Source organism: Ailuropoda melanoleuca, chromosome 3 (genome assembly GCF_002007445.2).
Source record: "Ailuropoda melanoleuca isolate Jingjing chromosome 3, ASM200744v2, whole genome shotgun sequence".
In the NCBI taxonomy this organism is placed as follows: Eukaryota; Metazoa; Chordata; class Mammalia; order Carnivora; family Ursidae; genus Ailuropoda; species Ailuropoda melanoleuca.
Window position 1 is genome coordinate 4,519,371 of NC_048220.1, and position 55,946 is coordinate 4,575,316.

The 55,946-nt window shown below is 41.9% G+C and overlaps 2 protein-coding genes and 2 pseudogenes across 4 annotated transcripts in view; 1 reads left to right on the top strand and 3 right to left on the bottom strand.

Moving 5' to 3' along the window:
* Positions 1-6,861, bottom strand: part of LOC100471275 (zinc finger protein 2 homolog) — a 22,266-nt gene extending 15,405 nt beyond the window's left edge. The window contains exons 1-2 of the mRNA XM_019801714.2: positions 6,782-6,861; positions 4,474-4,569 (exon numbers count right to left, since the gene is read on the bottom strand). The gene's annotated coding sequence lies outside the window, so the exon portion shown is untranslated. The remainder of the gene's footprint in view (positions 1-4,473; positions 4,570-6,781) is intronic.
* A 15,899-nt stretch (positions 6,862-22,760) lies between these two features.
* On the bottom strand, positions 22,761-42,530 carry ZNF354B (zinc finger protein 354B). Of its 3 annotated transcripts, none has more exons than XM_034655859.1 (5): positions 42,354-42,530; positions 41,192-41,277; positions 36,351-36,477; positions 35,496-35,591; positions 22,761-24,413 (listed from the first exon to the last, which is right to left on the bottom strand). In XM_034655859.1, exons 2-5 carry the CDS (start codon positions 41,222-41,224, stop codon positions 22,834-22,836), a joined length of 1,836 nt encoding a protein of 611 aa, XP_034511750.1. In that variant the 5' UTR covers positions 41,225-41,277; positions 42,354-42,530; the 3' UTR covers positions 22,761-22,833. The 3 variants fall into 3 exon arrangements, with proteins under 3 accessions (XP_034511750.1, XP_034511751.1, XP_034511752.1); XM_034655860.1 differs by lacking the exon at positions 42,354-42,530 and adding an exon at positions 41,948-42,082; XM_034655861.1 differs by lacking the exon at positions 41,192-41,277.
* Positions 37,206-37,947, top strand: LOC109489925 (annotated as a pseudogene).
* A 10,448-nt stretch (positions 42,531-52,978) lies between the features above and the next one.
* Positions 52,979-54,528, bottom strand: LOC117801437 (annotated as a pseudogene).
* Positions 54,529-55,946: the final 1,418 nt, after the last annotated feature.

Consider the following 55,946-nt stretch of genomic DNA (forward strand, 5'->3'; position numbering starts at 1 on the left):
AGGGCTACATTAAAAGCACAGGGTAACTCGTGGTGTTTGAAATAAGCAGCTTCATGGGTTTGTTTCTTCCATGCAAAAGTTTTCTTAAACCTAAAGACACAGGCTTTTTGATATTGTTATTCTTTGAAAAGGTTGAGGATCCAGTGGAATAAATGGGGATATTTTAAATGAGCGAAGTATAATTTATAAAGAAGGTATGACAGTTTGAGGCACCACAGCAGCACAATGTCTTCAGATATAATTCTTAGCTATCCATTATTTTATTTTTTTAAGATTTATTTACTTATTTAAGAGACAGTGCACGTGTGAGTTGGGGGTGGTGCAGAGGCAGAGGAAAAGAATCTCAAGCAGACTCCCTGCTGAGCACAGAGCCCGATGTGGGGCTCAATCCCACGACTCTGAGATCATGACTTCAGCTGAAACCAAGTGTTGGATGCTTAACTGACTGAGCCACGCAGGCGCCCCAGCAATCCAATTTTTTTAAAAAAAATCTCAATCAGGTTTAAATCACAATCACAACAAAAACGAAACACCTCAGAATACACTTAATAGGAATATGCAAGATTCTTTTTTTTTTTTTTAAGATTTTATTTATTTATTCAACAGGGATAGAGACAGCCAGCGAGAGAGGGAACACAAGCAGGGGGAGTGGGAGAGGAAGAAGCAGGCTCACAGCAGAGGAGCCTGATGTGGGGCTCGATCCCGGAACGCCGGGATCACGCCCTGAGCCAAAGGCAGACGCTTAACCGCTGTGCCACCCAGGCGCCCCGAGGAATATGCAAGATTCTTGTGATCAGACTTAACAAAAACCATTATGAAGGATCTGAATAAAATAAAGGGTAGTTTTTTTTTTTTTGGTTTGTTTTTTGTTTTTTTTAAAGATTTTATTTATTTGACAGAGAGAGAGACAGCCAGCAAGAGAGGGAACACAGCAGAGGAGTGGGAGAGGAAGAAGCAGGCTCCCAGCAGAGGAACCCGACGTGGGGCTCGATCCCAGAACGCCGGGATCACGCCCTGAGCCGAAGGCAGACGCTTAACCGCTGTGCCACCCAGGTGCCCCTGAGGGGTAGTTTTTTTTTATTCAATAGGAAGACTAAAGATTGTAAAAGATGATATGGATTTAATGGAATTCAAATCAGAACTGCATACTTTTTAACAGTTACTGTTGAAATTTGATAATAGTTAATAAAATTTGACCATAAGGGTAAATGTAAAAGAACAGTACAGTAATCCAAAATTTTGGAAAGAAAATCAAGGGGGGCTTTGCTTTATGAAATAACAAAATAAATTCTAAAACAACAAATAAAATAATGTGGCACTATAGCAGAGATAGAGTGATTGGACAGAATCCAGGAAAACTTATGAAACATATATAAATATAGTATACATTAAAGGTAGCATTTCCAGTCTATGGAGAAGCAGCAGATTATTCAGATTACATCAATTGGAACGCCATCTCCTCAGGAATGCCACTCCGGCTGTGCCCAGCTAAACCAGACGTCACCTCCACCAAGCTGCCCTGCTGTGGGGCCTTCACAGCACCTAACAATACCCTCAGTAACTGTTTCTTCTTCTCTGCTGCCTCCTCTCTCTACCTCTGTAAGCCTGTCTCACTCACTGCCATCTTCCTGGCGTCCAGAACACTGCCTAACACCGGTAGGCAGGTGCTCAGTCCCTGTTTAGTGAATGGATGGATGATGAAATGCCACACCACATTGTTAAACGAAGTTAGATTCTGACCTCACATTATATGCGATAAATTCCAGATAGCTCAAGGATGTTAATTTAAAATAATAAAACTAATAGAAAATGTACAAAAATATTTATATAATCTTAGGGTACAGAAAGCCTTTCATAGCATGATTCCAAAGCCAAACAAAGAAAGGGAAAGTTAACTGCATAAAACTTCAAAACTTATTTGTAGCAGACGATGTTATAAACATATTTAAGAAAACTGACAGGGAATAAATAATATGTCGATTTATGGCAAAGGATTAGTATCCACACTGCATAAAAGGCTTCTTTTATATACAAACCACCCAGTATAAAACTGGGCAAGGATGTAAACAGGTATTTAAAAGGCCAGAAGAATGTACGTCCATGCTTATTATTGAGAATTTGAGACCTGCAAATATATATTACAGTCTTAAAAAATTTTTTACAACTACATACCTAGTATGTATAGTTAGGAAAAGAAGACAGAATTTAAAGGCAAATACAAGTCCTACTTAGGCGATTCATAGTCCCATGACCAGCCTATAAAGGAAAGATGGAAAAAGGGGAACAGCTCCAATGCTTCACTGATACATCCCAGGTCCAAGTGTCAAGGTCATCCAAGACAAAGACTGAGGAGCTGTTCCAGGTTAAGGGAGGCTAAGGACATGTAACAGCTGAATGCTAGCTGTGATCTGGATTGGGTCCTGGACCAGATAAAAGATCCAATTTGTGGCAAAATATGTATAAAGTTTGTAGGTTAGCTAACAGTACTGTGTCCATGTAAGTGTCCTCATTTGGTAATTGTATTCTGGTGATGTAAAATGAGAGCTTGTTTTTAGGAAACACATACTGAAGTATTCAGAAATCAAACCCGTGATTGCCTGGGGCGGGGGATGTGGACTGGAAGGGGGTGACAACACTTTCTGTTCTGGGGTGAGGAAAATGTTCTATAGCTTCACTGGGGTAGTGAGTATGTTGGTGCATAAAGTCAAAACTCAATGAGTTATATGCTTAAAATGGGTTATCTTATGTAAAATTACACCTGGAAAAAAAGCTAATTTAAAAACTTAACACTATTTTAACTAAATAAAATAAAATCAAAGCCCTGACAGCCAAACCACAACCTTCATCAACCAAAATCTTCTGAATGCTCCCCCTTTAAACCTTCTTTTCTGGAAACTCCCTCTTTCTTCTATTTTTGTGGGTTCCGTTGCCTTTTATAACTGAGCTTGATAATACTAAGGAGAGAAAGTAGTACCAACAGAAATCCCAACTGTTAGTACTTGTCTTCAGAAGCCTTCTTTAAACTGGTTCTTTTTATAAATAAACAAGTGACATATCTGAGAGAACCGTAATACATGATCTTATGAATAGAGAAAATACCACGAGTCCTGCAGTGTTGCAGATAAAGTTAAGTAAGCCTAACCTGAAAAAACAAAGCAAAACAAAACTTAGGGTCTCTTGGGGCCAAGTCCCCTTGACATCTTCTTCTTTTTCCAAAGAAGCAACAACTCCAGGTTCTTGTAAAAACTAGCAGTTTCCATTTTCTTTTTTTTTTTTTTTTAAGATTTTATTTATGTATTTGAGAGAGAGAGTGAGTGAGCACCAGCAGAGGGAGAGGGAGGAGCAGGTTCCCCACTGAGCGGGGAGCCTGATGCGGGGCTCGATCCCACGACCCTGGGATTAGGACCTGAGCTGAAGGCAGACACTTAACCACCCAGGTGCCCCTAGCAGATTCCATTTTCAAGCCATCTCTCAGGACAAAAAAACCCCTGGGCTCCTCACTACTTTTTCACTGCATGATTTCCTTTAGCTGATGGACACTGCTTCTTCCTAGAAAAGTTGGGAACATGCCAACTCCCTTATCAAAATTCCTCCCCCTCCACCCCCGTGCCTACCACCCTACCAGATGCACAAACTCCTTCTTCCTGGCACTTGACCCCAAACTTTGCATCTGATTCCCTCTCATTACCAGTCTCTGCTACATTTGCTCCACCTCTAAAACTAAAATACCAAGCTAGAATAAAAATGCTAAGAACGCCTTACCGAGTACCTCTAACATTCTAGTAGCCATCCTGAGAACTTTTTACTTGCATTATTTCACTTGAACTTTCAACAAACCTATGAAGTATGTATTATTAAACGAAATTGGCCATGTGAAATGTCAAGTAGGTGGCAAACACTCAGTTAATGCTCTTATTTCTATCATCATCATGAGGAACTTCTGTAAAGGCAGGTTACTTACCCAAGACAGGGCAGCAATTAATAGTAGAGTCGGGATTTAAACTCCGGACACTTTTAACTTCATTATAGCAAATCTTCTCCAGTTATCCCTATCCAACCCTACTTCTGGTTGCCACAGGTCTTGGAACACTGACAATCTGCACACCTAGCCATACTTGTTCTTATTATCATCTTCACGTATAATTATCGTGACTGTATCTGGTAGAGATATGACCTCTCTTTTGGTCTGTGAGAGTCCGTAAACCCTATAAGCACTCAGACCATCTTTCATATGAGTTTTGTTCCTTTGATGATGCCTGTATGGCACCAAAAGCTCAGGAGGCCAGGGCTTCCAGCTGAATAAGGAAGTAGGCTGCTGAGGACATAGTTGAGGGACACTAAGGGGGGCTGGATGGGAAATAGCCAACATTCCGAGATCTCAGTAGCCCCATCCTCTGCAGCGAAGCCCACATACAGTACAGGAATAAGTGCTAAGGAGTAAGGGAGAGGGGTCAGAGAGAAGTATGAGCTCACCTGAGCTGTCAGTGGCAGAGGCCCAGTAGTCACTGCCTTTTCTTTCCTTCCTTCGTGGTCCTCCTAGGGGATGGGCAGGATGCCGAGGGGGCAGAGCTGAGGGACGGAAAAGAAGCCATGAGAACAGCAAATAAAATACCTACAGATCAACCAAATAAGAAGTGTATGGTACCTTCTTAAGGAAAACTGTATTTTTTATTCATGAGGTTTATTTTGCCAAGCTTATTTAGATATATAAAGGATGAACATATTCGTGGATAGGCTGTCACAATATCTAAGCTGTCACTTCTTGTAAATTAATTTATAAACTTAGCACATTCCTAACCAAGGTATACCTAAGTAATAGTATTTTAAAGATAATTATGGAAAAGATCTTTTTTTTTTAAGTTAATTGTGTCATTTAATGACAGCCTGGAAACATTTGAAAGGGAAGAGTGGTGAGAGAGAACCTGCCCACCAGATATCATAGAGCTACAATAATTAGAACACACTGCAATGGAACAGACTGAGTCATTCATGCACCAGATATAATGCTGACCACCTACTGTGTGCTAGGCACCATTCCTAGGGGAGAGGGTAGATACAGCTATAAACAAAACAGATAAACAATTTCTCCATGCCCTCATGGATTATAGTCTAGCAGAGAAAAGGATCAGCAGAACAAATTAAAATCCTACGAACACAAACAATTCAGAAAACATTTTATATGTCAGAATTCAGGATATGAAGAAGTGACATTTCACATCAGTGAAAAAAGAATGAATTAGTAACTTGGAACAAGGGCCAAGGGCTTACCATTTGGAAAAGAATAAAAATCTGCACATTAAATCATACTAAAGGACAAGAAGAAACGGCAGATGAACATTTTTGTGATAATGGGATAGAAGGCCCCCTAACAATGAGGTCAAAGACCCAAACATGAAGGGATGGTTTTCATGTCTAACCATGTGAAAACGTAACACTTCTCTCTAGTAAGAAAACACCGTGTATCAGATACAGAATTTAAAAACAAAACTCAAAATTGCATAAAAATATTCATTAGTGTTCAAACACACATTTAAACAATCCTATCGCTCGCTCGCACCTCTCAGAGAGTTGGAGAATAGGAACACCCAGACTTAGTGTGGATCGGTCAGGCACCCTTACAGTGCAAATGTTTATAAACTACTACTTTTTGGAGAGAGTAAAATGGGAAGGTATCGAAAGCCTTGCAGTATGACCCAGAAATTTCATCTGAAGAGATTTAAAGAATGAGACACGAATGCAAAGATGTGTGTAGCCAGATGGCCTATATGGTTTATAACAGGAAAAAAAAAAAAAAAAAAAAACCACCTGAGAAGGAATGTAAAGTCCTAAAGGGAGGATTGAATTTGGCACAGACCTACTTTTTCTCACGCTCTTTAAAATGAAAATCGGTATAAGTTTTCAAAATATTAACGTTTTTAAATAAGTTTATTCTCCACCTGGTTCGAGTGGTACTTACAACAGATAAAACACTTGTAAAAAATCATAGAGCTTAATATTTGTGCACTTTAAACCCTTTCCAAATGTATTTCAAACCTCAGTTTTAAAAGTAAATGGAGAAAGGGACACTAATGTCCACATCTTTGTGTAAAAACAAAGCCTTTCTATATTTATACGCCGACATGTAGATTTTGACAATTTTCAAATAATTTTTTTCTTAATGCTCCTTTGAATTTTCTGGTTTTCCTATAGTGAACTTATTCTTTTTGGGGGGCTGGGGGAGGCAGAGAAGAAAATGCTTTAAAAAAAAAATAAAGGAGTCCCTGAAATAGAAACCTGCATGGGGTCTGCCTCCCCATTCTTAGATGGGTCAAGAGGAGCCCACGCCAGGGCCGCTCGGAATCAGAGATCACAGAGGGCACGTCCGCGAGATAAGGCGGACACAAAGGGCAGGTGCTGGAGCCCCGAGATCGCGCACCAGGTGCAGCATCCCCCCAAGACTTCCGAAGCGGGGCCCGGGGAAAGCCCGCGGCGGGAAGGAACCCAGGATCTGAGCCCTCGGGCCCGGGGCCGCCGCACCACGTCCTCCGCCCTCGCCGCTCCCGACAGGTGGCGGCCCTCAACTCTCGGCGTTCCCACCCGGCCGGGCTCCCGAGGCGAGAGAGGGCGCACCTGGAGCGAGCGGCCCGGCATAGCGCTGGGACGGAGAGGACGCGGCCCCGGGCCCATCCACGGCCGACCCCGCCCCTCAGGGTCCTCGCGGGGCCATCCGGGCCTCCTCCTGCCTGGGACTCCGCCTGGTGCCAACCCAATCCAGTGCGTCTCACCGCGGCCCCGCACTCACCCTCTCCCAGCAGGAGCGGGAGCAACCGGTGCGGACGCAGCCCTACCCTGCTGTTCGCCCCGGGCGCAGGACTACATTTCCCACAAGGCTGCAGCGGCGCAGCGCGGCGCGGCAGTGAGAGTGCGCAGCCGCGAGTCCGCGGGAGGGCGGGGCGATTCCAACCAGAGGACCGGGGGTACTTCCAGCATGGCTGCCTAGGGTTCGCGGGGTTATATTTTGCGAAGCCGGGAGGGGAGCGTGACGACCTTACCCCGGCTACCCGAAAGAAGCCCTTCCCCGTTAGAGCCTGTCGGTGCTTAACCCATGCGGAGGGGAGAAGGGGCGGAGAGGCTTAACTAAGCCTCATTTTCCTCTTGTGAAATGACGCGACCCCTGCAAAGTTGTCAGAAGAAGGTATTAACGTACCGTGTACGTAGTGGGCCCTCCGTGAATAGTGATTACTGTACCCCGACCGCTAGCTCGGTGTTGGGTGCTACGGTAGGAGCTCAAGATATGCACAGTGTAGCATGCAGCGGAAATGTCTAATTAAACGTATGGCCAGAGTTGTTTCAGCTGGATCTGTCGCCGGCACTTGGAGAAATACATGATATTTGGGACATAACAATATGGTAGCATAGATTGTGATACTTGGTTTTATCAACATAAATGCTAATTTTCTCTTTTTTTTTTTTTTTAAAGATTTTATTAGAGATAGAGATAGCCAGCGAGAGAGGGAACACAAGCAGGGGGAGTGGGAGAGGAAGAAGCAGGCTCATCGTGGAGAATCCTGATGTGGGGCTCGATCCCCTAACGCCGGGATCACGCCCTGAGCCGAAGGCAGACGCTTAACCCCTGTGCCACCCAGGCGCCCCTCTCTGCCGCTTTCTACTGGTGTGACAGAGACTTGACCAAACTTCAGACAGTTCCCTCTGAATCCTTTTTCTACTAGGTCACATTGGGCCCAATCCTAGCCTGCGGAGCCCTAGTTTAAGCAAGAGTCCTGCTAAGTCAGTTTAGGTAGAAATCCCATTCTTGGTATGTGATCAGTTTCCTTATCCCCTACTCTTGATGTCTACGTCCTTGGCCTGCCTTTGGCAAGAATCCCCAACTTTGCTGTCTCCTTTTGCTAATTTTCCATCCCCTGATCCCCTTACTCTGTTGCTGTAAATCCCCAGCTGACTTTGCTGTATTGGGAGTTGAGTTCAATTTTACTGAAGCCTCTCTCCCCTATTGCAGTAGTACTAAATAAAATATTTTATTACTTTTAACTAGTGTCTTAATTTATTTAACTAACTTTATTTCTTGAGAACTGTGTGAGCTATTGCAATATATTGAAAAATATGAAAGTTTTCACAATTCATTTAATCAAGCTAAAGTAACCCAGATAGCACCAAACTAAGTAAAACATATGTCACTACAGTAAGACAAATACCTTGAACCACTTTCTCCACCACTACAGGTCATCTTACATTAGAAACTACGTGAACGTATTCATTGTGGTTGTTCTGATAGAGAAACAGTCTTTCATGAAACTCACAACATAGAGTGTGCAATTTCCAAACAAGTAAGCAGAGGGTATGGGATAGGGGAGGGGGAGGACAAAAAAATAAAGTAAAATAAAATAAAATAAACCACATATGCAAAAAAAAAAAAAACCAGAACCAAAAATTTTACAAATAACAGGTACATAAGGAGATGGTAGCAATAAATCCATGTCTAGCAGTAATCACTAGATATTCACATGAACTGAACTTTCCAATTTAAAGAAAAATATTGTAAGACTAGATTTCTAGAAACATAGCTATATGCTAAAACAAGGATACACACATCTTAAAAGTAGAATGTTGGAAAAAGATACACCTTGCAAATATTAACCAGGTGGCTACATTTAAGTAAAAAATAACATGTTAAGAAAAAATACCACTAGAAATAGGAAAGGTAATTACATAACTATAAAAAGTTAATTCACCAAGAAAAAGATTAATAAACATATATATTTAACAATGTAGCTTCAAAGTATATAAAGCAAAAATTGACAGGAGAATAGACAAATCCATTATAGAGGTATTTTTTTAAAAGATTTTATTTATTCAACAGAGATAGAGACAGCCAGCGAGAGAGGGAACACAAGCAGGGGGAATGGGAGAGGAAGAAGCAGGCTCATAGCAGAGGAGCCTGATGTGGGGCTCGATCCCACAACGCCGGGATCACGCCCTGAGCCGAAGGCAGACGCTTAACCGTTGTGCCACCCAGGCGCCCCTATAGAGGTATTTTAAACCCGTCTTTATCAGTAACTGGTAGAAAAGCTGACCCCTTCCCCCAAAATGTCACTAAAGATACGGAATTTTTTTTTTAAAGATTTTATTTATTTATTTATTTGACAGAGAGACAGCCAGCGAGAGAGGGAACACAATCAGGGGAGTGGGAGAGGAAAAAGCAGGCTCCCAGCAGAGGAGCCCGATGCAGGGCTCGATCCCAGAACGCTGGGATCACGCCCTGGGCCGAAAGCAGACGCTTAATGACTGCGTCACCCAGGCGCCCCAAAGATACGGAATTTCTGAAGAGCAAAATGAACAACTTTGATTTAATGAATAGACATATAGAATACTGCATTCAAAAATTAATGAAAACACGTTTTTATCACACATTTTTTTTAAGTGACCTCATGCTAGGCTATGAAGTACTTTCAAACATTTCAAAGAATTGGTATCAAAAAAGCCACATAATTTCACAACAATGCCAATTAGATTTTTTTAAAGATTTATTTATTTGAGAGAGCGCATACAAGCAGGGGAAGGGGCATAAGGAGAGGGAGAGAATCTCAAGCAGGCTCCAACTCCCCTTGAGCACGCAGAGCCTGATGGGAGGCTCAATCCCATGAGCCTGAGATCATGACCTGAGCAGCAATCAACAGTTGGCTTCTTAACTGACTGAGCCACCCAGGCGCACCCCATTCAGACATTTTTAAAAAGAATAGAAACTTCTTTAAAATTTTAGGTAAAGGGAATATTTAGAGATTGGGCCAGTCATGCTAACAGATTCTTTCTTCTACCAAACTCTCATCGGACTCCTGATTTTTTTCAACTGCCCCTCGTTGCAGCAAGTACCTCCTTGGTACTTGGACCCAAGGCTGCCTTTCCCTCCTCAAATTATCATCCCTGTTCCTTTAACTCACTCTGCCTGGATCCACTCCTCACTGCATCCTCGAAGCTCCAAAGGCTCTGAGCTGGGGCAGCCATGGGGCTCCTGTCACTTGGTTCCTGCCTCCAGACACTGTTCTGTGCTCCTGTTGTTAAGTTTCATGTCGTTCATCTGGCTTTTTACTCATTTGGTGCTGGAAGTCTGGATCTTGTGCTTTCATCACAGGCAGAAGGGGAAGCTTGGGATTCTTTATTACTTTAAAATGACATGATTCTAGCTTCTTAGAATGTTAGATTATTTTCAATACTGTGATTTCCCATATTTTAATAGATTCACAGGTAAGACATTAATAGATTGCCTCATGTTAAAATAGCTTTTATTTCTTTAATTAGGCGACTCCACTGAGATATTAAAAATCTTTTTTTTTTCAGCTTGAGTATAGCTGACACAATGTTACATTAGTCTCTGGTGTATAACACAGTGATTTGACAAGTTTTTACACTTGTTCACCACAACTGTTCACCACTAGTGTAGCTACCATCTGTCACCATTTAATGGTATTACCTATCCTTGAGTATATTCCTTATGCTGTGCCATTTATTTGTTCCTGTGACTTATTCATTCCATAACTGGAAGACAGTATCTTCCACTGCCCTTTACCTATTTTGCCCATCTCTCCACTCCCCTCCCCATCAGTTTGTTCTCTATATTTACATTTATAGGTCTGATTCTGCTTTTTGTTTGCTTATTCATGTGATTTTGGTTTTGCTTTTTTAGATTCCACATACAAGTGAAATCATATATTTGTCTTTCTTGATCTGACTTAAGAAACCTTTGTACACCATTGGTGGGAATGTAAATTGGTGCAGCCACTGTGGGAAACAGTATGGAGGTTCCTCAAAAATTAAAAATAGAAATACCGTATGATCCAATATTTCCACTACTGGGTATTTACCCAAAGAAAACAAAACCACTAAATTGAAAAGATATATGCACCCCTATGTTTATTGCAGCATTATTTACAAGAGCCAAGATATGGAAACATCCCAAGTGTCCATCATTGATAGATGAGTGGATAAGGAAGAGGTGATATATATTACAATGGATTATTACTCATCCATAAAGAAGGATGAGATCATGCCATTTGTGACAGCATGGATGGACCTAGAGCATTATGCTAACTGAAAAATTAAAAATCTTAAGGCAGCAAAGGAAGAAAAGGAAACTCTGGTACAAAAGCAGCCTTCTGGTCACAACAATCTAACAGCCACTTTTCTTTTCCTCTGTATTTCCCACCCAGCCTTAGGACCTTCACCAGCCCTTAGTTCCTGTCCTGGCCCACAGGGCAGCTCTGTGGATGACAGGCATGACTCTGGGTACTTAGAACCCTGTCATTACCCACAGAATCCTGCTGAGTGGAAGGTAAATGAGGCCCCTTACAAGGACAGATATCACATTCCCTAAAACAAAGGAAGAGCCCTTCCAGGCCGGGAAATCTTTTGTTAAAATCCCTTTGTTCAGTCAGTTTTCAGATTTTTTCATTCATGAACTTGAATAACATCCAGACACATCCAGACACATGAACTTGAATAACATCCAGACACATTCATTCATGAACCTGAATAACATCCAGACACATGCTTCCTGAGAGGTTTATGAGTATGGGGATTGGACATTACTTTGCCCAGTGATGCTGGTTCCTGACCTTCCCATTTAAGGATTTCTCATCTCCCACCAGCAGACATAAAGGCTTGTGTGGGCCTTATCAGCATAGAAGGAGAGTCTCTGAAAACCACTCACATATCAGGAGTGAGCCATGCCAGGGTTCATCAACATCTCTCTGTCCCTTCCAAACCAGGCCTTGGAGAGACCAGGGAATCCAGTTTCCTGCAGGAATGGGGAATCCTTGGAAATGAGTTTCATCTTGAGTCAAGGAGGAAGAATCACATTCTGACAAGGACAGTTGCTTTGTGCCCAAGCCCAGGGCCATAAAGAAGAGCTGGGAACAATGTCACTCGATGCTGATGAGTTTGCAGGACTGCCATTGGACTGACTATACATTTGGCCAACAAGTGAACCCTGGCCTGTCCTTATGGTGAAGCCCTGCAGCAGATTCTGGTCCAGAACTGGGAGGAACATATCTCCTCAGGTAGGTCTCTTCTGCATTTGACTTTATGACCCTTAAGTGACCAACATGGGCTGGCCCAGCCACCATACTGTGCCCTGAGCAGGGTGGAGAGTTACGAGACCAGCTTCTGCTCAGGGTCCCATCTGCATGAGACTGGAAAGGACTTAACACTTTGAGCTTGTCCCTGCCTCTCTTTCCTGGTTGCTCCTCAACAACTGGGGCCCAAGGCAATGGTGCCATGGGAGTCTGCTGCCAGCCTGTTCAGAGTGGCTGTGGCCCCTGTGGGAAGCAAGTCCTGAGGCAGTGATCCAGGGACAGAGGTCTGGGCCGCCTAACCCAGCCCTGAAAGTGTCTGTTCCATATAGCTCTTCCATGTGCACACACCCATGTCCCACTTCCCAGGACCAGCTCCACGATTGGCCCTCTTACATTCCTGAGGGTCAGTTTGGGGTCCCTCCCACAGTAAACTATATTGAGGACACCCAAGTACTGGGATGGATCTGGGAACCTTGGGTCCTGGCTGGTCACGTCTGTACCCATCTTCTGTACTTCTGCTTGGAGACCTCAGGCCCCAGCAACAGTGGTGGAGCCTGTCTGACTCTGAACTAGATCTAGGACTTAAAGATAGGACTTCAAGTCATTTAAACCTGGATCCCACTTCTGTTTGAAAGACGACGGTTACACCCATTGAACTGCAATATCAGAGGCTTAACATTGTGTTGGGTAGAGTTCACTAAAATAATCTAAACAGTTGTTAAAAAAAAAGAAACGAGCAAATAGAAATAAAGATCTTGTGGGGGTGGTAAGTACTCAGATTTTCCACAATATTATCTACAATATTGCCACATATTATATACAATGTCCTGTTTCCAACAAAAATTATGAGATACGCAAGGAAACAGGAAAGGATGAGCTGTATACTGGAAAATAAGCAGGCACCAGAAACTGCCTATTAATAGATGTTGGATTAAACATACAAAGACCCAAAAAGCTGGAAAGTACAATCGAAATGAAAAATTTACTAGAGGATCTTAACAGATTGAACTAGTAGAAGAAAGAATTAGCAAACTTGAAAATAGATTGATGGAGAGAAATTATATAATCTGAAAAAGAGAGAGAAGAAAGAATAAAGGAAAATGAAAGGAGACCCAGGGAAAATGTGGGGCACGATTAAGCACACTCACATATGTATAATGGCAGTACCAGGGGAGAGAAGGGAACAAAAAAATATTTTCAGGAAATAGTGACTGAAAATATCCAAATTTTATTGAAAAACAACAACCCACAGAGTCAGGAAGCTCAATAAACTCCAAGTAAAATAAACTCAAAGATATCCACAATTAGATACATCTTATTAAAAATACAAAGAGCCAAAACCAAAGAGAAATCTTGAATACAGCAGAAGAATAATCACTCATCACCTAGAAGGGAAACTTAGTAAGAATAACAGCTGTCTTCTTATCAGAAACAATGGAGCTACAAAGCAGTAGGCTAACATATCCAACGAGCTCAAAGGAAAAAATCTGTCAAACAAGAACCACATATTCAGCAAAGCTATCTTTAAAGAATGAAGACAAAATAAAGACAACCCCAGATAAACAAAAACCAAAATTTGTTGCTATCAAACCCATCTTGCAAAACATTACAGGAAGTTTTTCAGATGATAATTCAAATTGGCATGATAAAACAGAATGCTGGGAAAGGTAATTGTGTAATTATTAAAGATAGTACATATGCATATTTCTTATCCTTTTCTTAACTGATTTAAAAAGTTTATATAAAACAATATGACATAATGTATTGTCAGACCTAACATTTAGAAATATATGTTTGTTAGTAACCTCATCACAAAGAAGGTAGGTAGAAGGAAAGATTTGGGGGGCTAAGAAAATTACTCAATATAGTAACTGAAATCCACAGAAACAAATGAAGAAAACCAGAAATGGTAAATAATGAGGTTAATATAAAAACGATAAATATTTACTTGTTCTCCTTTCTTTTCTCAGCTTCTTCAAAAGTCATAACATCACATAATAACCATAACAATGTACTTGTTGGGTTTGTAACACTTATAGATGTAGTATGTATAACAATAATACCACAAAAAGGAAATAGTTATATAGCAGTAATGTTTCTATATCTCACTGGAATTAAGTTTCGGTAAATCTGAAGCTGATTTTAGTAAGTTAAGATGTAGAAGGTAAGCCTAGAGGAAACACTAAAGAAACAACACTAAAAATTATCATGAAAATAACATAGAAATTAAAATGTTATTTTGTAAAATTTCCACCTACTGTAAAAGAGAAATAGAGGAACAAAAAAATATATAAGACATATAGAAAACAAAAGCTAAAATGCAGTTGTAAATAAAATTATGTCAATAAAAGCCTTAAGTGTGAATGGATTACAACACATTCAAAAGGTGAGACTGGGTGCCTGGGTGGCTCAGTCAGTTAGACATCTGCCTTCAGCTTAGGTCAAGATCTCAGGGTCCTGGGATCAAATCCCGCATCAGGCTCCCTGCTCCATGGGGAGTCTGCTTTTCCTTTTACCTTTCCCCGTGATCTGTCTCTCAAACAAATAAATTTTTTTAAAAATCTAAAAAAAAAAAGGGTGGGGGGAGAGATTGTCAGTTTAGATTTTAAAAAAAAAAGATTGAACCATATGCTGTCTATAGAAGACACATTAGAGACACATTAGATACAAAGATACAAATAGATAGAAAATAAAAGGATGAATAAATATAGTTCATGCAAAGAGCAATTACAATATAGTTGGAGTAGCTATACTGATAAAAGACAAGATAGACTTAAAAACACAAAATGTTGGGGCACCTGAGTGGCTCAGTAAGTTAAGTCTTCACCTTTTGATTTCGGCTTAGGTCAGGATCTCAGGGTTGTGAGATGTGCCCCTCATTGGGCTCTGCACTGGGCGTGGATCCTGCTTAAGATTTTCTCTTTCCTTCTCCCTCTGCCGCTTCCCCTCCTCTCTCTCTCTCCCTCTCCCCGCCCCGAAAAAAATGTTACTAGAGATGAAGAAGGACATTTTATAATGATGAAAAAGCCACTCCATTAAGAATACATAATAATTCAAGGGGTGAACCATTCTGCATTCCTCTCAGTAAAGTGTGACTCTTCTAGTTGTACTGTATCCTTGTCTGCACTTGGCATTGTCAGTCTTCTAAATTTTAGGCATTCTGGGGTGTGTGTGTGTGTGTGTGTGTGTTGGTGTCTTATTGTGGTTATTTCATTTCCCCCATAATCAGTTTTGAATAGCTTTTTATGTGCTTAATTGACATTCGTGTATCTTCTTAAGTGAAGGGTCAGATCCTTTGGGGGGGGGCCTGTTTGTCTATGAATGTTCTTTATATATTCTGCATTAAAGCCCTTAATCAGAAAAGAAGGTATAATAATTAAAAGCATATATACACTTAATAACAGAGCACCAAAAACATTAAGCAAAAACTGACAGAAAAGGGGGCACCTGGGTGGCTTAGTCAGTTAAGCGTCCAACTCTTGATTTTGGCTCAGGTCATGATCTTGGGGTCATGGGATTGAGCCCTGCATTGGGCTTCACGCTCAGTGGGGAGTCTGCTTGAGATTCAAATAAATAAATAAATCTATAAATATGTACGGTTGCTTAGGATTGGGGGTTATAGAAGGGAATGGGACAGTGGTAGCCAGAGGTTTTGTTTTGTTGAGGTGATGAAAATGTTCTAAATTTGCTTGTGGTGATGGCTGCACATACCTATGAATATACTCACAACCAGTCCTTTGGGCAAGCCTCCAGAAAGCAAGACCACTGACCACACAGTTCTTTTTTCTCTTTCCCTCTGAGGGAGAAGCTGAGAGTTGGGAGTTTTCTCCTGAATGGGCTTTGCTGGGCCAGGCAAGGGGAGTGGCTGGGGTTGGTAAATGTCACCAGTTTCACCACCCACCCCAATGCATCTCTTATTGGCTTTGTACTCGCTGGGGGTACTGCAACGCCTTAACTGCTTTCTGGAGTTCTCAAAAGCAATTTGTTCCATAGCTTCTTGTTAGTCAAAGTCTCTGTGGGAGAATGAAGGCCTGGGCCTTTCCAGTCTGCTATTTTGCTGATGACATTCCTCTGCATTCCTGAATTCTATTATGTTGTACCTTTGAGGTTTCTGATAAGAAGTCTGTTTTCATTTGACTCTTTTCCCTCTATACCTAAGGTGTTATTTTTCTCTCTAACCTCTTTGAAGATTTTTTTTCTTTGACTTTTGTTTTCAGAAGTTTAACTATGATGTGTTTTGGTGTAGATTTCTTTGGTTTTATGCTTTTTTTGGGTCAACTCAGCTTCTTGACTCTGTAGGTTTATGTCTCATGATAAGCTTGGGAATTTTCAGCTAAAAATGCTTCAAAGACTTTGCAGGCCAATCCTCTTTCTCCCATCCTTTCTGAAATCCAATGATATGTTACATCTTTTGTTATAGTCCCACAGAACCTGAGGCTCTCTTCATACATTTTTTCAGTCTATCTTCTCTCCTTAAGATTGAGTAATTTATATTGTTTTATCTTCCAGTCCATAGATACCTGTTCTCTTCACCCACTTCTGCTCTTGAGCCCATACAGTAAGCTTTAGATTTTTCACTTACTATATGTGTTCAATTCTAAAATTTCCATTTGTTATTTCTTCTTTTCCTTTGCTGAGACTTTAAATTTCTTAGCTGAAACTCTGTTTTTTGTTTCCAACATTTGCATAATTGCTCACTACAGTATTTTTATGATGGCTGCTTTAAAATCTTTGTTAGATTATTGTAATATCTGTCACCAGCTTGTTAATGTCTATTAATTGTCTTTTTTTTTTAATCCAAGTGATCTTCCTTGTTCTTGGTTTGATAAAAGTCTTTTGTTGGGGGAAAAAAAAGGTCTTTTGTTGAATCCTGGACATTTTGAATATTGCTGTGAAACTCTGGATCTTATTTGAACCTTCTGTTTCACCTGGCTTGCTCCGATACTGCTCTAGCAAAGGAAGAGGAGGTCTTACTTCATGATGGCCATGGAGCGTAGAAGCCCAACTTCCTCATTTGCCCCCCACCCCTAATACCCAAGGAGGTAAGGGCCTCCTTTTTATTGCTTGGTGGGATTTCTAGTTCCTCACTAGGCCTTCACTGCTATTATTCTGGCTCAAAGGTTAGAGTGCCTTGTTACTACTCTTTTGGCCTCCAGTGACACCATGAGGGGGGATTGTGGCCTCATTACTGCTGGGCAGGAGCAAAAGTTCCAGCTCTGCACTAGGCCTCCTCTGACACCACTCCAGAAGGGAGGGAGAGGGGATGTTCTCTTACTACTGAATGGGAGTGGGGAATGTCCAGGTTCCCCACGTGGTCTCCACTATCATGCTGAGAAAGTGGGGTCTTTATTGCCAGCCAGCATAGATGCATTTCCTAGCTCTTGGCCTTTTCTGACACCACCCAGCAGGGTTTTATGACCCCTCTTTACAGCCTCACAAGGTGAGGGGAGGTCTGGCCTCCCCACTCAGCCTTTGCTGGTGTGGGTAGTAATAGGACCAGTGTTTTTCTGTGGTGTTTGGCTGGAGTAGAGTGGTTGATGTCTAAGAATTTTTTGTCTTGCTAGGGGTACCCCTTTCTTGGCCCTGTGGTTAAAGAAAGCAGGCTCTTGTTGGGGCTTTGCAATATTTTTTGTGTCTGTCTGGGTTCCTGCTTCTTCAGCTCCAAGTCGGGAGCATATGAGGTAAAAAACCCCACAATCACCATATCATTTCTCTTTTCCCGAGGTTCCTACCTGACCTATCTTCTTTCCACTTTTCAATCTTTTTATGAGTTTTTAGATATACTTAGTAGAAAAAATAGGGAAAATTATGTCTGTCTACTCCATCTTCCTACAACAATTCATTTTTAGGTTGAAATTTTTAGTTCATAATGTATAATTTAATTATTTTTATCCAACAATATGTGCCAATAGTATTACTAACAATTTGATTGATGAAAATAGGATTTATTTGTAGTTCTTTTTGTGCTCATCTCAACATTTCTACACAAAAATGCATAAGATGGAAATATAAAATTTTGAGTTGATCTACACCATTAGGAACCCTAATGCAGTAGATGAAACAACACAGTGGAATTGGTAGAGTTGAAAAGGCCGGAGACTATGTAACTTGAAGCAGAATGGGAGCAGACAAATATGCAGGTCTCTTGACTCTTTGTCCAGTGTTCCAATAGGAAGCTATCTCTCAAAATGAAAAACTTTTTCTTATGGCTCTTAGAAAATGTATTCCTGAAACACTTGATTTTACAACCTGGAACATACTGACCGACAATACTAACTGAATTGTATCTTCTGGTTTTGAAAGTATAATTGCACCTTGATTTTGAAAAATGTCACAAGGTCAGCTTTAAGAGTTTTATCATCTGTGGCATTTGGAAAAAGACCAGGGCAATTGTCAGATACCAAAAATGGAGCTACCTTCTGTTCTCTTTGTACTGCTCACTGAGAACATTTTTCACAGACCCTCCCAACGCCTACTCCCAAGAACCTGTCTTTCAGCCAATTTCACAAGCCAGAAATTACCAAATCATCCTTCAGTCTCATCAGACAACATAGTCTTCAAATTGACCATTTGCTTCTCAGACATAAACAATGATTTAATATCTAAAGGATCATATCCCAGCTATTAAAGTCTCAGACAGCACTCAAAATCCCTGGTAACCTAATTCTAGCTTTCATTTCCAATATTATTTTTTCTTTTATCCTTTCAGGAGCCCTCAATGCCAGCAAAGCTAGTTTCCCCACTGGTCCCTACAGATGCTGTATTCACTCCCCCTCTGAGCCTTTGGTTCCTATAGTACACTTGTACTTGCCTTTCCCTTCCTCTCCAGGTATTATGCTTCTACCCATTCTTCAGATTTGAATGATAAAAATTCTGCTCTGAATTCTTAGGATACAATCTTAGTCAATTCTTTCAGACTTCTATTTATTAAGAAAGAAACCTGATCTTATACACACATATGCATATATGATGATATATTATGACCAAATAGGATTTATTTCAGGAATATGTCATTGGTTAGCCTAAAAATTCAGTCAATGTACTTCTTTATTAAAGTATGAAGAGAAAATAATTTGGTCATTTTGATCCAATGCAGAAAATGAATATGACAAAATACTACCATTTGTGATAAAAACTCACAGCACACTAGGAATACAAGGGAATGTCCTTATTCTGATAACAGGTAACCACAAATTAAAGCTAACACATTAAATGGTAAAGTACTGAATGTTATTATTGTATTCAATATTGTACTGGCTTGTGCCATAGAGTACTATAATGTAAGAAAAGAATTTAAAAGGTATTATAAGTAGAAAGGAAAAAATAAGATGGCCATTATTTACAGATGATGATTGTTTATGCAGAAAATCCAAAGGAATATACAAATAAGCTATTGGAAAAAAGTGAACTTATCAAGGTTACTGGATATAAGGTCAATATAAAAAAAATCAGTTGTATTTCTATGTACTAGTAACAAATAATTGGAAAATGAAGTTTAAAAAATACTGTTTATAGTAGTAAAGTAAGCACATCGTGTCCTCTCATGATTCCTTGTCATTGCACAAACTTTTCCTCCGATGTGAGTGCCTTTCCATCTACCTCCACACACCTGTTGAACTCCTCCATTTCTTTCCAGTCTCTCTTCAGGCTTATCACCTTAAAACATTCTTTCTTCCCCTTCCTAGTTTTTGTTTGTTTGGTTGGTTTTTGGTTGTTGTTGTTAGGTTGTTGGGTTTTTTTTTTAGATTTTATTTATTGAGAGAGACAGAGATAGCACAAGCAGGGAGGAGAGGGAGAAGCAGAATTCCCACTGAGTAGGGAGCCCAACTCGGGGCTCTGTCCCAGGACCCTGGGATCATGACCTGAGCGCAAGGCAGACACTTAACTGACTGAGCCCCCCAGGTGCCCTGCCCTTCCTAAGTAGTTTTTAAACTATAATTCACGAGCAAATTTTTTCTTAAAAAAACAAAAAGTAACACAGGTGCCAAACATATAAAAGTGATAAAAGTGGAGCTTTTGACACAAGCATATAGAATGAACTCAGAGCCATGACTTTTTAAAAACATCTGCAAATCACAGATCAAAATCCATTAACATATTTTAGGCACCCAAAGACCCCAAAATTGCTACTATAACCAACATCTCTAAAAAATGACATCTTTCTCCTGCTTTACAAAAGATAAGATCAGCAGGAGGAAATTCCTTCTCCTCCAAATCAGACTTATCTGCACTCCCATGTTTCTGTAGGCTTTTCCCTCCAGCCTAAGGTATGGTTAATTTCTTCATCTGTGCTCTAACCCTAATTCCTTTAGAATATCACAGAAAATTTGTCCTATCTAAAGATCTCTTCTTTAATTCACCCTCCGTGTGTGTATGAGGTTGTGCCATTAACATAAATGCTCCCTAACTCATTTCTCCCCTCCCACTAGTTCTCACCTTCCTATTAATAATCCAACCTGGAATAATCTGGTTTCCCTTCACCATAAATCACTGAACTTGTCTCCAGTACTCTCCTGGTTACCAATTCCAGTTTACCCCCTTATTACTTGATTTGTGGCACCTAACACTACTGACCATCTGACATTCATTTCACCTTTGGGCTCAGTGACATCTCTCTTCTGGCTGTAGTGCCATTCCATTCCTTCTAGTTCAATTCCTCCTCTTTCACCAACTCCTTATATATTGATGTTTTCCTGGGTTTTATCTGTGACCCCTTTGTTTCTCATTCTAATCTGTACCCTGCTGACCAATTTCACATACCATGGTTTTGTCTACCAACTCTATTTTAATTACTCCTAATTCTAGTCTACTAGCTCATAATTCCCTTTTGGATTCATACGATCAACTTAACATGTGCAAAATCACACTTGTTCACTCCTGTATTGCCTGCTTGGTGAATGACACCATCATCCAGCCAGTTAACACGGAAGACGCCTGGGAATCAACCTACTTCCTTTCTTAACTCACCTCTCCCAATTATTTGATTGTAAAAGTCATGCCATATTTTACCACATTAATGTTTGTCACATATTCTTCACTTCCGCTGCCCCTGCTTGAGTTTAGAGCCTCATTTACTGATCATTCAAGTTACTACAAAGCCCATACTTCTGGGCTCCCGTCTGCTCAGTTGTCCTCAACCTCCTAAACTCATTCTCCATACATTATTGTCAGAGCAATTTCCCTTGCATATCATCTTTCATCAGTTCCATAATTTCAGAATCAAATTCAAGTTCCTTAGAATGTACGTTAAGACCTTTGGTTATCTGGTCTCTGCCTCCTTCTCAAGCTTCGACATCTGTCATTCTTATTACTTCATAGACATTCTACAAATGCGCCATGCGGTCACCCACCCGTACCTTTGCATATGTGGCTCCCTCTCTTTTAAGTACTTATCTCACTCTCTGGAGAATTCCTGTTCTTCCAAAACCGGGCTCAGGCATGCCTGTCTCTGGGACACTATATCTGGTCAAACTCCCTTGGTTAGGTTCCATTCCTTCTTTCTGAGTCCTGTGCAAATCTCTACAAGATGGTCTATAACACAGTATCATTGTAACGTCTATTTCTTCGTGAAAACAACTTCAACACATGATAATTTGCTTATTTACTCGCTGTTCCCTTCAGCCCCATCCTCTCAATTCCTGACTTCCTGAAGATAGGGCCTGTTTCTTTCTCCTGTACAATTTCCAGTGCCTGGGATAGTACCTGGCTCAAACCTGGGATTAAGCAAACATTTACTGAGTAAATCATTTCTTTCTTTCTTTCTTCTTTTTTTTTTTTGAGTAAATCATTTCTAAGGCTTAGAATTATTTCCTTTCTTTGCTTTTGCGGTCTGGTTTTTTTTTTTTTAATTTGAAAACCTCAGGTAGGGAAAACATGCTTTTATTTCATGAAATGGATTCCTTTTCAAGACTTTGCCACAGTGACATGTTCTTTAAATTAGTTCTTAGGATTTCTTTTGCAGCCAACTAGAAAAATATTAATAGCTTTAACCTTGAGGTGACTGCCAACAAACTGTATTTTTTCTACTTAAATTAACATGCTGTTCAGAACACAGCAAGTACAGTTCAATAATAAATGACTTCAAGGACAACAAAGAAAAGTAATTCTGGGAACAAAATTAGAAATTGTGTTAAAAAAAACTTTGGGAGACTGTTAGATGTAGTTTGTAAATAACTAAAAGGATAAAGGAGTAAGAGAACACACTTTTTTCTTTCTCTTTTGTAATGAAAACCATGAACAAAGTTTGACAACAATTTAAGAAAAGGCAAATTCCAGAGACTGAGGTAGTTTGCAGTTGCTTTTTTTTAATATCTATTATTTGGTCTATGTATGCATATATTTTAAGATCAATTCTGTTTGCTATTAAAATGTGAGTTCTAATAAATATGCTACTGGTTTATACAGTTGGTGTCTTTCTAATGAGAAATCCAGCACTCCTACACCAAGACTTTTCTCATGTTTATATATCACATATAGTGTATAATGCTGTATAAAGACATAGAAAAACCCCACCTTTTACCTTACAAATGGTCAAAATTGTGATTTTGCAATCAAATTACAATTGTGATTTCCTTGTCTAGGGATATTTCAAAAAGTGACTGACAGGTATGAAAGTTTTCCACATATTTATTACATAGTCAGAGCTTTTTATCCTTAAAATTTAATATCTGACAAGACAAAATTAAAATAGAAAAGTTTTCTCATGTTCATGACATTTATTAAATCAATCTCAAGTATGTATACTCTGCTGAGCTTTGGTTTAAGGCTTTCACACATGCAAATCTACTTTCAAGGAGTCCTCTTCGATGTGGATTTTGTAATGATTAGTAAGGGATGACCTCTGGCTGAATAGTTTCCCACATGCATTACATTCATATGGTTTCTCTCCGGTATGAATTCTTTGATGTGCAATGAGCGATGAGCTTTGTCTAAAAGTTTTCCCACATGTGTTACATTCAAAGGGTTTTTCTCCTGTATGAATCCTTTGATGTTGAATAAGAGCTGCACTTTGGCCAAAAGATATCCCACATTCCAGACATCGATATGGTTTCTCTCCTGTGTGAATTCTCTGATGATTACTAAGGGATGAGTTGCACCTGAATGTTTTCCCACACTCGTTGCATTTGTAGGGTCTTTCTCCGGTATGCATCCTCTGATGTTGAATGAGAGCTGAACTCTGTCGGAAGGCTTTCCCACACACTTTACACTTACACGGTTTCTCTCCAGTGTGAATTCTTTCATGAATGATAAGTGTTGAGTGGGAACTTAAAGCTTTACCACATTCATTACAATTATATAGTTTCTCACCAGTATGAATTATCCGGTGTCTGTTAAGTCGTGAAATAGAAGTAAAGCCTTTACCACATTCATTACATCGATAGGGCTTTTCTCCAGTGTGAATCCGTTCGTGCTGGATAAGAGACGCGCTCTGACTGAAGGCTCTCCCACATTCGCTGCACTTAAAAGGTTTCTCTCCTGTGTGAATCCTCTGATGATAACGAAGGGATGAGCTAGACTTAAAGGTATTGCCACATTCATTACATAAATAAGACTTCTTTCTGAGATGAATTCTCTGACATCCAGGAAGGGATGTGCTGGACGCTTTCCTGCCTGGATTATATCTATGGGGATTTTCTCGAGTGTGGATTTTTTGATGTATAAAAAGGCCAGACCTTTTGCTGAAGGATTTACCACATTCTTTACATCTATAGGATTTCTCCACAGTGTGGATTCTTAGGTGTTTACAAAGGGATGCACTGTGGCTGAAAGCTTTCCCACATTCTTTACAGATGTAGGGTTTCTCTCCAGTATGAGTTCTTTGATGCTGAATAAGAGCTGAACTTTGGCTGAAAGCTTTCAAACATTCTTTACATTTAAATAATTTCTCTCCAGTGTGGTTTTTCTGATGTTTACGAAGGGAAGAATTGTGAATGAAGGCTTTTTCACATATATTACATTTATACCGCTTCTCTGCTGTTTTGATTTTTGGTTGGTTAAGTAAGTTTGAATTCTGCTTGAAACTATTTCTTTGTATTTCATATTTTGAGGGTGTTTTTTCTCTAGCAACCCTCTGTTGCTTAACAAAGACTGATTTTAGGCTGAAATTCTGGCCAAAGTCGATATTTTTATGGCTTCTTTCTACAGTGAGGATTTTTGTATGGGTGATTGAAATTATTTGTAAACTTTCATTTTTGTCCTTTTGTCTCTTTAATCTGTCTTCATATATGCAGGGTTTTTCTGATATGAAATTCCAGGGTTCATCCCTTTTGAGTCTTTTCCTTCTTAGACCCTGAAATGATGAATCTTGGGTTTGAGTTGACTTTGTAGTTTTAGGAGTGCTCTTATATCCTGGAAAAAAAAATTGCTAATGATTCACATGATTGGCTGAGACTTAATGTGTAGAAAGAATAAATATTTATGATATTTATTTTTATTTTTTTAAAGATTTTATTTATTTAATAGAGAGAGATACAGTGAGAGAGGGAACACAAGCAGGGGGAGTTGGAGAGGGAGAAGCAGGCCTCCCCCCAAGCAGGGAGCCCAATGCAGGGCTCAATCCCAGGACCCTGGGATCATGACCAGAGGCGAAGGCGGACGCTTAACGAATGAGCCACCCAAGCGCCCCTATTAATGATATTTAAATAAGGGCTTGCTTTCTGGCTAAAAAATACTAGCAAGAGGAAAAATTAGGAAAGTAACACATATAAAACAATAATGGATGAGGGCAGAAGTACTAGGATGACTAAAAGAATAAAGGAAGCTCAGTTAAGGAAGGTGAAAGTGTATATGTAACCAGGAGAATGAATGGGGAGACAGGTTTAGAAGAGTATGAATTAAGTGCAGTCTGGTATCCAAAGCCTATGACAGACTTATACATTATTTATATGACATTGTTCTCATTTATGCAATTATTTCTAATGTTGAATGTCATTCCTTATTTTCCTACATGGCAGACTTCTCTGTAACCTTCAGACTCAGTTCCAGTGTTAATTGCTCTGTGTACACTTTCGTGAATCCATTTCCCTTATTATAACACTTACTGTGGTATATTATAATGTATGTACCTGAGAGGGAAAATTATGAGTGTATTTAGAGACAATGAGAAAGCCTTCAAAAAAATTCAGCACCATGGACAGTAAAAAATTTCAAGAAAATAGGAATTGAAGGATACTTACTTCTTTAACATGCTAAAATACATATATGTAGTCCTAAAACCAGTATCTTATTTAATGATAAACCACTAGAGGCACTTCCACTATGATCAAGAACAAGGGGTGCTTGACTGGCTCAGTTGGTAGAGCATGTGACTCTTGATCTTGGGGCTGTGAGTTTGAGCCCCATTTTGGGTATAGAGATTACTTAAAAATAAAATCTTAAAAAAAAAAAAGAACAAGACAAGGATATCCATTATTTTCACTTCTATTCTAGATGTCTCAATTCAGTTACATAAGAAAAACCAATTAGATGCACAAGGATGAGTAAAAAGGAAATGAGGAAATAAAACTACCTCTATTTGCTGGTGTTATAATACCCTAGCTACATAACTCCAGAAAATCAGTGATAAAACTTGATCAGTAGTGATGTAGCAGGATATAAAATTAACATGCTAAAGTCAATAACCGTCTAACAAAGAATTGGAGGACTGAATTTACAAAAAATATTTAAAAAAATGAGAAAAATTTTAAAACAGTCTTGAATGACATTAAAGTACACGTGAACAAATGGAACAACCTCTCCTATTCTTGGATAGAACAACTCAATGTTATAAAAATATAAAGAATATTTTAAAGAAAATATTTAAAGATACCTTAAATCCTATATAGAGATCAGGATTTTTCAACCTCAGCTTACATTTGAGGATGCGTAATTCTTTGTTGTGGGGCTGCCCTGTGTATTAGCACCTACCCTTTCCACCACTCCCACCCTTCCTCAAGCTGTGACAATCCAAATGTTTCACAACATTGACAAATGACAAAATCAGCCCCCATAGAGAACCACTGGTACAAATGAAATAAAAAGGATAGTAAGTTGTTAACTGTCAAAACTGGGTGGTGGATACACAGGAATTCATTACACTATTCTTTATATTTATATATATTTCTATTTTTATTTATATATGTTTATATATATTTTATATATTTATGTATTTTATATATGTTTAAACTTTTTATAACAAAACTAAAAATTAAATCTTTTTCTACTTTCTGTCATTCCATGCAATGAGTGAGTAGATTAATTTTTTCCTCTTAAAGATCATATCTAATAAGAGACTTGTAATTGTAAAAGGTTTTGCACATGAATTAAAAAATGTCAACATACACAGGAAAAGATCTTTAAAAAATACTTTCACTTAAAAAAACATACTTTCTAAGTAGAAAATTAGAATATTTACAGAATGATAAAACTTATGTTTAAATAGTAAATACCAAAGCCTCTGGGTAACTGAAGACAGTGGTAGGTGGATAGTAAGCAAACTATCAAAATTACTTCCCCAAATGATAAGAAATAACTTCATAACTGTGAGATTTCTTTTTTTGTTTGATTGTTTATTGAAATTTTTATTTAAATTCTAGTTAGTTAACATATAGTGTAATATTGGTTTCAGGAATAGAATTTAGTGATTCTTCACTTACATACAACACCCAGAGCTCATCATAACAAGTGCCTACCCATCCCCCACTTAGACCATTCCCCACCCAGCTAACTGTGAGACTTCTATCCAAATCCTCATCTTCAACATTACTTGAGAAAGAAGAAAGAAAATGCCAAAACTTGTGAAATAAGTGTGAGTTAAAAGAGGAAAAAGTGGACATCAAGGAAGATGGTAGAGTAGGAATCTCAAGGATTCTGTTTCCCCACCAAGACCACAATTGAACTGGCAGAATCTGGCTGCTCCAATGATTTTGAAACTGTAGAATCTAATTGAAGGCTGGCAGCTTCTAGCGGAAAGCCTGGTTGATAAATTGTAGGTAATTTCAGTCACTAGCAGCTACCCATGCCCCAGCCCCCAGCCCCATGGCAGGCAGCTGTACTGACATTCCCAAGGTGCCTTGCAGGAGCTAGGGTGACAAGAGCCTTGTTCTTCAATTATTATCGATCTGGGTTCTGACTAAGGATTATTGCTTGGGGTCATGGAGGTACAGATACAAAAGCAACCTGCCATTGTTGCCCCACTGGTTGAAGCAGCTGCCAGGGGATTTAAGGGACAGAGCCTGTCTTCACACTCACATTTTACCTTTTCCTTACATATTTAAGTATAAGGACATTCAAAAGTAACTGCATATGGGAAATTTAGAAAGCCACAATACATGCCAAGGGAAAGATAAAGGCTTGGAAAAGACATGAGAAAACCTTTAGTTTATATCTCAGGCTGGTTCATAGCACAAAGACACCTGACAACAATAAAAAATCAGTTATATAGAAAAATATATGTATTCATATATACAACTACCATTTTTCCTTGTTATAAAGTGATTTTACTGAATTGATTTGGACATACTGTAGGTCAAATAATAGTTTCCAAAGATACAAATTGTGGACTTTATTTTTTTTTAAAGATTTTATTTATTTATTTGACAGAGAGAGACAGACAGTGAGAGAGGGAACACAAACAGGGGGAGTGGGAGAGGAAGAAGCAGGCTCCTAGCAGAGAAGCCTGATGTGGGGCTCGATCCCAGAACGCTGGGATCATGCCCTGAGCCAAAGGCAGACGCTTAATGACTGCGCCACCCAGGCGCCCCCAATTGTGGACTTTAAAACTTGACATAACATTGGTAGCTTCAATAGTAATATTCCCCATCAACAATATGATAAAATAATTCAATTATGTAGAAATACAGAACTCTAGGACAAGCTGGAAACTTGGGAATCACTTAAGCATAATATTTTCATTTCATGAGAAACTAGACTCAGATTAAGTGATTTACCCAAACTCAAATACCTAATAGTAATAAAGCTGGAAATCAAACCAATTTTTCCTAAAACTAGAATCTGATCAATATTTCAACTGATTCTCTATTATCTAAAAATCCAGGCTGTTCTCTAATGCTCCATGCTACTGTGACATGAAAGTGTTCAGACACTACAATAAGTCATAGTCAGGAGATTCAAGCCTGGAAGATGCTTTATCAAATAGCTAAGCTAGCCCTCTCCTTGTGAAAAGGAGGAAATATATGAGAAGGAAATCATTCTGGGGAAGGGGGAGAATCTAATTCCCAGAGTTATGACATTATAAAATTCAAATGTCTAGTTTGCAACAAAAAAATTACAAGGCACTAAAAAAAAGAGAGAGAGAGAAAGAGAGATGACTCATTCAAAGCAACAAAATAAATAGACATAAAACATCTATGAGGAAGAGATGATTGTGGGCATACCACACAAAAACATTTAAACAACACTTTTCAAGATGCTCAGGAGAGCTAAAGAAAGATATGGGTAAAGGTCATGAAAATGATTTAAAAAAAGAAAATGTCAATAAAGAAAAAACCAAAATGAAATTTTGGAGTTGAGGGCACCTGGGTGGCTCAGTCAGTTAATCGGCTGCCTTCAGCCCAGGTCATGATCCCAGGGTCCTGGGATCGAGCCCTGAATCAGGCTCCTTGCTTAGCATGGAGCCTGCTTCTCCCTCTCCCTCTGCTTGCCATTCCCCCTCCTTGTTCTCTCTTTCTCTCCCTCTCTCTGTCAAATAAATAAATAAATAATCTTAAAAAAAAATTCTGGAGTTGAAAACTGCAATAACTGAAAATTTCACTAGAGAGATGATTAAAAAATCAGATTTCAGCAGGCAGAAGAATCAGTGAACTTGAAGATAGGCCATTAAAATTACTAAGTCTAAGGAAGAACAACAAGAAAAAATACTGAAGAAAGTAAACAGAGCCTAAGAGACCTGTGGGACACCATCAAGTGATCCAAAATATTATTGTGGAAATCCTGAAAGGGAAAAGGGAAAGGGACAGAGAGATCATTTGAAGACAGTGGCTGAAAACTTCCCAAATTTGATGTGAGATATGAATCTACAAATTCATGAAGCGTAATGAACTACAAAAAGGATAAAGTCAAAGACACCAACAGTGAGACACGTTATCACCAAACTTTCAAAACCCAAAGCCAAAAAGAGAATATTGAAAGCAGCAAGAGAGAAAGAAGACTTATAACATACAAGGGATCTTCAATAAGATTATCAGATTTCTCATCAGGAACTTTGGAGGCCAGAAAGTATTGAGTTGATATAGTCGAAGTGCTAAAAGGGGGGAAAAAAAAACCTCTAAAAAGAGAATTCTCTATCTGGTAAACCATCAGGTTGTATTTTAAGGCACACAATGTATAATGATGCAATTTGTGACAACAGTAACTGAAAGGCAGTGAGGATAGAGGTATACAGGAGAGATTTTGTACATTACTGTACTTAAGGTGATATAAATTCAAATCAGAGTGTTATAAGTTCAGGATGTTAAACATAATCCCAATGGTAACCAAAAAGAAAATACTTATACAACATATATATAAAAGAAAATGGGAGGGGAATTAAAATGTTTCACTCCAAAAAATCAACTAAACATAAAAGGAGACAGTAATGCAGGAAATCAGAGACAAAAAGATACAAGGCGTATAGAAAACAAATAGCAAAATGGCAGATTAAGTCCCTCATATCAGTAATTACCTCAAATATAAAAACATAAACTTAATTCTCTAGTCAAAATACAGATATTGGCAGAATGGAGAAAAACCCATAATCTAACTATATGCTACCTATATAAGACTCACGTCTTTTCTTTTTTCTTTTTACTGAAGTATAATTAACATTCAGTATATATTAGTTTCAGGTATACAATAAAAGAGTCAACAATTCTACACATTACTCAGTGCTCATAAAATAGGTAAATTCTTGATCTTCATTTCACTCCTCTCCTCACCCACCTCAACTACTAGTTTATTCTCTGTATTTCAGAGTCTGTTTTTTTGTTTGAATAAGAGATTCACTTTAGATCGAAAGACACAAATAGTTGAAAGTGAGAAGATGGAAAGATACTTCACGCAAATAGAAGTAGCAAAAGAGTTGGAGTGGCTGTACTAGTATCAGACAAAATAAACTTTAGAAAACAAGTTATAAGAGACAAAGGATGATGTATATTCATAAAAGGTTCAATTCAGCAAGAAGACATTACGTTATAAATATTTACATACCTAATAATACATCCTGAAAACACATGAAGCAAAAATTAACAAAACTGAAGGGAGAAGTAGTTCTACAATAATAGTTGGAGACTTCAATACCCTACGTTCAATAAGGGATAGAACAACCTGACGAAAAGAAGAAATACAGGACTTGAACAACGCAATAAACCAACTAAATCTAACGGATACATACAGAATGTGCTATCCATCAAAAACAGAGATAACCCCCAAAACAGACTTAACTATAGAGAACAAATTCATGGTTACTAGGTGGGAGATTGGGGGGGGAGGTCGGTGAAACAGCTGGTGGGAATTAAAGAGTATACTGACCACGATGAGAACTGAGTAATGCATAGAAGTGTTGAATCATATTGTACATCTGAAACTAATATAGCACTATGCAAACTATACTGGAATTTAAAAGAAAGGGAGAAAAAAAATAAATAAAAATGGGCAAAGGACTTGAATAGACATTTCCCTATAGGAGATATACCAGTGGCCAATAAGCATCTGAAAAGACAGTCAACATCACTAATCAGTAAGGAAATACAAATCAAAACCACCAGATACCACTTTAAATCCATTAGTATAGCTGTGGAAAAAACAAAAGAAACCAGAAAATAACCAATACTGGCAAGAATGTGGACACTGGAACCTTTATCCATTGCTGGTGAAAGTGTAAACCAATGTGGCCACAATAGAAAATAATATAGCAGCTCCTCAAAAAGTTAAGTAGAGAATTACCAAGTGCTTCAGCAATTCCACTCCAAAGTACCCAAAAGAACTGAAAGCAAGGACTCAAAGAGATATTTGTACACCCATTTTCAGAGTAGCATTATTCACAATAGCCAAAAGATGAAAATCATCCAAATTTCCAGTGGTGGAAGGATAAACAAAATGCAGTGCATACATATAATGGAATATTATTCAGCCTTAAGACAATGGGATTCTGACAGATCTACAACATGGATGAACCTTGAAGCTATTATGCGGAATGAAGTAAGCCAGACACAAAATGACAAGTGTTATAAGATACCAATTCTGTGAGGTTCCTGGAAGAGTCAAACGCATAGAGACAGAGAACAGAACAGTGATTACCAGCGGCCAGGGAGAGAGGTGGATAGGGAACTGGTGTTTAGTGGGGACAGAGTTTCAGGAAGGGATTTTGAAGAACTTCTGTACCCGGATGGTGGGGACGGTTGCACAGCACTGGGAATGAACTTAACGCCACCAAACTGTACACTTAAAAATGATTAACATGGTAAATTTTACATTATTTGTACTTTAGCATAATAAAAAATTATTAGGGGACAATACAAAGTTTTGTCAGCACTGTGGATAAACTGGAAACTCCATACAAACCTAGCTGGCGGGAAGGTAAAAGTACAGTTGCTCTGGAAAATAGTGCGGTGCTACCTCAAAAGGGAAAGAGGTCTCCATACCTTTTTATCAAAGCATTTCTTTGAGAAAATTTGTATTTCTAAATCCTTCCTCTGTGTTTTTGATATGAAATGTGTATAAACCTTGTAAAGCCTCTGTGAACATTATAAGCCAAGGATGTTTTTGTTTGTTAAGTAGGCTCCACCCAGCGTGGAGCCCAGTGTGGGGCTCGAACTCACAACTCTGAGGTCCAGAACTGGGCTGAGATCAAGAGTCAGATGCTTAACTGCTTAACCAACTAAGCCACCCGGCCCCCACCAATGAATTAAGATCCTGGGAACCATCTCTTTGAAATGTAAACGTCAAGAAGGAAGCCAGGAGAGGTTTTGTGAAGGGGAGTGAAATGACCTGATTTACCTTTTAATAGAGTATTCTGGCAGCTATGGGAACAGAGGCTGGTGGCAGGAGGGAGGCACAGGGCCAGCAGGAGTCTTCCTGGGGAGGGGGGTGGACAGGGGACAAGGACAAGACTGACCAGACATACTGGAGATGCCTACAGGGCACGTGGGCTCAGTTTTTGCCTCCTAAGAGAGTCACTCTTTAAATCCACCATCTGCTGGGTCCCTGGGCTGCTAAGGGCAGCACCTTTGTGCCGGTTAGAAAAAGACGCCCCTTGCTCTGTGCGGGGGGGCAGTGCCCAGGCGACCCCTCAGCTGACCACGCAGTGGCATGGCTTCAGTCCCCCCACCAGGCTTCTTACACTGAGATGACAAAGGAAGAGAAAATGACGGGGGGTGGGGGGGGACACATCTTCATTGGAAACTGTTTACCCAGATCATCCCTGCATTTTTAAATTTTCGATTTCAGGACTATTTCCACATTCCATGTAAAGCTAACTCATGCTGCACAGGCTGGTTTAATCACCTCATGACGGCTCTTCTGGAAAAGCCCCACCTCAGCTGTGCTCATTTCTTAAGCCAGAGACTCAGGGGAGACGCACACCCTTCCTGCCATCTCCTTCCATCTCTCAATTTAAACATACGCACCCGGGGGTGACCCTTTGTTTTTCTCTGCTTTGTTTTTCCTATTTGTGAATAGTTTTGAAATACAAATTAATTCTCTCTTAGAAAAGGACATGTGGAGGCCACTAGGGGTTGCAGGAGTCCTACCCTGGGAGCACGGGCTTCTCCGTCACTGGCTGTGCAGGGGCAGGTTTCGGTTCTGGTCTAGGGTTAACCGCCTGAGATCCTTCCAGAACCCGCGGTCCTGCACCCCTGCTCACAGGGAAGAGAGCTGCCCCTGGGGCGGAAGCTCTTCTGGGGCCACGTTGGTCCTGGCAGACGGAGACGCGCCAGGGCTGCGGGACAGACGACCACGCGCCAGCACTGCCGGCCCCGGTGACCCGCAGCTCTGAGGAAGGAGGGGAGGACGGTCCGTCCCGTCCGGAGACACGCGCGTACCGCTCAGCCGCGCTGTCGCCCTCAGGGACGTCTCCCGGAACCCGAGGAGGAGGCTGGCTGAGGACTCCAGCCCCGTCCCCCGGTGGCCCCGGCGCCTCTCTGCACAGCTCGGGACTCCAGCCACACATCCTACTCCCCGTAACCCCCAAATACTCGCTTCACTCAGAGTCACTCATGGATACGAGGCTCCCGAGGCGAGGGGAAAGGGAAAGATCCTTCTCTCCTTGGATCCTTCGTGCCAGGCTCGGCCCCCACCCTCTGGCGGGACAGAAGGCCCTGCGGACCCTTGGCAGGTGCAGGATGCCTGCCAGCTGCGTGCACTTGTGGGCGGCCTCTGCCAGCTTCCCAGCCTTCCTGTCTTTCTCCCAAACCAGAGTTACAAAGACAGACATCCAGACAAGGGTGGTTCCCGCAGCAGAAACCTCAGCGCACGGTGGGAAGAAAGCTCCCCGGGCCCGGGGGCTTGAGGAGGGGGACAGCCCGGCCGGCAGCTCCTCTGCGGCGCCCACAGCATGAGGGGCCCTCAGGGACATGTCTGGACCGACAACAGCCAGGACGAGCCCCCACTTCCACGCCAACAGGCCCCCCGTGGTCTGCAGGCTGCTGTCAGCAGAGTCCACACCGGGCCGTGGTCAGGCTACTTCCAGCCTCCCAGGCTCCCTCCCTTGCTCTCAGATGCTGACCAAATCCTGTGTCCGGCTCCTGGCTCAGTGGGATCAAGTCCCTGCTGCTGTCTCCTGGCTCCAGGCAGCACACGCTGGCTTCCTGTCTCTGGACTCACACAGCCCTTTCCTGTGGCTGGACTAGGGCTCCACATCCTCGGATCCCAGCTCCTCCCGGAAGCCTCTGCCTGCACCGCCCCTCCCGCTGCACGCTCTCACAGAACCCTGCATCTTTCCTGCGGCGTCATTCCACACCGTGTGCGCTCAGTGCACGATCACTTCTCTCCCCTCTTGACTGTGACCTCCAGCCGGCAGGACCTGCGTCTTTCTGCCCCATGTTGCATCGCCAGTGCCCAGCGCGGAGCTCACGCACCATTCATTACTGGACAAAAAAACAGTGGCTGGGGGTTTGAACCTGGTCCCTCCCCCATTCTTCAGCTCTCGACCCCAACTTCCCTGTTGGCCGACTCTCCGGTTCCTCTCCTCTGATGGCTTCTTCTCAGGCTCAGCCTGTCTTCTTGCCTAAGCCACCTCGTAAATGGCGAGGTTTCCTGGGATTCTGTCCTCTGCTCTGCGTCCTCACCTGGTCAGCTCAAGGCGTCACATGCCACCTCTGTACTGACTGCTACCTGACCTCCCTCCCTTCTGAGTTCCCACAGACCTCATAGGACTGTCCACCAGCATCTCTCCCTGAACATTCCACTCGCATCTCCAGGGAGACCCATCCCACAGTGAAGTCAGCCTACAGCCTTAACAATGGGGCCCCTCTTCTTTCCCCCTGGACCCCAGTGCCCGTGCCTTTGTCCAGACCCTAGAAACATTTCACCTACCTTATTGCAAGTGTCTCCGGGAAGGTTCCACGTCGGTTTTCCCCTCACTTTAAATCTATCCCCCACAATGCTCCAATGTGACCATGCTTATTAAACTCAAATTATACAAGGACTTCATGACTCTATTCTCTATGAAATGTTCAGATTACATATAACTGAAGCCCTTTCATCCCGCCCCTTCTCGGTCCCATTCCCAGTGGAGCTCCTGGCACAGCTCAGGTGTGTCCCCTCGCCTTTGTGTCTGCACTTCCACACACATTATACACACACAGCCATGTCATCTCCCTTCAGCATCAGCGGGGACACATCAGCACGGCGCTCCCCTGCCTGCCCCCAGCTCTGTCCACACCAGCTGCTCTTGTTTCTGACAGTGGCACTCAATGCCAGAGTGGGGACCCGCGCCAGCTTCTCCAGCCACATCCTTACCGGAGGACATTTATATTGTTTCAGATTTCAGGCAATTTTTCTAAAATACCAAGAACTTCAGTCTTCCACTTAAAATCCCTCATTTCCATGGGATGGTCTCATCTCCGAGTCTTGTCAAAGCCTGTTGTGACGCAGCCCTGCTAGCTTTCTGACACCCTTTCCTTCCTCGGCTCTTTCTCTCACAGACCCTGAGCCTCAGTCAGAATGATTCTCTGCCATTCCTTAAATACACTGTTTGCTGACTGAATACCTGATGTGCAGCCGTCCTCTGAGAACAGGAAGGAATAAGAAGAGATCCTGAGAGATTCACTTGGGAAGTGATTACCAGAGAATAAGAGGAAGCTCGTGTCTGGAGCCTGAGCGTCACCTCTCTGCCACCTCTCAAGGACAGAGGCCCAGGAGAAACTTTCCCGACCGACATCGCCAAGCTGCACCATCCACTTACCACCCAGACTGCTGCCCGTGCCCGGCCCCGGCCCCTCAGTCCCACCCACTCACCTAGAGAGGGGCCTCCAGGACTTTCTTTCTCTACCTTCCAGGGATCTTCTCCTTGCTGCAACAGGGAGATCACTTTTGGTTTGGAAAACAGGAGTCCTGTCGTAAACAAAAAAAAAAAAAAAAGAGAGAGAGAAAAGACTTGGTTTTGTTTTGACTCAAAGAGGCATCACGGATCTGAGTGGAAAACTCAGGGGATGGCACAAAGAGCTTCGGTGGGGTGCTCGAGCCGTGCCCCTGTGACCTGAGGGCATGTGTGGGGGGAAAGGCAAGGGATGTGTAGGGCGTGGCTACGTAGTAAGTAGTTGTAGGTTAGGAAATAGGGTACACGTGCCGCTTTGATGACTAGAGTATGGATGGCTTTCTACAGAAGAGGGAATACGTTAGATGTACAGACAAAATATTTGTAAACAGGTACCCACAGCAAGACACTGTGCACCAAGCGCCCTGTTTACAATGAGAACGCACTATCTGACTCCCTTTCAAAGAGGGATCGTATATCGATCGTCTGTCTGGAAGGGAGAATCGGGAAAGGCTGGAGACAGGTTAATGAAGACGGTTGAGGGATGCTCTCTGCTGTGAGCTGAGCAAACAAATCACAGAAAATCATAGCAGGAGAATGTTGCCTGAACTATGAGGGAATTTCTAACATGCAAGTATGTTAACCATCCCACGTGTGGGACAAATCCATGCCTATAAGGGGAAAGAAGTTTTAAATATTTATTTATTCACAATGTGTACAATCCTAAGGCAAAATTCAGCTAAAAGTTCCTGTTGACCCATGCCTTTTATGCAGGGAAGCAGCTGCTGACTTATGCTAATGTCTGACTTTCTCATCTACAGGGAAAATTCCCTTACCCAGTGAGACCAGGTTAGTGTAGTTCTCCAGCATCACTTCCTGGTACACATTTCTCTGAGAAGGACCCAGCTTCCTCCACTCATCCCGCGTAAAGAGCACAGCCACATCCTCGAAGGTCACCGACACCTTGTAATGACAAGCCATCCCAGCTCACCCAGGACCTCCCATCACACAGAGTGAAGAAGGCAGCAGTGCGGGGTAGATGGACTACCATGAAAGCCTTCTGATGTTATTCCGGTTTCTGAAGGCTTCAGGTCATTTCTTTAATGAACCGTCGGCCAGTGACACATAATGAGCAGCGTGAAGTATTAACCAGGCCTGTGTTAGCCACTATAAGGAGATGTGGGGAGGAATTAAGACCACTGGAGTGTGAATTAGAATAATCTCATTGATGGCGATTTGATAATACATATTAAAAGCTTTAAAATGTGTTTATTCTTTAACTCACCAATTATTGTATTTGTATTATAATGAACAGTACACAAAAATGCACACAGCGCATTGATCATGGTTTCAGTAATAGCAAAAAAGTAGAAGCCAGCTAAGTCATCACAGATGATGAAGGGTAGGGTCACTAACGGAAGGCACTGTCTGAGTGCTCACTGAAGCTGGAGGACGGAAATCACGGAAACTGAAATCTCTCTCTTCTCTTGAATGCTTTACACGGGCCAGATACAATCCTTAGAGCATTCTATTAATCTTTTTTTTTTAATTCAGTTAGCTATTAATCTTTAATATAAGCTTTATTTAAAAATCACAACAACCCTAAGAGAAGCTATTAACACTGTCCCCATTTACATGAGAGAAAACAGCCATGGAGAAGATAAATTTGCCTAAAGTCCCATAGGTAGTCAGTGGTAGAGCTGGACATGTTCCAGGCCTTGTGTAACCTCTACAGTGCCATCACCATTGCTCAGGCCATGATCTTCTGCCAGACCCACAAAACAGCTAGCTGGCTGGCAGCAGAGCTCTCGAAAGAAGGCCACCAGGTGGCCCTGCTGAGTGGAGAAATGATGGTGGAGCAGAGGGCTGTGGTCATCGAGCGCTTCCGAGAGGGCAAAGAGAAGGTGCTGGTGACCACCAAAGTGTGTGCCCGCGGTATTGATGTCGAACAGGTTTCTGTCGTCATCAACTTTGACCTTCCCGTGGACAAGGACGGGAACCCAGACAATGAGACCTACCTGCACCGGATCAGGCGCACGGGCCGCTTTGGCAAGAGGGGCCTGGCAGTGAACATGGTTGACAGCAAGCACAGCATGAACATCCTCAACAGAATCCAGGAGCATTTTAATAAGAAAATAGACTGGACACGGATGATTTGGACGAGACTGAGAAAATAGCCAACTGAGACACTCCACCAGTCACCAGTGCCCACCCCTGGCACTCCACCTGCACAGGAGACCAGTGCTTCCACAGCACAGGCCTTGACAGTCACCACAAAGACAAAGGCAGAGGAGAGAGAAACTACCTACCTCATTTTAAATTACGTTTGGACTAGACAAAAATTGTGCAAATGATGCGGGAAGGTAAAAAAAAATTGTTTACACAACTTCTGAAGATTAGGCGTGAATACACAGAAATTTACCTCTTGAAAAAAAAAAAAAAAAGGAAATGGGGGAGGGACCCGGTCCGGGTGAGCCAGTGCATGAACAAGGAATAAGCGTGTTGGAGGCAACACAGTTGGAGAGATGTCCAGGTACATGGCCAAGGTTCCATTCTTAACCGTTCTGCAAAAATGCCTCTCAGAACCTACCACAGAGGGCTATTAAATAAGTGAGATAATCCATACAATGTAATTAATACTGTATCTGGGTCATATCAAAGCTTTAGATATTAGCTATTATCACATCAATATAAAATACTATGCAACCAATATAACTGATTGTTAGGTCAATATTTGTTCAAAAGACATCCATGTTAATGTTAAATACAAAAAACAGGTTATATATCAGTGTGTACTTTGTAATGACTTCTAATAAAAAAATTATATATATATACACATATATACACACATGATGCTGAGAGATACACAACAAATGATTGACAGTGATTCTCTCCAGATGGTGGGGTTAAGGGTGATTCTACTTTTCTTTGAATATATGAAAAAAAATATACAGTTGACCCTTGCACAAGGAGGGGGTTAGAGGCACTGACCTCGCATGCAGTCAAAAATCCACATATAACTTTTGACTCCCCCAAAACATAACTACTAATAGCCTACTGTTGACTGGAAGCCTTCCCGATAACATAAACAGTTAACACATATTTTGCATGTTATATGTATTACATATGGTATTCTTATCCTAAAGTAAGCTAGAGAAAAGAAAATGTTATTAAGAAAATCATAAGGGGACGCCTCAGTGGTTCGGTTGGTTTAGCGTCCAACTCTTGATTTCCACTCAGGTCATGATCTCAGGGTTGTGGGATTGAGCCCTGCGTCATCCTCTGTGCTCAGCATGGAGTCTCCCTGAGATTTTCTTTCTCTCTCTCTCTCTCTCTCCCCTTGTCTACTTGTGCCCTCTCTCTCAAAAAATAAACCAAAAAATAATAATAATCATAAGAGAAATACATTTATAGTACTGTAGTAATTTCAAAAATCCACGTTTAAGTTGATCTGCCCAGTTCAAACCCATGTTGTTCAAGGGTCAACTCTACACACACACACACACACATATGTATGTGTGTGTGTGTGTGTGTGTGTGTGTGCATATTTTATTCTCTTAAAGTTTACCATGATGATACAATATTTTTATCGTAAGAAAAAGCATTAAATTATATATATATTGGGGAGGAATATAAGAAATAATTTTTGTTCTCAAAGAATTTACCATCCAACTGGACAAGATAAACACATGAAATAATCTGATCAATGAAAGAAAAATGTGTGGCTGGACAGGACCATACACCATCTCCCAGTTCAATCCTCATTTCAGTGATGGGGACCAGAAGGTCCCCAGGCAGTCAGGATCCTGGGCCACATACTTTATCAGTGGCAGAGGCAGGACAATAATTAAAGTTTTCAGTTAATCCACTCAGTATATTCTCTCTCTGGTCTTAAACTCCTGTCACGGAGTTTTACACACAAGCCCGTGCAGTATGGACATATGGGAGCAGGTGAGGTTAGGGAGAATGCCACATGCATTCACTCCCCTGCAGGGATGGAGAAGATTCTGGGCAAGAGAGCAACATGGCTCTGTGGGAACGGGAGAGGAAAGCTTTAGAAAAAAGCAGCCCAGATGTGCGCTGGCCAGCCCCAGCCTGAAGATCAACCACCACTGCGTTTCATGGGCCCAAATACAACAGGACAGCGGAGAAGAGCTCTGGGAACACGGGGGCTGGGTCCACCCCGGGTTCTGCAAGAGACACCAGGGGAATGGCTGCGCAGTGACGAACCTCGACCCAAAGGCCAGACACACTGGGGTGCGAATTCAGGTTATTGGACGTCTCTGAGCCTCAGTTTGCTCATGTGTAAAATGGGGATGATCACTGCTGCGCCGGTCTGAGAGTGAGAACAAAGGCAAAGCCCTCAGGCCGACCCCCAGCAACATTAACTGTTGCTGTTAGATGAAGACTAGCAATGAAAGGACAAGTCCTAGCGACACGGTACAGCAGTTCCCACCTGTCGGCATGAGCGGTATTATCACCACAGTAGCATCATCCGGCTCCCACGACCACCCCATGTTGGGCATCTGCTAGTGCCCAGCCCCGATCTAAACACTTTCCATGCACTAACCCGTGATCCGCCCACCTACCCCGTGAGGTCGGCCCCTGCTTGCTATTCCCGTTGTCCAGGTGAGGAAACGCATGGAGAGATGGAGCTATTTGTCCAAGGCCCACAAACAGCCAAGGAGATGGGTTCAAGCCCGGCAGTCTGGCTTCAAGCCCCGCTTCTTACCCACTGGAGACCCTGCTCTCCACTCCTGATATCCCACAAAACCCTCCCCTGGGGAGTCTTTTCTGCCCCTTGCAGTCCAGAGATCTCTCCAACCGTGTTGCCTCCAACACGCTTATTCCTTGTTCATGCACTGGCTCACCCGCACCGGGTCCCTCCCCCATTTCCAACAACAGAAAGATGAAAATGGCAGGTCTAGAACCGTTTTCAAGAGAGTGTAGAAGCAAGGCACCTGATCCACAAAGTAAAGAGGGAGAAAAAACTAACAATGGTGGGTTGGAGAAGCCTAGGGAAGGTATCCTAAAGAAAAGCCAAGGGTAGGGGCTCCTGGGTGGCTCAGTCGTTAAGCGTCTGCCTTCGGCTTAGGCATGATTCCAGGGTCCTGGGATCGAGCCCCACATCGGGCTCCCCGCTCAGCAGGAAGCCTGCTTCTCCCTCTCCCACTCCCCCTACTGGTGTTCCCTCTCTCGCGCTGTGTCTCTGTCCAATAAATACAAAAAGACAAAAAAGGAAAAGCCAAGGGTAGGGCAGGAGACCAGGGTGAGCCAAGGAAGCGGGGCCAGAAGGAACTGCCAGGTGTGTGTGTGTGTGTGTGTGTGTGTGTGTGTGTTTGTTCTGTCCCCACGGGGCATCTGACCTGTCAAGTTAGTAATCATACACTGAATTGAGATCAATGAATAAAAAGAAGTGTCCATTAGGAAAAGAAAAGAGAAGTACTAGACATGGATTGGCAGGGAGGAGGCAAAAATTCCCTACAGAATTCACCCTCCACCTGCGTGGATCAACTCCTCAAGGAGAAAAGGGCTTGGGCTCCAAATGCTGGAGGAAAGTTGTACTGAGTAGAGAACTTCAGTTCAACGGTGGGTAAGTGAGTAAGTAAATCTATCTATCTATCTATCTATCTATCTATCTATCTATCTATCAGACCTGAGATGGCAATGAACTCACTCGTGACCTTGCTTCCCTCGGTCCCATAGCCATATCTTCTTTCTGGGCTCCTCCCCGAGGATGGATGCAGTCTCCAGAAGGCAGATCTGAAAGACGGAAAAGGGAGCCAGGAGGGAGAAGCCCCTTCTGCTTTCCAGCCCTGAGAATCACCAGCTCTGAAATCCTTACACCACCTGAGAATGGTACCACGTGCCCTGGGAGAGGGAAGTCAGAAGGAGCTGGGGGTAGACAGCCCCAGAGACAAGGGCCAGCCCACAGGGGTCCGGGCCCCAACTCTTACCCGTGTGGCTCAGAGAAAAAGGCCCTAGGACTCCAGCTGCAGTAGCAGCAGCAATCAATCACTGAACCTCCCCGCGGGCCAGGCACCGCCCACATGGCTCAGTCCCGCAGCACAGCTGGCATTGTCCACGCCTGTTTTACAGATCAGGAAACTGAGGGCAGAGCGGGAGCCACCTGCCCCAGTGCACACAGCCAGCGAGGGCGCACCGGGATCCATACCGCGCGCTCCAGAGCACCTGCTCTAACCTCACTGCCCGCAGAGGACAACTTTTCTCCACGTCAAGCTGCCCCCCGCCCGACTCCTCCCTCTTCCGTCAACGAATCTTGTTCCAGGTTTTTAGCGAAAAGTGCTTCGGAAAGGGATGACAGCAGTTTTCCCACGGCGGCCAGAGGGCTGCCGTCTGGAGGAGCAGGCACAGAAGCCGAAAACCTGGGTTCCAGTCCAGGTTCTGCCCTGGAGGGAAGCTGGCAACTCACTTCTATCTGAAAACACATCTCTGCGCCTGCAGCCCGGGAGGGGAGCGGCGCCGGGGAGGGGCGGAAACACAGTTCCTCACGTTCACTGACAGCCGGTAGCAAATCCAACCGCCGGCAGGGCCCGGCAGGTAGCGCGCTGGGCACGGGTCCGGAGGGAGCAGGAGGGTGACCGGGGCCCGGGCCAGTGGGGACAAGTGCCCGACCAGCCGCGGTCATGCGCACGTCCGCGGGACGGCCGGCGCGGGGCAGGCGGGCACATCTGGGTTGCCGGCCCTCGGCCCCCAGCCCGCGCCCACAAAGGCCCCGCTCGCGCCTCTCGGGCCTGTGCCCCGTGCCCCGGCGCCGCATCCTCCCGAGGCCCCGGTCCTCCCTCCGTCCCGCATTCCGCCGCCGCTCCGCCGCTCACCTAGCCCAGGCCTCGGGGTTCCGGGGGCTGTGCCTCCCGGCCGTGCTCCACAGGCGGAGGCTCCGGCACTGTCCTGGCAAACAGCAGCCCCGGGTGGGGAACCCTCCCCGGGGTATGCCTGGGCTGAACTCCGGCCCCGAGCCGCTGGTGCTAAAGCCGGCTGTACAGAGAGGCGGGGCAGGGGGCGAGTTAGGGACGGCCGCTAATGCCCCTGGGGAATGTAGTCCACGCGAGTACCTATGCATTCTGGGAAGTGTAGTTCTCTGCGCTTCTCTGCAAGGCGGGGCCGGTCGAGCCTGTCACGTGCCCAGTTCCCGCTTCCGGGCTCGTGGTCACTCCCCTTTGGCTGCGAGGGCTATGGCTCCATGCTCCCCGTGAAGGAAAAGGAGGTCCGCTGATTGTAAGGCAAGTAGACAACCTCCGAGAACAAACCTATTTCCCCGTCGGTCATTCAGCCAGAGTGTTTTGAGCACATTTTTGTGGCAAGCGCTGCCATAAGTGGTTGGAAATCAGTCAGTGAACAAAACAAAGATCATTGCTTTCGCGAACTTTTTTGGGTTATTGGTAGGGAGCAGACAGTAACCATGAACATAATTATATAACATTTTAGAAGGTAAGCGTTATGGGGAAAAACGGAAGGAAACCAGGGTGGTGGCATCTGGGCGCGTTGGGAAGAGTGAGTGGGGCCTCCCAGGCAGCCCTCCCTGAGCGGCGGGCGGAGGGAAGGGGCATTTCTGGTCAGAGAAGCCAGTGGTTACCTTCTCTTCTTACCAGGGGGGAACATGTCCCATTGAGAAAGGTTTTATAATAGAAAAAAAAAGGAAAAGAAAAATGCACCTGATGCCACGGCACAAAAGTTGTTAACGTTTTGGTGAACATCTCTTAAGAGCCCTTTGAACTCCATCCTCCTTTGCTGCCGACCTCCTTTTAAGAAAATGGAATCTTGCAGATAGCACTTGTAACCTAGTTTGGTCTTTTCCCCCACTTAAGAATGTACCTTGAACTTGGGGCGACTGGGTGGCTCAGTTGGTTAAGCGTCTGCCTTGGCTCAGGTCATGATCCCAGGGTCCTGGGATAGAGTCCGGCCTGGGGCTCCCTACGCCTCCCCCTCTCTCTCTGCCTGCTGCTCCCCCTGCTGGGCTCTCTCTCACTCTCAAAAAAAAAAAATGTACCTTGAACATTTGAATTTGCCAATAGATACTCTCCCTCAGTAATATTTTGAATGGCTTCAGTGCATCCCATTATGGCTTATTAAATTTTTTGGTTAAATATATTTAACTAAATTATGCTTATTTAATGCCTGTTGTTTGTTATATTTTTTCCACTTCTTTGCTCCGTTAATATTCTCATACCTATAGCTTTGAAGATTATTTTCTTAGTTTAAATTTCTTGAATTGAATGACTTTATCAAGGACTGGTGGCATTCTAAGCCCATTGCCTAGTTGCCTTCCTGGAGGCTTTTTACAATTTTTATTTCCGTAAGCAGTTGGTTATAATTTGTGCTCTGCCTAACGCCCACGCCTACTCTGGGTTTTTTGTTTTGTTTTGTTTTTAATGCCTTTTTAAAAAGCTTTTGTTTATTCAATAGGGCAAATTTTTGTATCTAATTTTGAGTACTTGTAAAATTAAATATCTCATATTTACTGAGCCATTTAGATATTTTCTGATATAAATTGCCTGTATATGTACTTCATTGAAATGTTCAAAATTTTGATCATTTTTAAATGCTGCATATGCATAATTTTTGTAAAGAAAAAAGTGCTTTGTTTACCTGATTGTGAAAATTATGAGAAATTCACACATAGTATGCGGAATGAAGAAATAGTAATAAACACTGATTACATCTATCCATATATGCTATTGTGTGTGCTTACACACAGTTGTGTATGAAACAAGAATAGAGTCATATTTTTCATACTTTAAAAAATGTGAAATATACAGAAAGGCAATTAGAACATATAATCCAATAATAACACATAATTATAAAGAGAAAACCCCTGAAAACATCCACTCAAGTTGAGAAGTAGACCCCTTTTCAAATTAATAGTAGAATCTAGGTGATGGTATATGGGTGTTGACTGTAAAATTCTTTCAACTTCACTTCATGTTTGAAATTTTTCATAATAAAACCTTGGAGAAAACTCTGTATAGGGGTTTGAGTCAAAACAGATGACCACCATTCCTCCTAGGTCATCCCTCTTGCAACTAAAAAACCCTGGGCATAAATAAACAAGCATAGGAAGACTCCAAAATGTGAAAAGAAGAAGGCAAACTGTGGAAACTTTAGGGTTGAGGAGCAACATAGTAGTACATGCCCTTTTTTCCTTCTCGCCTCCTGAATCTTTCAGCTAATGCGTTCCAGAAGCTTCCATGCTAAAACCTTCAACAGGCACAGACCAAAAAAGCTCTAAGCCTGTTCCCCTTAGTCAAAACCAGGAAAAGGGTGGCCAAACAGAGAACTTTGTTGGTAATACCACCTTCCTTCAACCAAACATCAGTGGAGAAACCACCCTCCCACCCCCATCTGAACCATGGAAGCCAGGGGAAGTTGCATATTTTTCTCAAGTGGAACGAATGGAGCTATCGGCAATGAATTCTCTATCCAGTGAACGTATCATTCAGGAATAAAAGGGAAATAAAGACATTTTCGAAAGATAACTAAGAGTATCGTCAGCAAACCTATCCTCAAGGAAAAACTAAAGGAAATACTCTAAACAAAGTAAATGATAAAAACAAAGGCTTGAAACCATTGAAAGAGAAGAACATCAGAATGGGAAAAATAGAAATATTATAAAATAATCTATCCTGCTTCTAAGTGTCTTAAACAGACATGACGGTTGAAGCAAAAATAACACCATTTCATATTCTCTATGTATTCAGTGGGAATACGTAAAACAATTACATTTTACAAGTGGGGAGGCAAAGGGTCCTAAATGAAAGTAGGGTTTCTGCACTTGGCTGAGTGCTAATTCATGCATGTATACTGTTATATCTAGAGCAACTGCCAAAAAAAAAAAATTACAAAGTGATATACTCTAAAACACTACACAAATCAGGATGGAATTTTGAAAATGTTAGAGTAACCTATGAGAAGGCCAGAAAAGAGACACAGAAGAAAAGCTGCAGAAAACAAACTAAAAATCCTTTGTCTCTAATTAATCAAAGGGCTCACAGTAGGCTAGATACTGACTCTATCTCAAGGTTTGCTGTTTTTGTTTTTCATTTTCAGACCAGAGTAATAATAATTTTTAAGAAAACATGCTGCTGTACTAAGCCAGTCACAAAAAGACAAATAGTGTGTGATTTTACTTATGCGCTCTACAAAAAGTAGAATGGGGGTTGCCCGCAGTAAGGGGAGTTCATGTTTCATTGGTAGAGAGTTCTGGTTTTGCACGATGAAGAGCTCTGGTGATGGATGGTGGTGATGGTTGTCCAACACTATGAATGACTTTAAGACTGCTGAACTGTATGCTTAAAAATAGTTGATGGTAAATTTTATGTTATTTGTATTTTACCACAATAAAAAAGTTTTGGGGAAAAAAATCATGCAGCTGTCAACATTCTGTACACAGTGGTGTATCCCTTCAGGAGTTTTTTTGAGGAATTGCAGGTACCTGTGAATACGTGAAGACTTCCCCAGGGGCGCATAGTTACTGATAATTGTTTTTTTTATTAAAGATTTTATTTATTTATTCAACAGAGATAGAGACAGCCAGTGAGAGAGGGAACACAAGCAGGGGGAGTGGGAGAGGAAGAAGCAGGCTCATAGCGGAGGAGCCTGATGTGGGGCTCGATCATAGAACGCCGGGATCACGCCCTGAGCCGAAGGCAGACGCTTAACCGCTGTGCCACCCAGGCGCCCCCTGATAATTGTTTTTTAATTGAAGTGTAGTTCACATGTACAACGTAGTTATTCAACATTTATATAAGGACATGATCATCGTGATGAATGTAGTCTGACTTCTTTCACTTAGCGTAATACCATCTAGGTACATCCATGTTACCACAAGTTGTGTTTGGTTTTTGTTTTGTTTTGTTTTGTTTTTTTTAAGTGGCTGAGAAATACAGCATCTTCTTTATCCATTCATCTATTGTTGGACACAGAAGTTGTTTCCATTTCTTCACTATTGTACATAATCTTGAAATGAACATAGGGGTGCAAATATCTTTTTGATTTACTGTGTCTTTTTTTCCTTTGGATAAATACCCAGAAATGGAATTGCTGGATTACATGGTATTTATATTTTTAATTCTTTGAGGAACCTCTGGACTGTTTTCCACACTGGCTACACCAATTTACATTCCTACCAACAGAGCACAGGATTCCCTTTTCTCCACAGCCTCACCAACACTTATTTCTTGTGTTTTTGATAATTGCCATTCTGACAGGTGCAAAGTGGTATCTTATTGTGGTTTTGATTTGTATTTCCCTGATAATTAGTGATGTTGAGGATCTTTTCATGTGTCTGTTGGCCATCTATATGTCTTCTTCAGAGATATATCTATTCGGGTCCTCTGCCCATTTTAAATTGGATTGTTTGTTTTTCTGATACTGAGTTGTGTGAGTTCTTTATATATTTTGGATGCTAATCCATTACTGGTTATATTATTTGCAAGTGTTGTCTCCCATTAAGTAGGTTGCCTTTTCATTTTGTTGATGGTTCCCTTCACTGTGCAAAACCTTTTTCATTTGATGTAATCCCATTTGTTTATTTTTGCTTTCTATTCTGTTCCATTTATCTGTGTGTCTATGTTTTATCTATGTTTTTGTGCCAGTACCACACTGTTTTGATTACTCTAGCTTTGTAGTATAATTGGAAATCAGGGACTGTGATGCTTCCAGCTTTGTTCTTCTCTCTCAAGATAGCCTTGGCTATTTGGGGTTCTATACAAATTTTAGGATTATTTGTTCTACTTCTGTGAAAAATGATAGGGTTTGCATTGAATCTTTTAATTGCTTTGGGTAGCATGAACATTTTAACAATATTGTTCTAATCCATGAATGCCATATATCTTTCCATTTATTCATAGCATCTTCAATTTTTTTGTTTTTTTTTAAAGATTTTTTAAATTTTATTATTTATTCGACAGAGATAGAGACAGCCAGCGAGAGAGGGAACACAAGCGGGGAGTGGGAGAGGAAGAAGCAGGCTCATAGAGGAAGAGCCTGATGTGGGGCTCGATCCCATAATGCCGGGATCACGCCCTGAGCCGAAGGCAGACGCTTAACCGCTGTGCCACCCAGGCGCCCCAACATCTTCAATTTTTATCCTCATTGTCTTACACTCTTAGAGTACAGGTCTTTCACCTCATTGGCTAAGGTGTTCCTAGGTGTTTTATTCCTTTTGATGCAGTTGTAAAATGGGATTTTTTTTCTTCATATCTCTTTCTGAGAGTTCATTATTAGTGTACAGAAATGCAACAGATTTCTGTATATTAATTTTGTGTTCTGAAATGACTGAATTCATTTATTCTCAAGTTTTTTGGTGGAATCATTAGGGTTTCTATATATAGTATCATGTCATTTGCAAATAGTGACAGTTTTACTTCTCTAATTTGGATGGCTTTTATTTGTTTTTGTTGTCTGATTGTTGTAGCTAGGACTTCCAATACTATGTTGACAAGTGGCAAGAGTGGACATCCTTGTCTTGTTCCTGATTTTAGAGGAAAAGCTTTTAGCTTTTCCCCATTGAATATGGTGTTAGCTTTGCTTTTGTCATATAGGGCCTTTATTATGTTGAGATATGTTTCCTCTATATCCACTTTGTTGAGAGTTATTATAGATGGATGTTGAATTTTAACAAATGTTTTTTCTGCATTTATTAAGATGATCATATAATTTTTATTTTTTGTTAATGTGATGTATCATGTTGAATGATTTGTGGATTTTGTACCATTCTTGCATCCCTGGAATAAATCTCACCTGCTCCTTGTGTGTTACCCCTTTAATGTATTGTTGGATTCAGTTTGCTAATACTTTGTTGAGGATTTTTGCATCTATGTTCATCAGGGATATTGGCCTGTAATTTTCCCTTTTTTGTTTGTTGTCTTTGTTTGGTTTTGATATCAGGGTAATGCTGGCCTCATAAAATGAATTTGGAAACATTACTTCTTCAGTTTTTTTAGAATGGCTTGAGAATGATAGATATTAACTCTTTAAGTGTTTGAGAGAATAAATGTCCTATACTTTTGTTTGTTTGAAGTTTTTTGATTATTGATTCAATTTTATTAGTAATTGGTCTGTTCGGATAGATCTTTTTGTTCGAGTCAGTGTTAGAAGATTTTATGTTTCTAGAAATTTATCCATTCCAGCTTGGTGCATTTGTTGGCATTTAATTTTTATAGTAGTCTCTTAAATCCTTTGTATTTCTGTTGCGTTGGTTGTAACTTCTCTTCCATTTCTGACTTTATATATTTGAGTCCTCTTTTTTTCCTTCATGATTCTGGCTAAAGATTTATCGGTTTTGTTTATATTTTCAAAGAATCAGCTCTTGATTTCATTGGTCATTCCTATTGTTTTTTTCTTTAGTCTCTATTTCATTTATTTGTGCTCTGATCTGTACCAGTTTCTCAGTCTTTCCTTGTTTTTTGTGACGTTTACGTTTTTGAAGAGTATTTTGTACAGTGACTTTAAATTTGGGTTTTACAACTTTTCTCATGATTAGGCTATCATGGCTTTGGGGGAAGAATCTGAAGGAGGTGGAGGACCCTTCTCATCACATCATATAGGGAGCACGTAATATCATCATGACTTCCAGTGATGATATTAACCTTGATTACTTGGCTAAGGTAGTATCATCTGCCAGGTTTCTCTATTTTAAAGTTACTGGTTTCCCTTTTCCATATTCTAGTCTTTGGAAGTAGGTCACTAAGTCCAGCCACCGTGAAGGTGGGAGAAGAGGATTAAGTTCCACCTTTTGGCAGGTAAGGGTGGGAGAAGTATTTACATATATTACTTGGAGTTTTTCTGTAAGGAAAATTTATCACCCCACTTATTTGTTTATTCAATCATTTGTTTTCATCACTATGGACTCATGTATTTATTTTATACCTTGGGTTATAATCCAGTACTACTTTATTTATTTTGTTGCTTGAATTGTTCTAGCTTTGGCCATTGAGAGCGCTTTCTTGTTGGCTGCTATTTCCCTCTGTCGTGTCCTCATCTTTTTTTTTTTTTAGCTTTTCCTTACTTTCTTATATTACATGTCATGTCTGCTGACAATTTCAAGAAACTGCTCTTTCTGCCATATTCTGAAGGGTATTAAATGGCAGATTGTATTTGAACATCAGGTATGGGAAGTCTGGATCATGCTCACATAACTTGGCTCAAAAGTAATTTATATGTCCATACTCAAGGACATAAAAAGGAACAAAAATAATATCCCATACTTCTTGGCAAGTATTTCCACAATACAGGGGCAGGGATATGCCTAAATACCACTTGTATCTCACATTTAAAAATCAAGATGAACCGGGTGCCTAGGTGGCTCTGTCAGTTTGGTGTCTGACTCTTGATCTTGAGCTTGTGAGATCGAGCCTCATGTCTGGCTCCACACTCAGTGGGGAGTCTGCTTCTCTCTCTCTCTCCCTTTGCCCCTGCCCCCGCTCCCACTCACTCTTTCTCTAAAATAAATAAATCTTAAAAGAAAAAATTCAAAATGGGCCTGAATCAGTTGTTTTTGCTGTCAGCATGAAATGCCTAGAGTTTCGACCAAATAAAAGATGGCCAGTTTTGAAAATGGTTTTGGCAAGATGCTGATTACTTCCTTGTGGCTCACACATGAAAGGTTACTCTAGATAACCAGATTTATTAGGAGTCAGAGTTCATCAATTAGACAACTGGTGTTTTGTCTTGTTTTGTTTTTTAAAGATTTTATTTATTTATTTTGACAGAGAGACAGCAAGAGAGGGAACACAAGCAAGGGGAGTGTGAGAGGGAGAAGCAGGCTTCCTGATGAGCCGGGAGCCCGATGTGGGGCTTGATCCCAGGACCCTCGGATTGTGACCTGAGCCGAAGGCAGACATTTAACGGCTGAGCCACCCAGGTGCCCCAGACAACTGGTTTTTAACATTCACGTGATAAAAACTCATGGCCAGAGCAAAGTCAGCTGCTGAAGGCTGATTGACATTGTGAGACACAAAGTCCATGTGAAGCTCAGCCTCTGTCCTCAAGCACAGGGTGACAAGATACTACAGGCAGGGCAGTAACTTGCAATACTCAGGGAAAGGCTTCAGCTCATAAGAGACAGTATCAGGCTATCCTGGAAGGTCCCTGGCTGGAGTGGCCTTGAAGCACAATTTGGAGGGAGATGATTCCATGAACCTGGAATAGATCTCATTGCAATGGCCATGACATGGAGTGGTCCCTGCTCCCCTGGGGAGAGCAGTGTCTGGGGAAGTGTGTTGGGAAGAAGGATGAGCCTCTCTTTCAACACTCATTGAGGTAAAGTCAAACTTATCTCTGCAAGTTGTTTCAGTTGCTTGTGAAGAGCTGGTCCCGAGTGGCTCATTAGTGCAAGGTGGAAGTTGCCTATAAGGAAGGCGAATGGTGTCTGTTGGGGCCCCAGCTGCAGAGAGAAGACCCTGGAGGGTGAATTCCCAGACTCAGCCCTGATTTCCTGGCTGCTCCCGGGGAAGACTCTGCCAGCCTGGCCCTGCATCTGCCTCTGTAAGGGAGAGGGCACTACAGGCCCCAAATGATGCTGAGCTTTAATTTATGCATTCAGAAGTTCATGAGTTCATGTCCTATGAGTGCCTCATGTGCAGGAAACCACAACAAAAGCTGATCCTGCCCAGGCCCCTGGAATAATCTCTTCCCTATCTCCTCTACAGTCCCCATGAAAAGTAATGCAAAGAGCCAGTGAGGATTTCAGTAGAAGATGGCCCCCAGAATTAGGATTGAAGACCTGAGACTAGGGTAGAATTGACCAGCACACAACTTCTCATACCATGGCCAGTCTGAGCAAGAAGGAGGCATTTGCTCTTTCTGCTCACACCATGCTGCTGACATTTTAGAGAGTTCTTTTCCCCTTTAAGGCAAATTTGCTGTATGATGAATGATGACTTCTCCCCAGGGTGAATTGGTGGGGACCATGAGGGTACAGAGTGATTTTCCCTTTGACTCTGCACCATCTGGTATGTTCATCGACTTTCCTCTGCCTTCATCTTTCTTCTCATACCCAAACTTTGAGAGTTGAGGTAGAGAGGGACTGAGGAGTAAAACTACATCCCAGACCATGGCTTTTTCCATTCAACCCTGCTGCCTCTTTGGGTCCCAGAATTCCGTGAAATCTTTCCATGTTCTGGAGTAAATTTGCCAGTACTCTAGTTCTCTGGGTGTAAAAATTTTACTGCTCTGGCTTTTTGTGTCTAAGAATGTTCACTCTCCAGTCTGCCTTTCGACTTTCCTACCCCATCACCAATGACTTGTCAACACATGATTATTTGGGGTGAACAAAAACTCTACTAAGCATTGTAGGGGATATGCCCATGCATAATCTATGGTACTTTCTTGAAATAAGTGTGTAATGTAATAACCAGGTGAGACGTGCATGCAGATAGATGTGGGTAAGGCAAAGAATATGATGAGTCTAAAATAAGTCACATAACCTTAAACGCCAACATTGGTCTATGTTATTATATCTCAAACACTTGCACTACTTCTCAAATCGAAGTCACAGTTCAGGAAGATGCATCAGGTTTATTAAACGTAGTCAGGTCTCCACGGGCACAGTATGCATTAGGGACTTCATTTACTACATCTGAGAAGCACTATGTTAGGTGCTCAATACAGGTCTATGGGATGCGATGAGTAAAGAAGTTAACGGAAATGTACAATGATTAGAGTCTTTAAAAATCTGGGGAGTCTTCCAGCAGAGAATGAATGAAGAAAAGAGAAAATTAGGAGAGGTAAGTCATTAAACAGATGAATATGTGAATTGATGACAAAATTATGGGGATAGCTTGAGACCAAGTCATGTTAGGCCTTATATTCAAAGGTAATGTTTGGATTTATCCTGGCTTCTTTATTATTTTATATAAGGACTGGCTGACAGGATACAATCAGTTATTTAAGAGGATTAAACAGATCCTGTATACAAGAGAGATAAGTGCAGGGAGATGGGGGAGGCAGTCATCCACTGTAAGCCTGTTACTGTGGTCAGAATAAGAGTTGGCTAGTCAGAAAGGAGCTGATGGTGAGGATAAGGAGTATTGATTAGCCATGAGATCGGAGGAGATTGAGAAAGAAGAGAAGAGAGAGTCAAGAAGGCCAGTGAGGGGAGGGGTACTTTAGACTGGCCACTGGAGATTAGGGGAGTGACCTCTGGACACTAGGGAAGGAGGTGGGAACTGACTTATGGGTTCCTTACCCTCGGGTGTAGAGCAGGAGAAGCTAGGACTGTGGGACACTTGGCTTCATGGAGTAGAACAAACTCTAGACTTTGAATCAGATTTGGGACCCACGCAAATACTGTAATTTGTATTTTCATGTCCCTAAGGTGATATAGTAACTGTGGACACTTCAGTGTCGAGGGAACCTGTTTCTCTTAGCCCACTTAAACTTAAAGGATACCAAGAGTTCCATGAGGAAATCTAGCTACTCTCTGAAGCTTCCTGACACCCACACTGAACAGGAAAGCACCCAAAATTTAGAATGGCAGCGGGGAGAGGAGTAGTGTAGGGGTAGGCTTCTGATCTGGGAGAGGTCCTGGGATTGAGCCTAAGATAGAGGGGTGAAAATTACCTAACTCAGTAATGACCAATGACCCTTAGAGTAGACAGGACCATATCGTAATCAATAATTACTAGTCGTACAGTCCTAGTAGCAATAACCTTTCTGTGACTCAGTAATTTGGGAATAATTATGTGAGGCTTTCTAATGTGAGGCCAAGAGGGCAGTTGATGCTAGGCAGAGCCAGCTCTAAAGTCCTCTGAAATTCCCAGAACATTGTGGTCACCACTGTCTCTTGCAGTTGCTAGAACCATCCAGAAATATCCAAATATGTCTTGTCCTGAGTTTTTGTTGTGTATAATGAGTGTTTCAGGATCAGCCCTTTTTATAGATAACAAACTAATGCTTTGATGACTTATGAGCGACTACCAGCCTCATATTAGAGGTATGAGCATGATCACATATAATTAATTAGAGTAATCCTGGGTGAGTTTATACCTATCTGGGACTCAGGTTCTCTGATTATAAAATGAAACAACATATGATACCCAAAAATCTTCGAGGCTCTAAAATTTTCTACTTCTAGAACCTGAGATTAGTTTCCTTAAGGCTCCCTTCATGTCCTGATTTCTCAGACTGTAGATGAAGGGATTGACCAGGGGAGTCACCACTGTGAAGATGACAGGCCGCCGTGTCTTGGACAGAGTAGGAGGATGAAGGGCGCATATACACCCCCAGGATTGCCCCGTAGAAGAGGGAGACCACAGTGAGGTGGGATCCACATGTGGACAAGGCTGTCCTTATTCCGTGGGCAGATGGCAACTTCAGTACTTTGGAGAGGATACAAGCATATGAGAGGATGATGCATGTAAACGGTGTCAGAAATATCAGTCCCCCCACAGTGAATACCATCAGGTCATTGATAAAGGTATCAGAACAAGACAGCTTTAGAATTGCATAGGGGTCACAGAAAAAGTGATGCACAGTATTGTTGAAACAAAATGTGAGTTGGACCATGAGAAGAGTGTGCAGGAGAGCATGCAGGTTTGTAACGACCCATGATGCTGCCACCAGAAGGATACAGAGTTTGGGCTTCATGATCATGGTGTAGTGAAGTGGGCAACAGATGGCTACGTAACGGTCATAGGCCATCACACTGAGGAGGAACCCATCCATGTGGGGGAAAGTGATGAAGAAATAGATCTGGGTCATGCATTCCACATAAGAGATAGACTTGCTTCTCAGTATGTGATTCACCAGCATCTTGGGGATTGTGACTGATGAAAAGCAGATGTCGACACAAGAGAGGTTAGCCAAGAAGAAGTACATGGGGGTGTGGAGATGACTGTCCCCGCTGATGGCCAAGATGATGAGCAAGTTCCCGATGATGGTGACCAAGTACATCCCCAAGAACAGGCCAAAGAGAACATCTTCCTGCTCCGACTGCCCAGAGAGTCCCAGGAGAAGGAATTCTGTCACTGTTGTCTGGTTGTGTCTGTCCATGTCTGCAGTGGAGACAACGTGGTCAAAAGCAAAAGAAAATGTTTAATTAACTGAGCTCCATTTACTGTTTAGAGATTGCAATGTTTTAACGGAACCAGATCCAAAGTTTATTTCTTAGTTAATGTCACTTCAACTATAAAAGTGGGTAGATGAGGCTATGTCATCATTTGAGTGAATTTCTTATGATACTGGTTTGTCATTGTTTGATAATGAACTCCCATTAAAGAATTCTATGGAGTTAGTTTTACTGAAATCAATAGCTGCCTAATTTCCTTAATTTTCATTTATGTTTATTATCTTTGATTCCATACAACTTACTTCATCTTTCACTAACATTTAGTGAATAGCCAGTATGCAAAAGTATTTTCCCACACATAGTTTGTTTTTAGCCTATGAATGATGAATTCAGTCACTCATATATGGGGACCCTGAGAAGAAGAATCCGAGATAAAAACCCTGAGGCTCAGAGAGATTAGCTGATGACACATTCGAATGGCAGAACTCATAACATGTACAGTCCTAAACCGTTAAATGCCCTTTTCTTTAATCCCTCCCTAGTTTTGCCTCCGAATTTGGATTAGTTTCCATTTATGGAGAATAGAACCATGGGAGAATACAACCGATATAACCAGGCACCCAAATCCTGCTTTATGTGCCTTTCCTCACTTTAACCTCTTTAAAATCTGTAAGTTTTAGAAGCATTTTAGTTTTTTAAGATTTTATTTATTTATTGGACAGAGATAGAGACAGCCAGCGAGAGAGGAACACAAGCAAGGGGAGTGGGAGAGGAAGAAGCAGGCTCCCAGCAGAGGAGCCTGCTGTGGGGCTGGATCCCAGAACGCCGGGATCACGCCCTGGGCCGAAGGCAGATGCTTAACGACTGAGCCACCCAGGCGCCCCAGTTTTAGAAGCATTTTAGAAGCTTCATGAAGCAGAAGGAAAAATTGAAGCCAGGAGATTTAGCTCTTTGTTCAAGGTCAAAAGTTCTTTGACCTGAATAAAATGCTACTTTATACAACTCCCTCAAATTCATTCTGGCTGCCTCTTACCTTTTCCCAGGATTAGGAGCTTTTAGGCTTTGAAGGGTCTGCCTGGTGCTTTGTCCTCAACCTTGTGACCGCATAGCATCAAAATATCCTTCCTGTAGGGCACAACTGTTGCCTTGGATAAGCTGAGCATGCTCATGAGGTGGCTATGCACAGGGTTTTGCAAAGAGATGTCTTTCCGCCCTGTGCTAGCCAAAATGAAATGAGTTCATTGTGGCACTCGGTTTTATTTTGGGAGAGAAAGAAGAAGTTCATAAAGTGAAATGATGGGATATCTCTAAGTAATAATGCCAGCGTTAAGAAATCCATACAGGCAGGAGGAGTCAGATAAAGCATTGTAGATGTGATAGGCATGGGAAAATTCCATGATTG

Bases quoted from the DNA above. Each gene is read 5' to 3' on its own strand.
- ZNF354B (XM_034655859.1), bottom strand. From the start codon at position 41,224: ATGGCTATGGGACCGAGGGAAGCAAGGTCACGA. The intron at 36,478-41,191 runs GTGAGTTCATTG...TGTCATTACAAG, and splicing joins CGAGGGAAGCAAGGTCACGA to GTGTCGGTGACCTTCGAGGA. The intron at 35,592-36,350 runs GTAAGGGAATTT...TGTTTACGACAG, and splicing joins CACTAACCTGGTCTCACTGG to GACTCCTGTTTTCCAAACCA.